Source organism: Neovison vison, chromosome 5 (assembly GCF_020171115.1).
Source record: "Neovison vison isolate M4711 chromosome 5, ASM_NN_V1, whole genome shotgun sequence".
Lineage (NCBI taxonomy): Eukaryota > Metazoa > Chordata > Mammalia > Carnivora > Mustelidae > Neogale > Neogale vison.
In genome coordinates this window covers 123,669,440-123,741,528 of record NC_058095.1, presented here as the reverse complement: position 1 = coordinate 123,741,528, position 72,089 = coordinate 123,669,440, and positions in this window count along the sequence as shown.

Here is a 72,089-nt window from a genome sequence, read left to right as displayed (position 1 = left end):
AGAGTTTGACTTCTTCATTACCAATTTGGATACCTTTTATTTCTCTCTGTTGTCTGATTGCTGTTGCTAGGACTTCTAATACTATGTTGAACAAGAGTGGTGAAAGTGGGCATCCTTGTCTTGTTCCTGATCTCAACGGGAAGGCTGCAAGCTTTTTCCCATTGAGGATGATATTTGCTGTGGGTCTTTCATAGATAGATTTGATGAGGTTCAGGAATGTTCCCTCTATCCCTATACTTTGAAGCGTTTTAATCAGGAACGGATGTTGGGTTTTGTCAAATGCTTTTTCTGCATCAATTGAGAGGACCATGTGGTTCTTCTCTCTTCTCATATTAATTTGTTGTATCACATTGATTGATTTACGAATGTTGAACCATCCTTGTAGCCCAGGGATGAATCCCACCTGATCATGGTGGATAATCTTTTTAATGTGTTGTTGGATCCTGTTGGCTAGGATCTTGTTGAGAATCTTAGCATCCATATTCATCAGTGATATTGGTCTGAAATTCTCCTTTTTGGTATGGTCCTTGCCTGGTTTGGGGATCAGCGTAATGCTGGCTTCATAGAAAGAGTCTGGAAGTTTTCCTTCTGCTTCAATTTTTTGAAACAGCTTCAGGAGAATAGGTGTTATTTCTTCTTGGAAGGTTTGGTAGAATTCCCCAGGGAATCCGTCAGGTCCTGGGCTCTTGTTTTTTGGGAGATTTTTGATCACTGCTTCAATCTCGTTATTAGATATCGGTCTATTCAGGTTGTCGATTTCTTCCTGGTTCAATTTTGGTAGTTTATATTTTTCCAGGAATGCATCCATTTCATCTAGGTTGCTAAGCTTATTGGCATATAACTGTTCGTAGTAACTTCTGATGATTGTTTCTACTTCCTTGGTGTTAGTTGTGATCTCTCCCCTTTCATTCATAATTTTATGAATTTGGGATTTCTCTCTTTTCTTTTGGATTAGTGTAGCCAGTGGCTTGTCGATCTTATTGATTCTTTCAAAAAACCAGCTTCTAGTTTCATTGATACGTTCTACTGTATCTCTGGTTTCTCCCTCATTGATCTCAGCTCTAATCTTGATGATTTCCCTTCTTATGTGTGGAGTTGGTTTGATTTGTTGTTGATCCTCCAGTTCTTTAAGGTGTAGAGACAGCTGGTGTGTTCTGGATTTTTCAATTTTTTTGAGCAAGGCTTGGATGGCTATATATTTTCCCCTTAGGACCGCCTTTGCTGTATCCCATAGGTTTTGGACCGAAGTGTCTTCATTCTCATTGGTTTCCATGAATTGTTTCAGTTCTTCTTTGATCTCCTGGTTGATCCAAGCATTCTTAAGCAAGGTGGTCTTTAGCTTCCAGGTGTTTGAGTTCCTTCGGAACTTTTCCTTGTGATTGAGCTCCAGTTTCAAAGCATTGTGATCTGAGAATATGCAGGAAATAATCTCAGTCTTTTGGTATCGGCTGAGTCCTGATTTGTGACCCAGTATGTGGTCTATTCTGGAGAAGGTTCCGTGTGCACTTGAGAAGAATGAGTATTCTGCTGTTTTAGGGTGGAATGTTCTGTATATATCTATGAGGTCCATCTGGTCCAATGTGTCGTTCAATGCTCTTGTTTCTTTATTGATTTTCTGCTTCGATGATCTGTCTAATTCTGAAAGAGGCGTGTTAAGATCACCTACGATTAGTGTATTCATATCAATATGACTCTTTATCTTGATTAACAGTTTTCTTAAGTAATTGGCTGCTCCCATATTGGGAGCATAGATATTTACAATTGTTAGATCATCTTGGTGGATAGTCCCTTTAAGGATTATGTAGTGTCCTTCTGTATCTCTGACTACAGTCTTTAGTTTGAAGTCTAATTTATCTGATATGAGAATCGCTACCCCAGCCTTCTTTTGAGTCCCATTGGCATGAAAGATGCTTCTCCACCCCTTCACTTTCAGTCTGCGTGTATCTTTAGGTTCAAAATGGGTCTCTTGTAGACAGCATATGGATGGGTCCTGTCGTTTTATCCAATCTGCAACCCTGTGCCGTTTTATGGGTGCATTTAGGCCATTCACATTGAGAGTGATTATTGATAGATACGTTTTTATTGACATCGAGTTACCTTTGAAGTCTTTCTTTCTGTAGACTGTCTCTATATTTCTGTTCAATGCTATTCTTGGGATTTTTCCTCTTTTATAGAACCCCCCTTAATATTTCCTGCAGTATCGGCTTGGTGGTTGCATAGTCTTTTAAGTCTTGCCGGTCTTGGAAACTCTTTATCTCTCCATCCATTTTGAATGTCAGTCTTGCTGGATAAAGTATTCTTGGCTGCATGTTCTTCTCATTTAGTGCCCTGAATATATCTTGCCAGCCTCTTCTGGCTTGCCAGGTCTCTGTGGACAGGTCTGACGTTATTCTGATGGGCTTCCCTCTGTAAGTAAGGAGCCTCTTTGCCCTGGCAGCTTTCAAGAGATTATACCTACAATTATAATTTCTCAATTTGACTATCAGGTGTCGTGATGTTTTTTTGGAGTGTATAATCTTGGGTGGAGACCGTTCAGCCTCTAGTACATGAACGCTGGTTTCATTCGCGAGATTCGGAAAGTTTTCATGAAGGACTTGTTCCACGACATCTTCTAGACTTCTTTCTTTCTCCTCCCCTTCAGGGATTCCAATAATTCTGACGTTGGAACGCTTCATGGCATCACTTATTTCCCTAATTCTGCTTTCGTGGGATCTAAGCTGTTTGTTCCAGGCTTCCTCCTGATCCTTTCTCTCTATCTGTTTGTCTTCCAGATCACTAATTCTATCTTCTGTCTCAGTTACCCTAGCTTTGAGAGAGTTTAGATTGGATTGGAACTCATTGAGAGCATTGTGGACCTCCTCCCTGGTAGCTTTAAGCTCCGCCCTAACATTGTGAACATCCTGTCTGGTCGCTTTCAGTTCGGCTCTAATCAATTCTGTTTGGTCATCCATGGCTTTCTCCAACCTAGCTATTGCCTGGATAATTGTTAGCCTGAATTCTCTTTCCGACATATTGTCTATGTTGATAGCCGTTAGCTCTGTTGCGGAAGGTCCATCCTCTGTATTTTTCTTCTGTTGGGCATTCCTCCTCCTAGTCATTTTGGTGGGAGAAGACTGAACAGATGTAGCTGGATGTATCAACTCTGGTGCAGTCAAGGTGCACCCTGGAACACTTCCTGATCTCCGTCTCAGAAGCCTCAGTCTGGGTGCAGAAGCTGAATAAATTCCCCCTTGGACGCTGGCAGTGCAGGTTCCAAGTTAAAGACCCTGGGGGCGCAGGATCTTTTGCTCGTCCCCAAAGCCAAGGCAGTGGCGGCTGTCTGGGAGTTCCTGACCGCCAGAGAGGTTCCAAGCAGTGATCGCACACTGAGATTTTGCCGCTGGCCGGGGCTGGGAGTGCCCGGCTTGCGCGCACCTCTTTTCAGAGGCGGCTGTGGGTCGGGCGCGCGTCTGGGGCACTGAGAACGGGGCGCTGGTCCGTAAGCCGCAGGCTGGGCTTTTGCGCGCCTCTGTCCGGGGAAGAGTTTCGCGGGCGCGTGGCTTAGACTTTGAAACAATGGCCCGGGTCAAGAAGCGCCCCAGGGCCTTAGAAACCCAGGAGAGCTGGAGCGACGTGCACGCGCATCTCAAGCTTTGTGGTAGGGCTAGCGCGCGTTCTGCAGACCGGCTCCCATCCCCTCATAGGAGCCGGAACCCCGCGCTCTGGGGCACGCTGGCGGCTTAGGGACCAGGAGCCGGTTTCTCCGCCGCACTCTCTCTGCCTCAGCGCCGGGGAGGCCGTCTGGGACCGGGGACTCAAGCCCCTGTCCCTAGCCGCCCCCGCGATCCTTTGCTCTTTTGGAGTGCTTTCAACCAGTCTCCGAGTTAATGCTGGTCCCCAGACGCAGGGCACTCTCGCTCGTATCGGGGTATTACTTTTGCACCGGTCGCCTCTGGTGGCTCCCTCCCCCTTTTATTTATCTTCCGATATCAGTCCGCTGTTCCCATTCCGCTTTACCTGCTCACTGGCGTCTTCTGCCCCTGTAGAGATCCAGACGTGTATAATTCTGATCTCAGGCTGATTTCATGGGTGATCAGAGTTCTTTGGTAGGTAATCAGCTCACTTTGGGGTGCCAGCTGAAAGGACGCCTCTTCCTAGTACCCCGCCATCTTGTCCCCCCTCCAAGGTTGTCTTTTAGTTTTGTTGATTGTTTCCTTTGCTATGCGGAAGACTTTTATTTTGCTATAGTCCCAATAGCTCGTTTTTTTGCTTTTGTATTTCTCTCTTTAGGAGACATATCAGGAAAATGTTTCTACAGCCCATATCAGAGAAATAACTGCTTGTGCTCTCTTCCAGAATTTTTAGGGGTTTGAGTCTCACATTTAGGTCTTTAATCTATTTTGAGTTTATTTTTGTATATGGTATAAGAGAGAGTCATCTAGTTTCATTGTTTTGTATGTAGCTGTCCAGTTTCTCTAACATCAGTTCTTAAAGAGACTCCTTTTCCCATTATATATTCTTGCCTCCTTTGTCATAGATTAATTGATCATATAATTGTGGGTTTTTCTGAGCTCTCTATTCTGTTCCATTGATGTATATATGTATTTTTGTACCAGTATCATACTGTTTTGATTATTACAGCTTTGTAGTATATCTTGAAATTTGGGATTGTGATACCTCCAGTTTTGTTCTTTTTCAAGATTGCTTTGCTATTTGGGGATCTTCTGTGGTACCATACAAATTTTAGGATTTTTTTTTCTAGTTCTGTGAAAAATGCTGTTGGCATTTTGATAAAGATTGCATTAAATAAAGATTAAATAAAGATTGCTTTGGGTAGGATGGACATTTTAACAATATTTGTTCTCCCATTCGACTAGCATGAAATATCTTTCCATTTGTTTTTGTCATATTCAATTTCTTTGATCAGTGTTGTATCGTTTTCAGTGTACAGGTCCTTCACCTCCTTGGTTAAATTTACTCCATGTATTTTATTATTTTTTAAAAATATTTTATTTATTTGTCAGTGAGAGAGAGAGCACAAGCAGGCAGAGTGGAAGGCAGAGGCAGAGAGAGAAGCAGGCTCCTGCCCAGCAGGGAGACGGATGCAGGCCTCCATTCCAGGACCCTGGGATCATGACTTGAGCCAAAAGCAGCTGCTTAACTGGCTGAGCCGCCGAGGCATTCCATATTATTTTTTTATACAATTGTAAATGGGACTGTATTCTTAAATTTACTTTCTCTACTTCATTATTAGTGTATAGAAATACAGATTTCTGTATATTGATTTTGTATCCTGTAACTTTACTAACTTCATTTATCAGTTCCAACAGTTTTTCAGTGGAATCTTTAGAGTTTTCTACATATGTCATATGTAAATAGTGAAAGCTTCGATTCTTGCTTACCATTTGAATACCTCTTATTTCTTTTTATTGTCTGATTTCCATGGCTAGAACTTCTAGAACTATGTTGAATAAAAGCAGTGAGAGTGGCCATCAATGTCTTGTACTGAAACTTAGCGGGAAAGGTCTGTTTGTCACCAATGAGTATGATGTTAGCTATAGTATATGGCCTTTCACATAACCTTTGTTATGTTGAGGTGTGTTCCCTCTAAACCTGCTTTACTGAAAATTTTCATCAGAAATGGATGTTGTACTTTGTCAAATGATTTTTCTGCCTGTATTGACATGATCATGTGGGTTTTATTCTTTCTTTTATTGATGTGATGCATCACATTGATTGATTTGCAAATATTGAATCACCTTTGTATCCCAGGAATAAATCCCACTTGATTGTGAATGATGTTTTAGTGTATTGTTGGATTTGGTTTGCGAATATTTTATCGAGGATTATTGCATTTACATTCACCAGAGACTTTGGCCTATAGTTCCCTTTTTTGTCATGTCTTTATTTGGTATTGGTATCAAGGTAATGCTGGACACATAGAATGAATTTGAAAAGTTTTCTTTCTCTTCCAATTTTTGGAATAGTTTGAGGAAAAATAGGTGTTAACTCTTCAAATTTTTGGTAGAATTCACCTGTGAAGCCCTCTGGTTGTGAACTTCTGTGGGGTTGTGGAGTTTTTTGATTACTGGTTCAAATTTCCTTGTTAATAATTGGTTGGTTCAAATTTTCTTTTTTGTCCTAATTTAGTTAGGGGAGGTTATATGTTTTTGGCAACTTATCCATTTCTTCTAAGTTGTCCGATTTGTTGGCGTATAGTTTTTCATAATACATAATACAAAATTATACAAATATAATACAAAATAAATTTTAAAAGTAATATACAAAATACATAATAAATACCAAAGAAAAATACAAAAATCCTTTGTATTTCTGTGGCGTGGTTGTTATTACCCCTCTTTCATTTCTGACTTTGTTTCTTTAAGTCCTCTCTCTCTCTCTCTTTTTTTTTAAGTCTGTCTGTTTTTCGATTTCGTTCATCTAGCTCCCGTTTTATTGTTCTATTCTATTGTTTTTTAGTTCCAATTTGCTTATTTCTGCCCTAGTCTTTATGATTTCCTTCCTTCTACTGGGTTTTGGGTGTTTCACTGTTGTTCTTTTCTCCAACTCCTTTAGGTGTAAGGTTAAATTGTTTATTTGAGGATTTTTCTTGCTTCCTGAGGATGGCCTGGATTGCTATACACTTCCCTCTCAGAACAGTTTTTGCTGCATCATAATCTTAGTAATAGTAATGTTATAGAGATTACAATAAATTTTTTCAGTTTTACAGAATGAAAGCAGCTTATTTAAAAGTGTTATTACTTTCAATTTTATTAATAATTATTTCATAATTAATAGTTACACAATAATTATTAATCAATAATTTCATAATTAATAATTGCAACTGATAAATAAACATCCATATGCACACAATCATCCAGTTTGGAACTGCAAGTGTAATGTTATAATTACACTGCCTTTGGCATTCCTCCAGTTTTCCTTCCTTAATTCATTTTGCACATTTGTGGCTATTTCTCTTACAACTCCATTTGCCTACAGGACAGAATGTAAGCTGTACGTCTTAATATTCTGCACTCTTCCTTCCCAACAAATCTTTCTAAGTCTTACTTCTTTTACTAATAAGTATCTTATAAAAATCATATGGACCTTCTTCCCCACCCAATACCACAATTGTAAGTAAATCTTCTGGATCTTCTTTCCTATTATCATATTATTAATGTACAATTTACAGGCTATATCTTTTTTTTAAAAATATTTTATTTATTTATTTGACAGACAGAGATCACAAGTAGGCAGAGAGGCAGGCACAGAGAGAGGGGAAGCAGGCTCCCTGCTTAGCAGAGAACCCAGTGTGGGACTCGATCCCAGGACCCTGGGATCATGACCTAAGCTGAAGGCAGAGGCTTAACCCACTGAGCCACCAAGGTGCCCTACAGTTTATATCTTTGATATGAAATTGTAATTTCCCTGAAATCTGGACATCCATCTAGAGTCCTGAGCAATGATTCTTTACAATTGTTTATATGCGATGAGTTGATTTATCTTATTTCTTAAAATTGTCTTTTTTTTTTTTACTGAAGTAGAATTAACATACATACAATGTTATATTAGTTTCCGTAATATATAACATATTGACTCAACAGTTCCATACCTTATTCAGTGTTCACCATGATAAATGCTGTCACCATCTGTCACCATACAATGTTATGACAATATTACTGACTACATTTCCTATGTGAGTGTCACCTCTGTGACTTATTTATCACTGGAACTCGGTGCCTCTTGATCCTCTTTACCTATTTCTCCCATGTCCCTCCACCCACCCACCCCCTGCAACTACCAGTTTGTTCTCTGCATGTGACTTTTAAAGATTTCTTATGTTTTGACAACATAAGGCTGAGGAGCCCCACCTTTCCTTACTCTCCTGAATCACTACCCCTCTTCCTGGGCACTCATAGCAAACCAGAACTCTGGTCTTTTTAAAGCAATTGATGCATTCTCCCCTAAGGGTTCTGGGCCATGCCTTATTTTTGATGGCTCTCTCTTCCTTGCAGCTGCTGCAGTTTGATGCTTGCCTGTGTAAGCTGTTGATGCTCCTTGGTTGTTTGCCATAAAACCTGTGGGGAAGAATGATGTTACATTTGGGTCAGGAAGTAGTGCTCTGGGCAGGGTTGGGAGCTAGTCAATAGATCTTTCCATTACTTTATTGTGTGGCCTCTCTCTTCAGAAACATTGTATCTCTGGCCTTAAATAGTCTCACTTCGGAAAATTGGTACATTGCAACACCCTAATCAGGAAAGCCTGTTTTAGGAATTTTGCAAGCTAAAACATTACTAGTCTGAGCCTTCTGTTCTAATGTGAATTTATTCTGGCCTTGCTGTGTTTCTAATCTTTTGTGTTTCCCTGAGGCTCCTAAGTCCTCTGTGAAAGGTGTTAGGGTGTAAAGAAATAAACAAAAAATTTTGTGACATAAACACTCATCAATGACTCATATTTACAGTTCCACAGTCCTTGAGGGGAGTGTCCTACAAGGTAAACACTGAGTTATACACTAGGCATAAATATGACTAAGTCCTAAGCCTGTCCTTGAGAATTTTAGAATCTCGTGAAAGGCACAAACATTATAATTTCAATTCAGTGTGCTAAGTATAATAATAGAAGAATGCATAGAAAACTGTACAGAGTGCAATGGATGAAGAAATAATCTCAGCCTAGGGGGTTAAAAGTTGACTTCTAGCCTGAAATTATATCTGAACTGAGTTCTAAAAGAATATAAACTTAATCTTAGAGACAGTAAGACATCTTTTTTGAGTCCCACTGCTATTATATAGCAAGCTACGGCTAAAACCATTTTTCCCTTAATTTTCTATTTATTATATATTAACACCATTCTAATTAGTCTAACATAGTTTTATACCTGTTAAATAATTTTTTAAAAAGTTATCAATCAGTATAATGTTTTAATTGATAGAACTAACACCTTCAAATCTCCGTTCCATACATTATGACTAAATTTTCTCTGTAGACCTGAGAAAGTAATTTGATCTGAGAGGTGGATTCTAATGGTAAAAATTTTGATAATTGGAAAGAAAAATAATTTGGGGTAGGCACTAAAATCACCCTTTCTGGCTTTTCAAAAACCAAGAGGTATTTTACTGTTCTGTCTTGGATTTCTAGACCTACTGGCTATACTGAACATGTTGACTCTGCTCATTTTTTTATCTTTACAGATTTTATTTATGTATTTATTTATGAGAGAGAGAGAGAATGCACACGATGGGAGGAAGGAGCAGAGGGTAGAAGAAGAGGAGGAGCAGGGGAGAGGAAGAAGAGGAAGGAAAGGGATGAAGAAAGAATCTCAAACCAATTCCATGTGGGGTGTGAGGCCCACTGTGCAAGGCCTGCATGGGGCTTGATTTCATGATCTGAGAGCTGGGTGCTCAACTGACTGAGCCATCCAGGCACCATGCTTCTCAATGTCCTACTTTTCAAGCCATGGCTTCTTGTTTTTTAAGCGACAGCCTTCATCATTATTTTCAGGAGAACATTTTAGATATGAAGAAAAGTGAGAAAATATTACAAAGCACATACAGCTAATCCTCCTCCTGCTACAACTATAAACTGAAGACATGGCACATCCATTTTCTGTATGTGTAACTTTATAAAGATATGCTACTTCTTAGGCTCAGTTAAATATGTTGGATACAAGGATTATATTAAATAAGATGGTATGTGAAACACTCATTAATTTGTTTCTTTGTTCTCATTAGTGTGCTTAATTACTCAATAGATTAGCAACTAGTTATTTTTTCTATTTTATTTTTTCTTCTGTCCATATTTAAGTATTTACATTCCAGAATTCAGAGGTAGCCTTGACCACTTTTCACTTTCCATGCCTCTAGGCAATCTTCTCAATTTACTGTTTTGTGGACTTGTGATTCTTCATCCTGGACTAAAAAACACCCACTGCTTTTAAATGATCTGTGCATATATGTTGGAGGTTGTCTTTTGTTTGTTATCCAAATCCTCAAATGCATCGTCCTCATCCTCTAAAATGAATTCTCTATTTATATTTGCATTTAATGTACGGCATCAGTGACTAGTTGTTGAACACAAACCAAAAATCCTGGGCATCTTCCTACTTTCCTCCATATCTCCCATTTTTACTGCCAAGTCTAGCTATCTTATGTACCACAGATTTTATTTTTCTTGTATTCATCATTGCTGCCAAAATTGCTAGCTGACCACCAAGGATTATTAAGTCAGTTGGGTGAAATTCTTACTTAAAAGTGGCTGTTCAGCCAAGGATTATATTTCGTTGTGCCACACTAAGTCATGGTAAATTTTGGATGTATCTGATGCAAATAGTTAGCAATACCTGACAATTATTTAAAATTCATTTCAACTTTATACCATGACCTCGGTTCATGTCTCCTCACGTCTTATCTGCATTTTTGCAACAGTTTAGTAATGAATATCTCCATGATCATTTAGTTTTCATCAGTTTCATGTTTGTCCAGCCACCAGAAATATATAAAACATTAATCAGATATCTATCTAAACAGACATATGGCTCTCACTTTTTTTTTTTTTTAAGAAGAGGTATGTATCCTTTGACATTATTTATGAGGGACATCACAATTGCTTTTTCTTACCTCTCCAGGCTCAGTAGTCATCATTTCATGGAGATATCATATAATTTTTCATTAAAATTCTAACAATTTTGTGACAACTTCCCTGAAATACTGGTCAGCAATATTCCTGCATTTCCAACTGCATGTTGGACATTGGTTACAGTTCATTGAAGTTGGATGTAGTTTTCTGAATTCTCTATGCTATTTCATTGCTCCCTTCACTTTCCAGATTTTATTAATTTGATAATTTCCAGTGATTCTTAAAATGCCCTGTCAGATGCTGTTTTTTGGGGGGTGGGAGGGGTGAAGACTCCTTTCACCTTTGACCCTAAACATCTTTTCTGTGAAAATGTAGTTCCATGAAAATTTGTCTGCTTAAATATTTACAATTCCATATCAAAATGGACTGCTTACTTGTCTCTTTCATCTGCATGAGGTAATAAGCAGTTCATATTAAAACTTTTGTTTTACTAATTATAAATTATATGGGCCTACTATTGGAATTTCTGTGACTTCCATTCATTTATTACAAGTTACAGTGTGTAGGGCACAGTTGTTTTCTAGCTGGTTGAGTCAATAAATGACACACACAAAGTAAGAACATTATATATTTTATTCGAAGGTGTAAGTGTTATGAAATAAAATAAAAAATCCAAGCAAGTTGAGGGCAACAAATTTTAATTTAATTAAAGTAAATTTAATAAATTTAAAATTTATTAATTTTAAATAGGATTGAGAGGGCAGTCCAGTTACTTTTGAACAAGGATATTATGGAGCTAAGGGAGGAGCCACATGCTTATGAAAGAAAAGCATTCTAAACCAAGGAAACAACGTGTGAAGGCCATAAGAATTGAATATGAGTGTATTTGAAGAACCAAAAAAAAAAAAAAAAAAGCCTAATGTAACAAAGCTGAGGTGAGAAATGTTGAGAAGAATATCTGATGTGTAGCTGAGGATCACATTTTATTGATTTTTATAGGTCTTTGTTAGAATTTTGTGTTTACTGAGTTAACTGGAAACCAATGAAGCTATGTGAGAAGAAAAATAATATCATCTATTTTTTAAAGGAATTCCTCTTATTACCCATATTGGAAGACGAACAAACAAAAAACAAGATGGTAAAGTGGTAAGAGTGATAGCAGAAATCATTAAAAAGCTTTACTCTAAACAGACAAAACTTGATGGCTGCTTAAACCGGGATGGCAGTGATAGAGGTGGAGGGTGAGGGAGTGCTCTTATTATGGAAAATATCTTGTATTTAATGTCAACTGACTGTCTTAATGAACTGAACATGAAGTGTGATTGGGGGGTGGGGGAAGGATGGTTTCAATATTTTTGGCCTGAGAATTCTAAAGGATGGTGATGCCATCATCTGAGATGGAAGAGACAGTGTTTCGGGATGGGTTTAGGCATGGGGAGACCAAGAGTTCATGCTGTACAATCTGAGTTTGAGAATTCTACTATTAATTCAAGTGAAGATGTCAAGAATTAAGTTTTATATAACTGACAGGTTATATTTAGGAGAACATTTGAGTATGGGCACATGATGGGACTATCTGGCATACAGATGGCACAAAGACCAGGTAATACCAGGAGGAAACACACATAAAGTAAAAAACTCCACAGTCTGAGTTTGGGCACTCCAAACTAAAGATAAGAATCAAGCTAAGGGAAAACTGAAGAGTGGTTAGAGATTGTACAAGTTCTTGTCAAGCGGAAACAACAAAGAAATATTCTTTGAAATAAACTGTCTTTTTGACATTCTCTGATATCATTCCACAATTGTAATGTTTGCTATATCTTGTAATATGCAAGAATTTATAAAGCTGGGGTGCCCAGGTAACTCAGTCGGTTAAGCCTCTGACTCTTGTCATGCCCTCAGTATGGTGAGATGCAGCCCTGCATCCAGCCATGCCTCAGACTCTCCACTCAGCATGGGATCTGCTTGAGATTCTTTCTCTCTCCCTCTCCCACCCCCTCTGCTCCTCCCCTGGCTTACATGCTCTTTCTCTCTCTCTCAAGTTAATAAATAAATAAATAATTTTTTTAAAAAGCGAACTCCTTTGTTCTGTTCTGTTGGAAAAGACTATGTTTGCCTTATATCCACCAAGATCCTATCACTAATATTTCTATTGATATATTTTTATTTTTATTTAGTTTTATAGATTTTATTTACTAACTTGAGAGTGAGAGAGAGAGAGAGGGCCAGAGAGAGCCTGAGTAAAGAGGGAAGGATGTGAGGGAAGGAGTGAGGGAAGAGGGAGAAGAAGGCTCTCCAAGCAGGGAGCCCAAGGCAGCGTTTGATCCAAGGACCCTGGGATCATGACCTGAGCTGGAGGCAGATGCTAGCCAACTGAGCCACCCAGGTGCTCCTGGATATGTCTTTAAATTATGAGACTTCAAAAGTAGAAATGGATACAGAAACAGCATTAGTCTGTGAATTAGTTCTCCAAACATGTTTGATTTTTGAATAAAATAAACTTTTCTTAAGTGCACATATAGAGCATACTGAGAATAGTGCTCAAAGGTATGATAAACTTGATGCTATAATGTTGTAAGATGGAATAATAAAACCAGTACTAAAAATAGAGTTAACTTTTTTTTTTTTTTTGGTAAATATTGACTTCTAAACATTTAAGACATTCACACCAGACATTTTCTTCCTTTCTAAAATCAGAGTAGTTATTATTACTAGATTATATAAAATACTTTTGAATGAAATAAGAAACTACTGAAACTTCTGAATACAAGCCACCAGAAGAGGAAAAAATTCTTATTTTTGCATTCACATTTTTAAAAGAAGATTTTAGAATTTTTGGACATACTTTTTTTTTTCAGCTAAAATAAAGCAAAAGAAATTTTATTGACTGATTCTATAGAACTCTTTTTTAAGAAAAAGAAAATTTAGAGCATTGTGTGTAAAGAATCAGTAAGTTCATTTTTTGTATGTTAGAAATTCTCCACTTAGTGAAGCAGGAAGTAAAGGATCTACTAACAGTATTGATGGCAACTTTAGATGGGGAATTGAACGTGCTTTATTATAATTAGATATAAACTAGTTCTGAGGAGATGAAGTTTAAGTTGTTATTAACTTGAAATTCCCCAAGGCATGATAAATCAAAGTAGGATGTCTGGAAGGGCGCTAGAACACCCTGCAATTTGTCTAATTTGCAATGAGCTAATAAGGCCGATAGTGGCATCTTTATGAATAAATGGACAACTTATGAAGTCAAAATGACACCTATTCCATATGTCTTGTGTTATCTCTTAAACCAATATATTCTCTTCTGATTCTCAAAGTAGTTAAACTATTAAGGGGAATTTTAAAAAGTAAAATATCCCTTTTATTAGTTGAGATTCAAAAACTGAACAAAAATGCACTGGTGTTAGTTAGAATTAAGCCTAACTGGGAGAGAACAAATATAAGTTAATATACTAAGAGGAAATTTTAAGTCAGAGCCAAATATGAAATGACCACTATCATTCAAAAGCTGACTTATATGACTTATAAATCTCATGTAAGATATTCTGATATCTTACAACATTTTAAATAGAAATGGATTCTTAGACAATATAAAAGATCTGAACATCAAATGGCATTTAGCCAGAAATGGTGAAAGCTGAGGAATAATCCATTTTGTTTAGTGACAGCTCAGGAAACACCCTATCCTCATTTGGGTAATAACCTTATATGGTTTTTCCTATTTACTTAAGGAGCCAGGAAACTCTGGCCCACAGCAAAATTAGACCCAATGTCTGATTCTATATGTCCTAAGAACAGATTTTTTTTTTTTACATTTTTTTTTTTTTACATTTCTTCAAAAATCCTAACAGTTGTGGAATTTCTATGGAATTCAAATTTCATTGTCCAAAAATAAAGTTTTATAGGCACACGCCCTTGCTTATTTATTTATGTGTTTTCTATGGTGGCTTTCACAGAACAATGGCAGAATCACACTAGACCACATGGGTTACAAAGCCTGTACTATTTCCCAGCTAGCCTTTTACAGAAAAAACGTTGATGTCTTCTCATCAAAAAAATGCAGAAATTCTTTTAATGGCTATTCTATTTCAAATTTGGTGGTTATTTTTTGACATTATTTAGAGAATCAAAATGGAGATAATATGAATGACTAGATAAAAACTGTATTAGATAGAGGGTTTAGAATCACACCTAGAAAAAAAAAAAAAAAGAATCACACCTAGACTCTACTATGAACAGAAATCCAAAAGAACAAAAAAAGCACAAACCTTTAATTATATACTCTTTTAAATAACAATGGCCAGCATTTGAATCATAAACTAGATTATTTTCAACACTAGTTTTCTCCTTGAGACATTTTTTAGATATTAGAAATCAGAGTATTTTTATTATATTCATATATATTTTATATATATATGTAATTATATTACCTGTTGTTCTAATCCAAAAAGTATATAATTACAATCCTTTAAAATTATTATATTTAAAAATATTTTGTTTCTTTTAATGTAAGCTATTTGTCTACTTCATATTTATTTTGATTGTTATACACTAGTAAGCAAACTTAGCAAGAATGAAACTGTGTGCTCTCACCCACATGAAATATACTTACCAAGAAAAAGATTCTTTATATTAAGCTATTCTTGCTGTTGTTTCTCTATGAGAGACTCAGATGAGTCTCTAATAAAAAGGAAAAGGAAACAGAAAGGGAAATGGAAAGTAGAAATATCTCAAATTGAAAAGAAAAACAGAACCAATAAATAGCATAAATATGAGAACAGAGAAAGTATTTTTCCACTAAAAGAAATCCAGTTAGTCACATTATGAAAATATGCATTTTATTAATAGTCAGCACCAAGATGGTAGGAAGAAAACATTGGCCCGAGGGTTGTTATATTTTTGTGTCCACTTGCTGTCAAGGGTGATAAAAGTAGGCAATTTGCCAACATGATTAAAAGCATGAGTTTTGGAGCTAAATACTTTGTATTTATGATATTCCTGATATTACTAGCTATGATACCTTGGGAAAGTTAATCTCTCACTTGATTTGCTGATCTATAAAATAGAATTTATATTACCTAAAATATTATTGTGAGGATTACATAGGAAAATATATTAGCTAGTCCTTGGTATATTGTTGGTGCAGAATGTTTATTAAACGGGAGCTATTTTTACAAACCTTAGCAAAATGGCTCATATATTTACATAACATCTGAGGTTATCAGGCATTTTTAGTGCTTGTTTCAACTTTCATTTTTTGTACACATAAAAGCCAGTGGAGTAAAAATATATCTAGGGATTGAAGAACTTAACCCAGAGAAATTTCTCACTGTATTTTATTTTAAACTAGTATTTTCAGATCATAATATATTACTTTCAAGTAATGTTATATTTCCTCCACATGCTCTGTGTCACTAAGACAATGCATTATGCTTTTTAAAATAGTTTGTCGACTTATTTAATAGAAAGTCTACCAGTAATAACAATAAAGTGGTTCGAGACTGCTAACGGTTAAACAAAATTTACTTAAAGGTATTTTTTGAGCTTGTTACTACATGCCAGGCACCATTATAGATGCTGGGGAAATAATGCAAAACTGCAAGGTCATGTTCCCAAACACTTTTTTCTAAGTAATCTTTTGGTTCTTGAGTTATCCTTAGGGATTTTATTTTTGATGATTTTATTTATTTGAGAGAAAGAGAGAGAGAACAAGAAAGAGTGCACAAGCAGAAGGGGCAGCAGGCAGAGGGAGAAGCAGACTCCTGGGGACCAGGGGGCCTCATTTAGTGCTGGATCCCAGGACCCTGGGATCGTGACCTGAGCGGAAGGCAGACGCTTAACCACTGAGCCACCCAGGTACCCCCTATTAGGGACTATTTTTGTGTGAGGTTAATGTTGAGAATAATTTTTTTCTTTTTCATTTATTAATATAACTATGTTGAGGAATTAAATGCTGTCAATGGAAGCTCCTTCATCAACTTTTATAATATTAAAGGAATTCTTTAGTTTTAAGACATTTAACCAATTCATTGCAAGACAGAAAAGATGTTTTAGATGCATTTCTTTAATGATAGTTAAATTGATAAATGATAGTTAAATAGAAAAAATTAACAATCACAAAGAAAATAAAAAGTAAACCAATAAGTTTTTTAAAAAGCTATTAAAGATAATGTTCATAAAAGTGATACATTTTCCAGCTAACTGACATTTAGAGGAAGCATGTTTCTTTTTCAACTTGCATTTGAAAATATTTCTTGAATCTGTTAATTCCAATAATAAATGTGATAAATGAAAGTAATAATGATTTTATAATTTGAGTATAAAATTAAACTGATTCTTTAATGATTCTAAATTGAACATAAATGAAAAAATAAAGAACTAAATTTGACCAGCCTGTTCTTACATGCATCATAAGAATGAAAGTTACACATCACAATAAATTTAGAGGATGAAAACAGGTTTGGTCTATATCTGTTCCAATTAAAATATAAATAAACATTTATTATTTTAGTCAATTTTTAAAAATATCTTCATGTTGTTTTTAAATATTTGCTTTATTCCTAAATTATCAATATAGGGGAAAAAAAGAAGAAAAACTGTTCCTACAGTTTTCTATGTATGTGTTTAAATATTTTATTCTATGGAGATCCAAATTTAGTGGAGAAAAGTTTCAAGTTTCTAAAGATTTTGAAATAATTTTATTTAAGTTTTTTTAAGTTTATTAAGTTGTTTCTAGAGTGTGGTAATATTATAGGAAAGGACAAAAACATATTTTTAAAACATTTTGATACTTTTGTTACCTCCAAATACTGTTTCCCCAGATGATTCAGCTTAATATATATAATGAAGATATAACACTTACCATGCTCATTTTTATAGTCATTCTCAACCTAAATTTTCACAGTATTACCTGTTCTACAAGCAACTATTTATGTATGCCCTATATAATTTAAGTTGATGGAGTCATTGAATATTTTATTTATGTTTCAGTTTAGTTTAAAATATACATACATCTTGCCCATTCCATTGAAGTTGTGAAAGCTTTCATCGCATAAATAATTTTCATGTCTCTCTTTTATAACAAATTAATGGTATCCAAACTAAAAAAAAAAAAAGGCACATCTTCATTTAAACATAACAAGCTGAATCATTTGCAGTATTTGATTTTTATGAACATTTTAGATCTATACACATATCAAAGCAAGCTTGAACTTTCAAGGCAAAGGTTTGATATTTCTACTAAATAATTCCTTTTAAACATGATGTCAGACCTTCAAATGATCAAATAAAAAAGAAATATGGTGTAGCTAGGGCTTTTTTAAATTTAGTACACATGACTTTTTATAAAAATCAAATAAAAATGTCCAATGTAGAAGAAAAATATAACAATACTATTTCAAGGAATAGGTAAATAATATACAAATTTTCTACATTAGAAGTGATAATATCAAGAAAGAAAAATTCATAAACTTAATTTATCTTTCCTCACCTGAACTGAAGGAGAATGTTTTCTGATGAATATTGTAAGAATAGTTCAGTATGAAGATTCTATCAATTCAAATGCTGGCACAATAGTGTCAGGATTACTATGGAGAACTAAAAATCAGATTTTCACTGTAATTCATTCAGTACACATATGGACCTGCTTCTAGCCTTTCCATTTAATGGTGAATTCATTCAGTTACCTTTACTTCTTGTTACACTTACCTATTTATTTAATATACTTCTGTAAGTTCTTAGTCAAATGGAAGGTATGTGTTTGAGTAAGTGTTTTCAAAAGTAGAAAGTGTTTTCAAGAATGTGGCAGATGAGAGGAGGAGGAGTACAAGTGGGGCTGAAAGATAAACATTTGTGTCTTTATCTTAAACTCATTAAACTTCAGATTACAGTAGAAGAAACAAATTCTGTTGCTTCTCCTTCCACATTCCAGTCATCAATCTGCTGTCTCATCACTTTCCCTGAAAGCTCGATCTTGTGGTAATTAAGGTATAAAAGAAAGAAAAGCTTACAAGAAAAAATAAATATTAGCAGAAGGAACAGATAAAAGAGATTCAGTATCCAAATGCTCAGATTTGAAATTTTAATTGTAAAGTTATCACTAAATAAACTAATATCAACATTAAACATAGTTCTAAACTAGAACTAAATTTCTTTTAAAAAAATCACTAAAAGCATTAGGTATATGATACATCTTCAAATATAATATTTCAAAGAAATAAATATATACAACACAAATGAACAAAATTGTAATGACCTTTCATACCCCACCCTTGGTAAATTTTGCTGATTCTTCCTTTGGACATTTTCTCTGTGCAAATAAATTTTCTTTTAATATATGAACTAATATATGAACTTTCACTTCTCTGCCTCCTCCAGATTTCTTGTTTGCCCTTCCTACACCTACTCTCCCCTCCTTCCCCATAGCATTTGGCATGTGGTATCACTATGTAGGTAAAAAAACTACAGATACTTGGAGAAAGAAAGAGGGGCAAAGTATAAGGTCATTATACAACATCATGAAATCACAGTACTTCTGTAAATACAAGAAGGTGTTAAACAGAAGGGCTGCCAGAGGAATAGTTAATAAACATAACTGACATAGGGAAGGAGCAGGTGGAATTCACCTGGACAACTTGGTGGTCAGTGGTAAACCAATTAAGCCTAGAGAAGGCCAGAGACAGAGAAGGAACTTTCCAGTTCTGTGGGGTGCAAAATAAACAACTCTCAATGAATAATAAGACTTCCCTATTATTAAAAAAATATTTTATGGCATTGTACAACTAGGGATTTAGTGTAAAAATGTATGGATTTTCTGTAGAGAATTACAAAGTATGTTGCTTTAAAAAGTGTATTAAAAACTGTACCCCTGGAGCTAATAATACATTATACATTAATAAGAAAATTTAAAAAAAATTTTAAGTATATTAAAAAAAGAATTTTCTAAAAAAATAGGATAAGAATTTTCTAACCAATCCAGGTAGATACTTTACAAAATGGATATACATTTAAAAGGATTATTAGTTGACCATAGAGTTGAGGGTCTATTTCTGGGCTCTCTATTCTGTTCCATTGGTCTATGTGTCTGTTTTTGTGCCAGTACCATGCTGTCTTGATGATGACAGCTCTGTAATAAAGCTTGAAGTCCGGAATTGTGATGCCACCAACTTTGGCTTTGTTTTTCAATATCCCTTTGGCTATTCGAGGTCTTTTCTGGTTCCATATAAATTTTAAAATTATTTGTTCCATTTCTTTGAAAAAGATGGATGGTACTTTGATAGGAATTGCATTAAATGTGTAGATTGCTTTAGGTAGCATAGACATTTTCACAATATTTATTCTTCCAATCCAGGAGCATGGAACATTTTTCCATTTCTTTGTGTCTTCCTCAATTTCTTTCATGAGTACTTTATAGTTTTCTGAGTATAGATTCTTAGCCTCTTTGGTTAGGTTTATTCCTAGGTATCTTATGGTTTGGGGTGACATCCAGATGGCCAACAGACACATGAAAAAGTGCTCCATATCACTCGGCATCAGGGAAATACAAATCAAAACCACAATGAGATATCACCTCACACCAGTCAGAATGGCTAAAATCAACAAGTCAGGAAATGACAGATGCTGGCGAGGATGCGGAGAAAGGGGAACCCTCCTACACTGTTGGTGGGAATGCAAGCTGGTGCAACCACTCTGGAAAACAGCATGGAGATTCCTCAAAATGTTGAAAATAGAACTGCCCTATGACCCAGCAATTGCACTACTGGGAATTTACCCTAAAGATACAAACGAAGTGATCCAAAGGGGCACGTGCACCCGAATGTTTATAGCAGCAATGTCCACAATAGCCAAACTATGGAAAGAACCTAGATGTCCATCAACAGATGAATGGATAAAGAAGAAGTGGTATATATACACAATGGAATACTATGCAGCCATCAAAAGAAACGAAATCTTGCCATTTGCGACAACATGGATGGAACTAGAGCGTATCATGCTTAGCGAAATAAGTCAAGCGGAGAAAGACAACTATCATATGATCTCCCTGATATGAGGGAGTGGTGATGCAACATGGGGGCTTAAGTGGGTAGGAGAAGAATCCATAAAACAAGATGGGATAGGGAGGGAGACAAACCATAAGTGACTCTTAATCTCACGAAACAAACTGTGGGTTGCTGGGGGGAGGGGGGTTGGGAGAAGGGGGGAAGGTTATGGACATTGGGGAGGGTATGTGCTTTTGGGTAAATTGGAAGGGGAGATGAACCATGAGAGACTATGGACTCTGAAAAACAGTCTGAGGGGTTTGAAGTGGCGGGGGGGGTGGGAGGTTGGGGTACCGGGTGGTGGGTATTATAGAGGGCACAGCTTGCATGGAGCACTGGGTGTGGTGAAAAAATAATGAATACTGTTTTTCTGAAAATAAATAAATTGGAAAAAAATGCAAAAAAAAATAAAATAAAATAAAAGGATTATTATACTATATATACATCTCAGTAACTGTAACCTCTTAAATACCTTTTACATATAGCCTATAAATTTGATAGAAATCATTTTAGATCAAATTTTACCATAAAACTGTTCTAAATACATTTTATTCATTTTAAAATAAAATATTTTATTACTAGCTTATAGCCAACAAATCCTATATCCTCAATGGTAATCTGAATTATGCAACATAATAATGAAATAAGGAAAAAGAACCAATGTGTTTGTTTAGAGTAGAACCACTGATTCCAAAACAAAGCAAAAGCATTTTAAGAAAAAATATAACAATTTCTAAGTAGAAGAGTAAAATATTTTTTATTTAGGTAATTTTTAAAACTAAAGTATAAGTGGAAAAGACAGCCAAATAGATGGTCTCTCCTCCAGCCTCAAGGAAGTCTAAGAATTTTACCTTCAGCCAGATCCTCCTTGAATTATTAATATCTAATCATTAAGAGCTTATTATCACTTCCAAGCTAATGTACCAAACTGAGCACCTCAACTAGCAGCTGAGATGGTTTGTATGGGAGTAACTTGGATTGACTGAATATATCTGAGCCGAAGAGTGACCAATAATTACATACAGCTGAAGGGGTTATAAAAGTAGATGCTAACACACACACACACGCACATGCACACACACACACACACACACACGCACACGCACACACACACGCCAGGTACAAAAAGGAAGCAGTGTCAGAGCTGAGAGATTCCCCAAGCTGAGTTCATCTGACATCGTTCAGCCTTGTTTCTTGTCATCGTGCATATCCCAGGTGAGGTGTGACTGGTACAAGGCTTGTTGTTCTCCGTGGGGTGGCATTTGCCTCTTCTGTAAACCCTCTTAAAGGTAGGTAAACTTTTTACTTCTATGTAAATGTTACCACTAGGAAGTGGGGTGTTATCAGAAGCCAGAACTATCATTGCCCTGGGAAGTCCTCTCAAGGACCTGCCTCTTTTACTGAAAGGTAAAGGCGACTTCATTTCTATCAAAATTGATCAGTTTTGTCTGATTTTGTTTATTATAGAAATGGATTTTAAGTAGGTAATCTTTTCTGTCTGCTTATTTTGTTCAACGCCATGATCGTGAGATTTGTACATAGTGTGGCAGGTACGAGTATTTCATTAATTTTTGTGAGTTATCCATTGCACTGTTGTAGAAATGGTAATATTTGTTCTACTGTTAGTAGGTAGTTGGGTCTGTTGCAAATAGTTCTGCTTTGAGCATTTTCACTAATATGTCTCTGCTGTTGTTACACACAGAGATTTTCGTTTGATGCGTACTGGGGCATAGAAATGCTTCTTCCTAAGTTTTGCATATGTTCTACTTTCAGTAGATACCATGAACATCTTTTTCCTAGCAGAGAATCTCAAGCAGACTCTGAGCTGAGCATGGCGCTCTCAACACAGGGCTTGATCTCACCACCCTGAGATCATGACCTCAGCTGAAATCGAGAGTCTGACGCTTAACTGACTGAGTCGCCCAGGTGACCCAGTTACTTCATATCCTTGCCAGCACTTAGCGTTTTCTGTCTTGAAGTTTAGTGATTATGGCAGGCATATATTATGTTATTATAGTTTTTTATTTTCATGATATTGATAACGAATGATACAGGTAGTGTGAAACCTTCTCTTTCTGATATGCCTTTAGGATACTCTAATGATACGCTCAAAAAAGGAATCTTTAATATAAGTATGGCCCAACTTAATTAGGGTTTTGTGGGTGGGTTTTTTTTCTCTATTACATTTAAAAAAAATGTTTCCCAATCTCACTTTATGAAGATTCTATGTTCTCTTTTAGAGACTTTATTCTCACTAAGATCTTTAATCCACCTAAAATTGATTTCCATGAATTTTGTGAGTTTGGATAAAGGTATTTAAAGATTTTTTCATCTCTTCCCTGTTTTTGTTTTGTTTTGTTTAAGATTTATTTGTCAGAGTGAGTGAGTGCAAGCAAGGGGAGGGGTGAGCAGAGGGAAAAACAGGGTCTCTGCTGAGCAGGGAGCCCATTGTGGGACTGGATCCCTGGACCCTGGGATCATGACCTAAGCCAAAGGCAGATGCTTAACCAACTGCTCCACCCAGGTGTCTCTTCCCTGTGGTTTTGTTTCATTGGTTTAATTGTTATTTTTGGTGCAATAGTATACTCTCAGTTATAACTCTATGGTAATTCTTAAAAAGTGGTCCTACAATTTGTAAATAGAAGTTGTTCTTCCCAATTTTCTTGGCTGTTTTTCCTCTTGCACTTAACACTATAAAAATAGAACTCGTCCATTATTTAAACTCTGCTGAGATTTTAATTGAATTTGCATCCACTTTTTCACATCTTCAGTTTCTCTCAGTATTTTTTTTTTTTTTTTAAATCTCGCGTCTTTTGTTAGATTGACTATGAGTATCACTTTTCTTCAGGGATCTTCTTTCATTTTTGGATATTTTTGGTGTTTGGGTCTTGTTTTTGTTTTTGTTTTTAGCTTCTCACCTACTTATCTGTGCTAGTGATTCAAAAGGTGTGTTCTCCCATAAGTAGACTGAGATGAAAAAGTTTCTGAGATAACATGGTAAAAAAAAGAAAAAAAACTATGAAAATCTATTTTTTTAATGTCATAGATTGTCACAATTAAACTTCTGTATTGCTTCCTCTACTTTGCATTGAACAAAGTCTTTTCACTTAGAATCTTGGTGAACTCACTAAAATTTAAGAATCTGGATGATTGGGGCTCCTGGGTGGCTCAGTGGGTTAAGCTGCTGCCTTCGGCTCAGGTCATGATCTCAGAGTCCTGGGATCGAGTCCCGCATCGGGCTCTCTGCTCAGCAGGGAGCTTGCTTCCCTCTCTCTCTCTCTGCCTGCCTCTCGGTCTACTTGTGATTTCTCTCTGTCAAATAAATAAATAAAATCTTTAAAAAAAAATCTGGATGGTTTCCTCATTTTTTTCTTAATCAGATTTTTATATCCTTTGATAAATAATATTCAGTTTTGCTTTTTTGCCAGTATTGAGTAACTCAACAATGAGATGATATATGTAAATTAAAGTATGGTCAATTTTCCATAACTGGGTTTGTAACAAGTTGGATCCAGATTATTACAGTAATACCAATGATCCCATATGCCACAATTTATCCTGTTTTCCCATTTAGTGTCCCAAGCAAAATGAGGCAAATCAAAGTTTTTGAATTAAGTAATAAAGATGTAGGGATATGTTCTTGCTCTAAAGATATGATCTGATAACAATATTTTCTCCTTAGTAGTTAATTTATTAGAATGTCCTTGCCTCTCTTTTACTAGCTTGAAGTATGGTTCATTGTTCAATGTTTTGTGTCAGAGTGAGAGATTTCCCTGCTACCAGGTTCCCTCCACAGACTAAGCTAATTAAATACAAAGCAAGAGCGATTTCCACCCTAATAAATCTGCCTGTGGGTTAAGACACTATGTCACTTTGGTAGTTCTTTCAATAAAGCCAGAAGGGATTAAACCTAGAGCTTTTTTTAATCATTGCCCATGACATTAGTAATAGTCTTCCAATCCTACCCTATCACAATGAATGCTTTGACAGGAAAATTTCCCCATACTGCTCTCAACAATCTAAGTTAGATGGTCAGCACTTAGGACAACTGACAGATTCTATTATAAAAATTCATGCACATTTTTCTTAGTGGCAGAAATAAAAGAAACTGATTTCCATCTCTATAAATCCTAATTGATCAAACATAGCCATACTTTGAACATAAAACAGCTTCCCATTTTAAGTCATCTGATTTTGACAATAACTATAAAACTTTATGACTGCTAAAATGAATGTTTATTTTGAATGTTCTGTTTTCTTTAAACATGTCCCTTTGTAAATAAAATGAGTGAAAATCTTTGTGTAATTTTACATTTAATTTCTCAAGTACAGCAGAACACATTAAGGTTTGAATTTAAATGTACTTTTCTTTAAAGAAAAGATGTAATGTGATGCAAAGTTCAATTTCTTCTTTGCATCTGATGGTCACCAGCCATCTTTTTAAAGCTGTTGCTTTCAGAGAGCATTGCAATACTTAGTACCAGGCCTAATAAAACCCCTTTTTAATCAGGTAATGATAACATTGTGTTCTATAAGCTTCTTTTGGTTAAGACAGAAGTCTGAACCATGTTGTCAATGAGTGGATGACTTCTTCATTAAGATCTACTTAACCATTTGATAAATTCAGATTCTCAGTTTATACTGTTGAACACCTCTTTTTAAAATTAAGTTTTCTATCTTAATTCTAGTATAGTTAAAATATACAGTATTATATTAGTTTCAGGTGTATAATACAGTGATTCAACAATTCTTTACATTATTCAGTGTTCATGATGACCAGTGTACCCTTTAATCCTCTTCACCTATTTTACCCATCCCATCTTCCCTCTTTATATGCTCTATTTTAAACAAGTACCCTCAGTTAGTTGGGTTTTTTTTCAATAAGAACATTTTTTACTTGAAGCATACTTCAGAATACATGGATCTAAGATATATATATTTTTTCTTTTTTTCATCAAATAGAATACACATTTTCAAGTATACATGTAAGAATGCCTTGGTTAGGGGCACCTGGGTGGCTCGTGGGTTAAGCCTCTGCCTTTGGCTGGGGTCATGATCTCAGGGTCCTGGGGTCATGATCTCAGGGTCCTGGGGTCAAGTCCCACATCAGGCTCTCTGCTCGGTAGGGAGCCTGCTTCCTCCCCTCTCTCTCTCTCTCTGCTTGCCTCTCTGCCCACTTGTGATCTCTCTCTGTCAAATAAATAAAATCTTAAAAAAAAAAAAAAAAGAATGCCCTGGTTAAATCAGATAAAAAGAGATTTAACAAATATTACAAATTTAAGACTGAAATCCCACTAAGTATATTCTCCAACCACAATAGTACAAAACTAAAGATCAATAATAAAACTGGAATCTACAACATAAATGTTAAATATTTAATATGTAAATATTAAAGAGCACACTGCCACAAAAGCACAAAAGACACACTGGGCCAAAGTATGTCTCAAAACACAATATTCTAGAACCTATGGATATAGCAAAAGCAGATGTGAGTGAAATTTGTGCTATAAATGCTTGCATTAAGAAAAGTTCAAATAAACACAAGGAACTAAAAGTAGAAACTTAGCTGAAATTTAGTAGAGGAAGGAAATAATAACAAAGAAAAACCAGAAGTAAAAAAATAGAGACCAGAATAAACAATAATACAGCACTGAAAGTAATGACCAGTTTAAAAAAAAAAAAAATGGCAATGTTTTAACTACACTAACAAAGAAAAAAAAGTGAGAATATTTGAAAGCCAAAATAAGAAATGGGAGAACAGTAGATAACCACAGAAATACATAGTATGATAACAGTTTACTATAAATAATTCTAATCTCAGAAATCAGATCACTTAGAAATGTACATTACCTCTTAAGCAGACCAAGAATTTTCTCCATAACTTCCATGAGTAACTTCTCTATTTTCTTTGAATTCACCTTTATGGTGTTATTAAGAGTACCTAGCACGTATTAAACATTCACAGGCAATTCTTCACCTTACACCGCTGTTGGATTTTCATAGCTGTTCCCTTCCTACAAGAAAGCCTTGAAACACTAGTGTTTGAATAGTGAGCAGAGAAGATAACTATGTTGACTCAAGACAATTCTTCAGTTAATGATTTAATGTTAAGCAGTAAGTCATATTGTCTTCAGTTGCCCTATCAGTGGTGACTTGAATTATGGAAAGAAAAACTATCCATTGAACTTGAATGCATGGATCTAGGAACTAGGACTAGTAAAACAAAATCTCTATCCTGAAGGAGCTTTCAATATACGATCATTCCTTAAACTATGCCCCTGCCTCCTCCTAATTCTCTGCCTAGATTTTTTTTTTTAAAGGACTTTATTTAGGTGAGATAGCCCAAGAGCACATGAGTGTCCACTAGTGGGGGAAGGAACAAGCAGACACTCTGCTGATCAGGGATTCCCCATTCCTAGCCAGCGCCAGGCAGACAGTGGCCTGAGATCCTGACCTGAGTCCGAGTAAGAGGCTAAACTGACTGAGCCACCAGGCATTCTGTCTATCCTGACTAGATATCTTGTATTCTTGTTAAATAGAATTAAAATTGTCATGATTATATCCAAATGTAAATGTTTCTTAGAAGATGGGCATTGTCACTCAATACCACGTGGTCTGAACATATTGTTACAATCCATAAGGTAGCCATTAAGTGAGTTCTTTGTAGACAGAAGACTTTTCATTGGGATGAGAGCTATTATGGACAAAATGCACTTTGAAAAGCAGCTGGCACTAAATAAATAGCATGGGTCCCTGGAAGCCGGAGCAGGAAAAAAATCATAAATGGAAATAGAGTTGTTTCTGAAGATATTCCTGGCATATTTCATTTTTTTTATATCTTTAACAAATAATCACTAGAATTTGCCAGACTAAAACCTCAAATGTTCAAAAGAGCTCTTATAATGAAAATCATTCATTCTGTATTTTATTAGAAGTTCATCTTCATCTGTTAGGTTTCTCATTAATTTCAAAGATGCTGGAAGGATTGGCAGACTTAGAGTGCTAAAAGATATCCAAATCATTTTTCCAAATATGATTAAATGTGTGAGGTTGGGCGTGATCAACATTTATGATTATCTGAATGGTAGTACACCAAGGGGGAGGAGAGTGTGTGTGGAATTGCTCAAGGCTGTTCCCAGGAGGCATAGATAAAAGTAGTGGGGAATTAAGCAGAGTCAAAGTATGCTTATTATCATTATAATAATTCCCAGCAGCAAGATCTTTTAGACTATAGTAAAGTCTTCCAAGTTTTCCATTTGAGTTATGTAAAACTAGATTAGATAAAGCACTGGAGAATTTACTTAAGATAAAAGCCTGCCCAGACGGAAAGATGGGGGAGATGACCAAACCTTCCTTTCCATTTCTAATTGTTAGGACTCCGGGAAACATATAATGGATTTAAACACACAGCAGTTGTCCTTATAATTTTTTAAGATGAAAGCAGGTTATTCATCTTCATAACCAGAATAGTCATTACTGGAAGCAGATCTATGTCAGTGGTGAATGACTAGATTTTTTCAATAGATAACCTGAACGTTTTTCCACAGTGAATTAGCTCTAATCAACTTGACATGTAAGAATCACGTACTTTCTGTGGAACCACAGTAGATTTTGTCAATCACTTACAATGCATGTCCCCCTATCTTTAACGTGTTGAAATTGTTTTTATTTATATGCCATGAAAAGTACAAAAATCTGGGACCCCAGATATCACAGAAATAGACTGATACACATGGTTGTTAGTTTTAAAATATTCCAAATACGTCTCTCAAATCTATGCTTAAAGTGAAACAGAGCTTAAAGTGAAACAGAATTTATTAATAATTAAGAGAGGTGGATATTTGTACTTATGAGTAATTATAAATCAACAACAAAAAAAGTGGTTAAATCTACTGGCCAAAGGCATTAAGACCAAGAAAAGGATTAGCTTTATACCAGCAACTCTATAATAAAACTAGTTTAAAATCTTAAACATTTGTACATTCCACTCAGGTCTGTTTCTTTAAATTTTCTTCAATTTATAACACAAAAAACTCGGACATGAGTAAGGCATTTAACTCTTAAGGTTTTCACATAAACAAGGATCTGAAGAAATCTTTTATTTCCCTTCTAGAAAAAGGACAGGAAGAGCAATATAAATAGAATACCAAAGCAGAGTTCTGAATGTGAGAAATTGAGTTTGGAAATACTAAAGACCTGTCCCCTTTCCAGAGAGTAAGATGAAGTTTTGTATCTCAACTTGAAATGGTTTGACTGAAAATGAGGAAAACTACTTTATTTCTTTTCCAATGTATTTATTAAGGAAAACAGTGCAATTATAGTAGTTTTTACCCCTCCTCTGGTGGGGTCTTTTATATGTGTTTCCTATTACCCAGCTCAGGGGTCTCTAAATGCTTGGTTCAACCCAAGAATGGATGAATGGACTATTCTTTGTCTTTATTCCACAACATAATTTATTTTGAGTTGCCTTGTCCTCTGGGTACTGTAAAAATATGTTAATGATTATCGAGACTTTACCATAAAATATAGTATGTTCATTTAAATTTGAATCAAACATAGATTTTTTAAAAATATATATAAATATGTCCCATGTAATATTTGGGACATATTTATATTTAAAAATTATTTATCTCAAATACAAATGTAACTGGACATCCTCTATTTTATGTAGGAGCTCTATCTCTGTACAGTTTCTTTCTAGCTGGTATCATCAGAGGGAGTACTTGGGCATGACTCCAGCAAGCTGCAAAGGCACTAGAACCATGGCCACGAAAGTCTTCCGCATGAAACTGATGATCTGTGAGACCAGTGTTCTGGCACTAGAACTTGTAGCTGGCCTTCCCCGTCCCACTCAGCTAGTCTGTCCTTATTAGCAGCACTACTCCTTAAGTTGGCCAAGCTTCCACTAGTTCTCTAGTGAAAATAAATCCAGCCTTGCCTCTCTCAGTACATAAAGACCTACTTTCCCCACCAGTTGCCTCCAGTTTTTGCTTATTATAACCTTTCTACTAAAAAAGGTACTGATCTCTTCTTTTCCTCACATTCTTATTCTATCAATAAGAATTACATTGTTAACATATTTAGGGTAATATCACTAGCACATTACCTGATGGCTCTCTCCTTGAGTTATTGAGGGTCAAGCCTGAGGAAGTGATTATACTTCATTCTGAGGAAAGGAGAAAAATTTTATCTTTTCTAATTCTTTCCCTCTCTATCTAGTCCCTCAAGCCTTTAAAATGATTCCTTCTTGGGACGCCTGGGTGGTCAGTGGGTTTAGCCACTGCCTTCAGCTCAGGTCATGATCCCAGGGTCCTGGGATCGAGTCTGGCATCGGGCTCCTTGCTCGGCAGGGAACCTGCTTCTCTCGCTGCCTCTGTCTGCCTCTCTGCCTGTTTGTGTGTACTCGCTTGCTCTCTCTCTCTCTGGCAAATAAATAAAATCTTTAAAAAAAATAAAATAAGGGGCACCTGGGTGGCTCAGTGGGTTAAAGCCTCTGCCTTCGGCTCAGGTCATGATCCCAGGGTTTTGGGATACAGCCCTGCATTGGGCTCTCTGCTCGGCGGGGAGCCTGCTTCCTCCTTTCTCTCTGCCTGCTTCTCTGCCTGCTTGTGATCTCTGTCTGTCAGATAAATAAATAAAATCTAAAATAAATAAATAAATAAAATAACATAAATAAAAAATAAATAAAATGATTCCTTCTAGAGATGCCTGGCTATCTCAGTGGATAAAGAGTGCAACTCTTGATCTTGGGGTTATAAGTTTCAGCCCCATTATTGGTTATAGAGATTACTTAAAAATAAAATCTTAAACTTATTCCTTCTAAAGGAACAAATATGAAAGTATAATTTTCATATGAAAAGTGGTTGAATGTTTAAATGATGAGGCACTGGAAAAAACTCAGATTATTTAAAACTTCAAATAATAACTTTTTTTAGGTAGGCTCCATACCCACTGTGGAACCCAGTGTGGGGCTTGAACATAAGAACTTGAGATCAAGACCTGAACTGAGATCAAGAGTCAGATGCTTAACCAGTTAAGCCACCCAGGCACCCCAAATAAGGAATCTTAATAGATAAATACTATAGAAATTTTAAAAAAAAGTTAAATTCCCTCTGGCAACCACCAGTTTGTTCTGTTATAGGTCTGATTCAGTTTTTTATTTATTTATTCATTCTTTTTTTTTAATATTCCACATATGAGTGAAATCATGTGGTATCTCTCGTTCTCAGACTGACTTATTTCACTTAGCATAATATCCCCTAGGTTTATCCATGTTGTCACAAATGGCACAATTCTGTCCTTTTTTATGGCTGCATAATATTTGTGTGTATGTATACGTGTGTGTGTGTGTGTGTGTGTGTATACACCACAACTTCCTTAGTCAACTATCTCTGGGCATTTAGGTTGCTTGCATATCCTTGGAATTGCAAATAATACTGCAGCAAACATGGGGTGAATAGATCTAATTCTACTAACACTAATTCTAAATTAGTGTTTTTGTCTTCTTTGGGTAAATATGCAGTAGTGGAATTATTAGACTATATATGTATTTCTATTAATTTTTGAGGAACTTCTATACTTTTTTCCATGGTGGCTACACCCAATTTACATTCCCACCAACAGTGCACCAGGATTCTTTTTTTTCTCCACCTCTTTATCAACACTTTTTATTTCTTTTGTTTTTTATTTTAGCCATTCTGATAGGTGTGAGGTGATATTTCCTTGTGGTTTTGAGTTGTTCTTCCCTAATGATAAGTGATATTGTACACTTTTTCATGTGTGTGATGGCCATCTGTATGTTTTTGGAAAGAGGAGAAGATGAGAAATGGGAAATGGCAAATGAGAAATGAGAAATTCAGGAAGAGGTGTGAGAGATACAGGCTTCCAGATAGAATGAATAAGTCGTGGGAATAAAAAGTACAGCATAAGGAATATGGTCAATGATACTGTAATAGTATTAGATGGTAACAGATGGAAGCTACACTTGTGACAAGGATATCATGACCTATAAAATTGTCAAATCACTATATTGTACACCTGAAACTAATATAACATCATGTGTCAACCATATACAAATAAAAAATTTAATAAAAAATTTGTTAGTTAATTGGATATATATCTTCATTTGTTTAATACTTCACAGCCCAGTCTTGCATTTATACTATGTCTAAATAAGTTGAAAAAAATCAAATCTTTATTTCTACATAAGACAAATTAGAAAGCTATTCATTTTTTCTAATGTAAGAATATGATCAAAGTGTTATGAATAAAATGTACACATACTATGGATTTTTTTACTGAATAAATGTATTTGATTAAAATTTATAAATTATTTTTAAGATTTTATTTATTTGAGGGAAAGCAAGAAAGCAGGGGTGGACAATAGCATAGCAGCAGAGGAAGAAGGAGAAGCAGACTCCTCTCTGAGCAGGGAACCCCATGTGGGGCTCAAACCCAGGACCCTGGGATCATGACCTGAGTCAAAGACAGACACTTAACTAAGCTACCCAGGCACCCCTGTTTATAAATTACTTTAGTTATGTCAGTGACTGGGAAAATACCCCCATGTTCTAGCTCTTGGAATCATGATCAAGGATACCTATTAGCATCTGCTATTCATATCTTCTGTCTCTTATTTTAACACTTCCCCTGCTTAGTACAAGTAGCAGGTATTTATATAATTGGAGAATGTTCTGTTAGAAGATAATCTGGAAGACTTTGCACCAAGGGTAGTATATTTAATGTGTACAAACCTGTGTAAAACTTTGAGGGCCTGATTTCAGAACTGACTTTGAGATGTTGTATTGTTTATTCCACTTTCAGTCCCTTGCAAAAATTGCTTCAGCGACTCGATATCCTTCCAAGAAAAAAAGAAATCTTAAGTCATTTCATGGCCTATTTATCTATCCAGGTTCATCTCATACCACTAGTCAACTGACTCCACTTTTGGCATCAATATTATTAAATTGTATGTAATTTTTTAAAGGTGACATTCTCTTTTTAAACTTATGGCTTTTTATCCACACAATTTTCTTTCCTGGATCAGTCTGTTCTCCCTTCCCATCCTTGTTAAACTTGGTCATCATCAATATTTGGCTTCTGTATCTCCCTTCTGGGAAAGCCTAAACATTCACCTTCCCCACCCACTCCATGAACTCCCAGAGCACCCCATAATTCATCCATATATATGTTTTGTTGTCTTTACCAGAATACTGGCTCAAGTCCTCTATAGGGGCAGAGACTATTTTCAGCCCCGTCAAACCAGTTCCTTTCTCAATGTTTGGCTGAATGAATAACTCTCTAACTACCTCTGTGGCCCTGAATGAGACAATCTTTGGGCTATAGATTGCTTATCTATAGGTAAAAATGATTGGGCTATATAATCTTTGTGGTGTTTAACAGCTCTTGAATGCCATGAGTTTATGGTTAAGTCTACAATATACCAAATAAAATTATTTGGGTATAGATTTTTGAATATTATGAAATTCTAAAAAAAAGATTATATTTACTATGTACAATTTTAACAGTCTATAAAGCAACTTTTTTGTCATTCCCCATATTGCCACATCTTAAAATGTCTTTTCCTTATAGAGAGTTTCACAGCTGTAGATTAAAAATAACTTTGAGATAATGTGGAACTGTTCTGAAATTTTAAGTCCTCTAGATATTCCTACATAGCTTAATACGACAAATCAAAAAAGTTGAAGAGACTTTCAGAATAATGTCCTTATCCCTTTTTAGCACTAAATTCTTTTTTCCTTTAATTGGCTTAATTTTGACATTTGAATAAGTGATGGTTACATCCCAATTTCTCTTGAACTTTTAGAAAGCTGATAAAATGGTGTAACAAATCATGAGTGTGGTTGGAAAGAAAGTGAACCTTCAGAAAGAGTTGAGCACTTGAAATGAAGAAATATATATCAAAAAAGCAAGAATAAGAATTAAAAAGAAAAATTTCAATACTGATGAAAAATGTGCTAATAAGTGGATATGTAACTGTACTATTCATTAAGCATTTCAAGATAGTCCAAAAATTAAATTCTATTAGTCTAATTCATTCTCTGAATAAAGTAGGTGATATTATAATTTTAAGCTCACTGAACCTTGTTATTTTTTAAATGCTATTAATATATTAGAACAAATAATTTCTATATCCTGCCAAGATGGAAAGTAGGGCTAGCTTTTATTCTCAACTGAAATAATTAAGGAGGAGGAGTAGAATAACTATTTTAAACATTGTTCTTCAAGATACTAGTCATCAACAATGCAGGTTAGGGATTCTTAGAAATAGTAAACAAGTGAGGTTTTTACTCTTGAGAGAGGTTCTCTCACTGATCGCAATTTGTCACGAACATCCAACCTATTTTTTGGTCACTCCTATCAGATAAAACAAAACAAAACAAAACAAAACAAAACAAAACAAAACAAAAAACTGTGCCTTCAATTATATCCTCCTGTTGGGATTTTTTTTTCCTTTTAGTCACTTGGTCCAGTCAGGAAGGCTAGTTACTAAAATACAATCAAGCAGAGAGAGTCAATTATCATATGGTTTTGCTTATTTGTGGAGTATGAGGAATAACACGGAGGACACGGGGAGCTGGAGAGGGGAAGGGAGTTGGGAGAAATGGAGGAGGAAATGAACCATGAGAGACTGTGGACTCTGAAAACAAACTTAGGGTTTTGGTGGGGAGAGGGGTAGGGGATTGGGTGAGCCTGGTGGTGGGTACTGTGGAGGGCACATATTGCATGGAGCACTGGATGTGGTGCATAAACAATGAATTCTGGAACACTGAAAAGAAATTTAAAAAATAAATAAAAATAAAATACAATGTTCTAAATGTTCACACTACATGTTCTAGGAATTTGTAGGACCTTGTGTATTAAGGTTATACTATATCCATGTACTCCATATTCTGTTCTCCTGGTAAACACACACACACACACACGAAATAATTTTGAATTGTTTTGTCAGTGCCAGAGTCCTATAGATACAGTCAAAAGATGCGATTCTAAAATTATTTGACCAAACTGCTTTGTTGCTTGTATTGTGCTTGCAATATTTCTATATACCTACTTCAGCACATAAAAAGAATCAGTTTGGATTATTTTGTCTTTTTATTTCCCTCTTCTCTTTTATATGCCTCTGCTGGGCTTTTTTAAACTAGTTTTTTTCCTTTAAAAATATTCTCTTTTTGTAGTGATTTATTTAGTAGTCTCATAAAATAAACTGCAAAGTAGAGTGATGCTTGTATATCAGTTTATAAGAAACAGTTTATATAAAGTGTTGCAAATCATAAAGATATAATTTGATAGCAAATCAATGTGTGCCAACTATCAAAATACATCAATTTAATTTAGATGAAAAAATCAAAAGCATAACTTACAGAAACTTATTTTTTCAATAGAAAGCCACCTGTCCTTACTAGAAATAATCACAGAGAATTTCATAGTTAGGGAACATAAAAAGCTCTATGCTTGAATAGTTATGAAACAATTTAAATTTTGATTGTTCAGACAGTGTAGTGAGACTGATTAAAAGTGAGGAGGTAGAAACATATGGCAGTAAGTAAGTAAAGACGAGGCTCTATAAAACACTAAAAAAATAAATCTTGCTGCAATCTGGAAGCCAATGAGACTCTGACAGATTGGGTCACAATATGTTTTTTTTCCACATATTAGAACATTAATATGTTGAACAACTTTATGTAGTGTTTTTTTCCCCCCACTTTCTTCCCCTCCACAAGGCCAGAGCAAATACACAATATTTTATTGCAAAATATAAACCTTTGGGCTTAGATCTATTTTCACAATAACTGTAATGATCTCTAGATTTCTGACAATGGGATAGAGAATAATAATGCAAATTTGTCAAAAGAATACTTTGATAATGACTTTAAAGTATAAATTCATAGTTACAATAAAAAGCATTAGAGAAGCACTGAATTATCAATGTAAACAATATACTCATAGGACCATACATACAAGACCAACATCAAAATGACTGTCACCTTAAGAGTAACCTGTTTTATATTTCAAAGGCCATTTTTGGCTTATGTAGTTGGAATGAGCTTTCATTCTCAACATAAAGGGATTGTCTTGTTGAAGTCTAACATCTGCAGATCATACATTAGGTTTAGACATTTTTCACTGGCTATTTATAATTGGATCTGTGATAACTATTACCTCAATATTTAAAGCAACAGGTTTTTATGTATCAAATATAGAATTTCTCACAACTACCGTATAATTATTTGTCCTTAGAAATGTCTGACTACTGAGATGTGAACTTCTAAATTTAGTATGCAAAATCTGATCCATATTCATACCCAGATCTCTTAGTACATTATAGGGTCCTAATAAATGTCCTCTGTGGTGATTTCATCTTCCTTTTTTTGGCAAGAATGTGAGCATATTATATATTGGAAAGGATACTACAACTGAATCACAAATTTTGCATTTTTTTTCTCAGTAATGTCTGTGGTCTCCTAGCCCCACTTTTTCCTTTCTTTACCATTAATTTTGTATACATTTTACTCAGTTTAATGCTTTAATTTTCTGGATTAATGAAGTTTAAAAATATTAAGGATCAAAAGAAACACAAATGATAAAATGTGTTAATGATACCTATTCCTGAAAAGTTACTGAACTTGAAATACTTTATAAAAATGAAAAGCATCACTATGCTTTAGACCCCTTCCTCCTTTCTGACATAGTCTGTGTGTCTCCTCCAGCTATATGTCACGTCTCCTCATCCCTGTTAGGAGGAAGGAAGTGTATGTCTGTCATTTTTAAAGATTAGAATGCTTTCGAAGCTCTCTTCCTCTAGCCTAATCTACTTTGGCGGGGGTGGGGGATGAATTTCTTCTACTTTTTCTTTTTTATTTAAAGATTTTATTTATTTATTTGACAGAGAGATATCACAAGTAGGCAGAGAGAGAGGGGGAAGCAGGCTCCCTGTTGAGCAGAGAGCCCCAGTGTGGGGCTGGATGCAGGGCTCAATCCCAGGACCCAGAAATCATGACCTGAGCCGAAGGCAGATGCTTAACCCACTGGGCCACCCAGGCACCCCTCTTCTACTTTTTCAAAGATAAAATCTAGTTCCAGGTAAAACCATTTATTTTAACATGAATAGCACAAAAAAAAGGTTACTGAAGATTCAGGCTAATGGAAGCATTGAATTTTAAGAAATATTTTAAGGTGACAATTACCCAAAAAGAAAAGATTATAGAGGTTTGGATTAAAAAAAAAAATCTCAAAGTACTGCCAAATCTGTCAAGGAGAATTCATTCTTTATTTTCCTTATTTAGGCAACTATTAGGAGTAGAATTAGATCTCTTCTCCACCCGTCCCACCCCAAAGAAAAGATATGTTGAAGTCTTAATCCCCATTAACTCAGAATGTGACATTTGGAAACAGGGGCTTTATGGAGGTAATAAAAATGAAGTCATTAGGGTAGGCTCTGAACCAATATGACTGGCACCCTTACTGAAAGGGGTAATCTGGATAGACTATGGGAAGATACTGGGAGAAGATGGCCATCTGACTTGCTCGATGCATCTACAATCCAAGGAATGCTAGGGATTTCCAACAAACACAAGAAGCTAGAAGAGGCAAGGAATAAGTTTGCCCTGGAGCTGTGTGTAGGAGCATCCCCCCGCCCCGTCCTCCGATATCTTGATGTCAGATTTCTAGACTCTAGAAATGTGAAATGATAAACTTAGGTAGTTTTATAGTTTCTTAAGGCAGCCCCAGGAAATAGCATTTCTTTTCAAATTTTTAAATTTTAATAAAACATATAGAACTTTGAAATAACTGTGTATAAATAGATCAACTTAAAAAAATTCAATGCCAGATACCAAAATCACTGTTATAACAAGATAACCTTTGAATGTTGGAAATAAATTAAAATATGGGATTAACTAAAACACTGGTTTTGGACTATCATTTAATACAGCTAAAAGTTGACTAAAATCATGTTTTAAAACACGATTTAAATTCAGATTCACCTAATAATTTGGCTTATCCACATTTTAGTACATGTAGACTTCATAAGTGATAAATCTCTAAGATGTACAGATACTCCTATGGATGATAGATAATGTTCCCCATGTGTGTAAAAAAGTTTTCATTATTAGTGTGTATCTTTGCTGAAAATCAGGAATTTGAAAATCAAATGACTAATATCGAAGGCAAACTTCCATATGGTGTATTTTCTAACTCAGTATAATATAGAAACTTTCCTTTTCTTAATTATTATCCCCATTCTCTACAATGTCCAACCAATGACATTGTAGGGTGAGCACCCTACTCATTGGTCTTTGAATATCTAACATCAAATTTTGAGAGACAAGCAATGTTCTTATAATTTATATATTTATAATATAAGGAGAAAACTGTATTAAAAATAAAATGACTGAGGGGCACCTGGGTGGCTCAGTTGGTTAGCATCTGCCTTTGGCTCAGTTCATAATCCTAGGGTCCTGGGATCGAGCCCTGACTTGGCCTCCCTGCTCAATGGGTAGTTTTTTTTCTGCTTAAAAAATAAATAAATAAAAAGGACAGAAAATGAATTTTTTAAATCTATATCTTTCTTTTCCATGTGAAGCAAATAAGTCATAAAATTAAGCCTTATTTTCTAAACCACAGGCTAAAAGTTTTGCCACAGTAAAATACTGCACCAATTGGGGTCTATTCTGCATTCATTCCCTAGACAGAAGTTACACTGAAATCAGAATCAAATATTTAGTGATAGATTTGAGAGCTACCATAAGTTATTTGCTAAATGATATTTAAGTTACACTATGGGTAACATATTTGGAGAGAAAATCGGGAATCTATTTTCTGTTGTGAACAGAAACAGAATTAAATGTTAACATTTCATATTAGAAACGTACTCTATATATAGTATACTTTTAAGCAGTTAATCATATTATCAAAAAGCCTGACCACAGTGAAATGTGTGCTTCTAAATTCAATGCACTCATATGGAAATGTTACAAATTTTTTTCAGAAATGGAATTCAAATATTGCTCTTTCCAAACTCCTTCATGTTGCTATATCATAAATTGGAACGACAAAGATAAAGTCCTTCCGAAAACAATTCTTGAATCTTTGTTAACTTGAGGGTCAGATGTACAACCTTCAGAGCCAATGTGCCATTTAACAAGTGACTAATGGTGCAGTTTATTATTTTTTTAAAATGTCTCTTTGCTCTCTTGTATAATGTACGATAAGATTCAGGATTGAATTTTCACATAAGTATAGAGAGTGTACCATTCCTGTACTTTAAAGTGATTTTTTTTTCCACCTAATCGTTTTCTCTGTGTTTTATACTATTAATCCAACATCTCTATACATGTCAAATCATCAACAAGGGCTATGTGAAGTAAAGTTTAGGAAATTAATCAAAATAATATCCCAGGATATAAATGTAATGAAAATTAATTTGGGGCAAGAGAACAGTACAAAAAAAGACTAACAACAACAGAAAAGCACAATAAAATGAAACAAATAACAATCAACCATAATTCCTCAAGCATAAGACAGAGTTTTAAAGGAAACTTCATACTGAAGTAAAATTGCTACTAAAAACCCAGAGGAACTTAGTCGTCTTTTTTTTTTAAGACCTTGTATGAAAAAAAAAATTAAGATACAGATTTTTTTTCTTCAATAAGCAAAAAATTTCTAGTCAATGCTACATAAATATAATTGTTTTAGGTGGTGTTAGTGGTAGTGATGTGGAGAGCAAAGGCCAAAAAAATTAAATTTCCTTACAACTTACAGCCCATTGACAAGTCCTTGAGATAGGCAGAGTGACCTTCCTCTAGAAACTCAACTGCCTTGACACTGACTTTTGCTAATGCCAAAAAAAATCTTAGCTTAACATTATCCCAACCTCCAGGATACTGTAAGCCTGCTTTAACATACAAAAATTCCTTTGGAAACTGCCTTTATCTCTATCCTCCAAGATCTATGTTAACAATTCTCCAAGCATATGACCCACTGAAATACATCTGAAGGTTCTCATGACTAAGGTTTTACTAGACAGTAGTAAATGACGTTTTCTTTTTTTTAAAGATTTTATTTATTTATTGGACAGACAGATCACAAGTAGGCAGAGAGTGAAAGGAGGAAGCAGGCTCCCTGCCAAGCAAAGACCCTGGGATCATGACCTGAGCCAAAGGCAGAGGTTTTAACCCACTGAGCCACCCAGGTGCCCCTTTTTTAAAATTTTTTTAATATTTTACTTATTTATTTGACACAGAGAGAGATCACAAGTAAGCAGAGAGGCAGGCAGAGAGAGGGGGAAGCAGGTTCTCCACTGAGCAGAGAGCCTGATGCGGGGTTTGATCCCAGGACCCTGAGATCATAACCCAAGCTAAATACAGAGGTTTAACCTGCTGAGCCACCAAGGCGCCCCAGTAAATGACGTTTTCTTAACAATAGCTGGCCCCCTCTGTCCTGGAGAGCGTCCTTCCAAATTGCTTGGAGACTTATTCTATCCCAAACCCCCTCCCAACTTGAAAGGATATAATGGACCACTCCTCACAATCCTGGTGCAGCTCTCTCTGCCCATGGGTCCTGACCCCATGCTTTAATGAAAGCACATTTTGCAGCAAAGACTTGTCAACAATTCCTTCTTGACCATTGTCTCCAAAACCCAGTATTTTCACATCAGTAGTATTTGTTAATACCAGACAACTTTCTTTGTTACAACTTTGGAACTTCAATAAAGTCTCAAATGCTTGCACATCAAATTTTGTTGACCTACACATCCAATAGACCACATATCTAGGTGAATTATTCTGCTTGTTTCCAAAATGACCAGCAAAGATTTTCTCAGTTGCTTAAAGTTAACTGATGCAAGACCATTCAGGACCAAATAAAACCCCCAGTTAAAGAATAGGAGGAGATAACCATTAAGATTTGCATTTCTAATATGCCTTAAAGCAAAAGCATTTAGTTCTGCTGCTCTAGATCACTGTGATGTAAAAACGTGTAGAAGAGGATAAACAATGCATTCTGAATAGAGAAAAGATATGTTTAATTGGCTAACAGTGGGATAGTAGGGTTCTTGTAGTGGCCTTGGCAGAATGGATCACTTGTCTATATTTCTGTTGAAAAACCACAGTCTGGGCAAATGAGTACTCAAGGCTCTTATTAACACTCCAAGTATAGTGTCCCAACAAAGCTCTGTGTTCTGTGGTTGATTGATTAGACTGCTATTGCACTTTTTCCCCTAAGATTTGAAGAGTCTTTACAGAGCATTTTAAACATGGGCAAGCTGATGTTATAAAATGAAAGCAAGGAATTCATTTGAAAAATTGCAAGGAAAAAAATGAGTGAGTAATGGAAATACAAGGTAGAATAGAAAGAGCAAGTGATGAAAAGTCGGAACCCCCAAGGAATGATGACAAAAATTAATCATTCAAGGAGAATGTTTTAGTTTTTGAAAGAACAATTGTTTTCTTTACTAAGTACACCCACTACCCTGGAAAAGATAACTGTCTCCTAGGGACACACATATAGCTGCTCTCCTCATGGCACAAAGGCTTCTTTGGTGCTCCTTTCCCACTAGTGACAGTTCTGAGCTATGTGTTATGCTTTAATATATCCATGTGGATTAGAGATTTGTTTTACATATTAGCATTTGCTTTCCCCCCTTCCCATACTGGCATTCATTCAGCCAGGCTTATTGAAAATAAATGTAACTATAAGCATACTGCTTTTCAAAACTGACTGGCATATTGGAATTAGAAATGTGCTTAACTGCTGTTTTTTGTTTTGTTTTGTTTTTACTATCAACACTGAAGCTCTATGCTCAGATTCTACTTCAATTAATCTGGAATTGGGGCAGACAAAAGGTTTGGGGTTTTTGTTGTTTTTTTTGTTTGTTTCTTTGTTGTTTGTTTGTTTTTTAACTCACCAAATGATTGTGATTATTGCCAAGACTGAGAACTAGTAATACAGTAGAGAAATTCAAAGTGGTGTCAAAAAAAATTGGGTCAAAGCTGTACAGTTGTCAGGCTTATGGCCACTGGCAAATCAAAATCATTTTGCTCATAGACTTGTTGTTAAGTAAGATACGAATTAAAATGCTAATTCCTATTCCACAGGTTGTTGTCAGGGTCAGATAAGATTAAAATATAACTGGAATATAAAACTTAAGGCATATGTCAGTTACTATAAGCTCTAGTTCTTCTGCATATATGAGAGGAGGGTACTGGTATCCAATAATTTCTGTTTAAGAGGCTTCAGGATCACCTTATTAAATTGCATTGCTATTTGTTTTCAATAGAAATTTCACATTAGTATGTAGAGAATGTTTGCCATGCTATCATCTTCCTAATGCTACTTAGTTTATAAAAAGCAATTTAAATGGTGATCAGAAACATTTTCAGTTATTGTAAATTGATGTTAAAGGCATAGAATATGTGGTTTGGGTTCCTGTTCTATATAGGAAAATGGTTCATAGATAGTTAAATGAGCTCTTTTGCCTTCTTCGGAGAATGCCTTGCAAGTCAAACATTATTACCTAGGCATGCTAGAGTGATAAGATGTGACCTTAAAGCAATGAAATGGGCAAAGTTACTTAATTGTTATATATGGAACAATACCTTTTTAAAACTATAAACTTATCTAGGAGGAAATAATAGTTTAATAAAGAACAGTTTGTAAGTGCTCAAAATACAAGGAAACATAAAACTAGGGAATAATGTAAAGTTAGCTATTTTACTCACTGAATCCTTGAAATTGAGGCTTAAGCCTAAAAGAGCTTGCTAATGTATATATACATTTAACAATGTTTTTATAACGTATATATCCCTCTTTAATTAAATGGCAAATAAGTTCAAAAGAGGAGTAAGGATCAAGTATAATGATAGTGCTAACTAAGGCTTTAAAAAATCTTACTGACAGAAGTGTTCTTAATACTGTACATGCATTTTAACTCACTTGATGCTCAGAATAATCCTGTGAGGCAGATATTAGTATTATCCCTGCTTGAAAGATGAAGAAGAATAGTTACCTGAGGTCACACAGGTAATGAAGGTGGAGCTGGGATCGAACACAGGTTGCCTCCAAATCTGGGTTCTTGACCACTACATTCGCCTGCCTCTCACTGGAATATTTATGCATTATTCACGTATTCCAATACCTCCTGTAATGCAAAAGTTTGCATAGGTATTTAAAAAACACATTTTCGGGGCACCTGGGTGGCTCAGTGGATTAAGCCGCTGCCTTCAGCTCGGGTCATGATCCCAGGGTCCTGGGATCGAGCCCCGCATCGGGCTCTCTGCTCTGTGGGAAGCCTGCTTCCTCCTCTCTCTCTGCCTGCCTCTCGCCAACTTCTGATCTCTATCAAATAAATAAATTAAATTAAATTTAAAAAAAACACATTTTCTCAATTGTATTGAACTGAAACGAATGACCTATGAAATGATGGGGTGTTAAAAAATGTGATAACTCTTGTGTATTCAACTGTTTCTCATCTTACTGAGATTTTTTAAAAACCTGCTTCAGAAACTCAAGATCACCTAAAGCATCATCAACATTATTCCTCCATCTCCCTGAATTCTTCTGGTAACCTCTTGCCTTAGGAACTGACTTACCTATAGCATATCTTGTAGATGAGAACAGGTTTTGTTAATAGTCCTCAAACGTTAGCTCCTGTGGAAGAAGTCTGTCTGTCATTTAGCTTGCAGCTAGCTGCGTGGTAAATGTAAAATTTAAAAACTTTTTCGTTAATATAGAAAGACTCTATCATCTTGTTTCTAGGATATCTACTGAACTTTGTTATCTTAATGATTCACTGAAGTCATAAGTGTTTTACTATAGGATATTATAAGATAAAGAAAACAACTATCAAAAATAAGAGCTGGCTTAGACATTACCTAGGCTAACATTTGCATTTTACTAGTAAAAATATTGCAAACTAACTGCATTACAAGACTTACTCAAAAATGGCAACTAAATCTCTCTAGACTCAGAATTAGCATGTAGAGTTCCTATCTCCTGTGTTCTAATATTTTGCTCTTCCACTCATGATACAATCTGATACACAATATTAACCTGAAGCATTTCATTTTTTAAATTCTTTATCCATGATTTATGAGTCACAGAGAGAGAAAACACATACTATTACTGTAAAAACCTAAAGATATTAAGAGAATTCAAGAATAGCTAAAATCTAACTTTGGAAATATCATGTAAGGAAATACAAATAGTTAGATTTTACTTATCAGTTATTATTTATATACAAGGCATTCTTCTCACAGTTAGGTTAACTGTTCATGACTTGTGTAGTAGAACAAAGGTAAGAAAGAAGCCAACCATGATTTTAATTGCAAACTACTTGGTAAACTCAGAAATAACAAGAAGGAAAGGGCACAGATAAGAAGCTACTGTGTTTAATTAGATATGCTAACCAAGAATTTAGAAATTGATTTTATTGATGGCATATTCAGAGGAATATAAGTTACATGAGAAATAGTTCTTAAATTATTTATAAGATATGACCTGAAGGTGTTCTATTTATTTTCATATATAAATATTCCAGATTACTAATTCTCTTTAATACCAGATACGATAGCAAATTTCAAGCAGAAAAAAATGTTTGACAAATAAAATCTAAAGCTAAGCAGGGTCGGTCCTGGTTAGTACTTGGATGGGAGACAAATAAAATTTAAAAATTTTTAAACAAATGTATGTGCTAAAAAAGTACTCAATGTACTTTTAAATTTCATCTACAGTCATAAAAGGCATAGTGAAAGCCATTTAGATTAATGAAGAAATAAAAATAACATTGAAAAAATTAAGCATATGTAATTTCAAAATTAAAAAATTTTGCTGCATGGAAAAAATGTAGTATAGAGAACTTAAACTTGGTTGATGATACACTGGCTGGATGAATATTTTAGGAAGACAATAGCATTCTTTGTCTATCAACAATTACCAAAAACTTTTAGTAGAATCATTTTTCAATAAATAACTGCATATCTTAGGTAACTGAGAATAAAGAAATGTCTAAATGTGTTCATGTGTGTGGGGCACATATGTGTATGTGTATATATATGTGTGTATATATGTATACTGTACTACACCTTAAGTTATAATGGGGTTCAGTAAAAAAAAAATTATTGTCCACAGTGGAAAATTACAAAACTGATAGTCACAAAGTTAGCTAGCTGTGTCATTTAAAGTAGGATAGCTCCTATATGCATTGCATGGCACACAGCATAAGTTAAACTGAACAAATATTCTGTGAAAAGTGATGAATAAGAGAACTGAAAATGTAAAATCTATAATCAAGAGATGAATGTGAACCACATTTCATACGAACCCATTCTATAAGGTCAATTCGTCTTTGACAAAGCAGGAAAAAACATACAATGATAAAAAGATGGTCTCTTTAACAAATGGTGTGGGAAAAACTGGATAGCAACATGCAGAAGAATAAAACTGGATCACTTTCTTATACCACACACAAAAATAAACTCAAAATGGATGAAAGACCTATATGTGAGACCTGAGACCATAAAAACTGTAGAGGAGAACACGGGCAATAACTTCTTTGACATCAGCCACAGTAACTTCTTTCTAGATAGGTCTCCAAAGGCAAGGAAAAAAAAAAAAAAAGGAAAAATAAACTAGTGGGACTTCATCAAAATAAGAAGCTTCTGCACAGTAAAGGAAACAAACAGCAAAATTAAAAGGCAACATAGGAATGGGAGAAGATATTTGCAAATGGACTTCTCTGATAAAGGGTTAGTATCCAAAAATCTATGAAGAACTTAAAAATTCAATACCCAAAAATGAATAATCCAGTTAAAAAATGGGGGGAGACATGAATAGACATTTTTCCAAAGAAGACATAGCAGATGGCTAACAGACACATGAAAAGATGCTCAACATTACTCATCAGGAAAATACACAGCAGAACTACAATGAGATACCACCTCTTACTTGTCAGAATGTCTAAAATCCATAGCACAAGAAACAATAGGTACTGGCAAGGATATGGAGAAAGGGGAATCCTCCTATATGTTTGGCAGGAATGAAAACTGATGTAGCCACTTTGGAAAATAGGATGGAGGTACCTCAGAAAGTTAAAAGTAGAATTACTCTACAATTCAGCAATTGCACTATTACCCAAATACAAATATACTAATTCAAAGGGATATATGCACCTCAATGTCTATAGCAGCATTATATTCAATGTGACCTTCCAACTATATTTTAAACTGTATCTATCACTGTGCCAAAGCTATACTTGTCTCCTTTCTGTTACCCATAAAATTTAAAAAAGTATGAATTGAATTCCAAGCTATTTTTGTTCCTTTTTTCATAATGCTGCTTTAAAATCCTTCTTATGGGCCCCTGGTGGCACATTCAGTCAAATGTCTGCCTTTTGATTTCACCTCAGGTCATGATCTCTGAGCCTTGAGAGCAAACCCTGTTTTGGGCTCCACACTCAGTGCAAGGTGTGCTTCAGATTCTCTCTCCCTCTCCCTTTGCCCCTCCTGCTCATGCTCTACTAAGTAAATAACTAAGTAAGTAAGTAAATCTTTAAAAATAAAATTGTAAAAATATTAAGTAGCCAGAGTCACAGATATTACAAATATGGAAAAATTAAAGATGTTGATCAACATGGATTCATAAAATACACTAGATATAAAATTCTGCATGAGTAGGAAATAAAATATTTTTATAAAAAATATATAGCCAATATTGTCATTTGAAGCAATTCATATATAATATATAATCAGTATGCATGGTTCACCTATTTTTCAAAATTTTGATCTTAGTACTTTAGGGCTTCCTTCCCTGAGGGTGAGCCTTATTCTTCCATAAGCATAAAACAATCTTCTATCTTTTACTATCGTCAGAAGAGGCAAGGACGAAGAATTAGTCACTGTCACGCAAAACCACTAATAATTATGTTTCGGCCATTGTTTCTCCTGAGTGTCATTATTACACTGTTTTTGAACTGTTTTTTGTAATATGTATAATAAAATTCTGCTGGACAGAAATTTGGTTCAGTAGCTATAAAATGCCTAACCAATGCTGAGTGAAGGTTCACTAAATGATAGTCATGAGAAAGTGTAATTGCATTAAAAAAAAAAAAGTGGGGCAGGTTTGTGATAGCAGTGATTTAGGCAAATGGATTTGTGAAGAAACAATATTTCAATATCCTGTTTCAGTCCTGCCTCTAATTTCAAACTCACAGATTAGACCACATTATAATGATAACTGATTTCCATAGTTTAGATCCGATTTTCTTAAATATTAACAAAGATTTTACATTTATTATATGCTACTGTGGTAAAACTAACAATGTAACCAATTACTGAATTTGCTACAAAGTAGTCTCCAAATTCTTTCAGTATTTTAAATAATATACTATGATCATCTGTTTTCAATGAGCTATAGGTATAGTTTAATATGTACTTTTAAAAGTACTTAATTATTGGGCTACCTGGGTGGTTCAGTGGGTTAAAGCCTCTGCCTTCGGCTTGGGTCATGATCCCAGGGTTCTGGAATCCAGCCCCACATCAGGCTCTCTGTTCAGTAGGGAGCCTGCTTCCTCCTTTCTTTTCTTTGCCTGCCTTTCTGCCTACTTGTGATCTCTGTCTGTCAAATAAATAAATACAATCTTTTTAAAAAGTACTTAATTACTGCTTATGAAACAGAAAAGTTAAAACAGACATATAAAAGCAACATAGTTGGACTTTATATTACTCTAATTACTCAAAATAGGTATTTTCTTATAGTACTTTAGAAACATCTGCTCAGAGATCTCCATAAAATTTGGAATTCTGGTCTTAGGAAAAGTCCCCTGATAAAATGTTATGTCCTATGATTTATTTTTATACATTAGAGTTCATCGGTAAAGAATATAATATTGTTATAGCCTGTTTTTAAAGTATTCTATCCTAATAACATGCATACTAAAATTTTATTATGCTTTTAAAAATTGTTAAATCCAATAGTTTTGAGAAGTTGGTAAGAAGTAATACAACATGGTAAAATAGAAATTAGGAAACCTAAAATAAAACTTAACTCTAAGGTTTTAGAGATGATAGAAAACAATAGGCTATAATAGATAACAAAGGAAAGTATACATGATAATCTAGTAAAACATGGAAGATTCTTTTTCATATTTTTAAAATATATAAACATTGCTGATTACTACTGAGATTAATACTATTCTATCCAGAGAATCCATGAATGCCAGTAACTCTGAATACTTTCTACACCATGCTTGAGAGACAACAGTCACAATTTGAGATTCCAGAGCCTAATAGTCTTGCCCTTCTTAGACCACCAGTGGTCTAAGCTATAAGAAACAAGACGTGCAATAATATTTAGAGAACTATATGAAATAAAAAGCCTTTTTTAAAAAAAAAGATTTTTAAAATTTATTTGACAGAGATCACAAATAGGTAGAGAGGCAGAAGGGGAAGCAGGCTCCTCAGTGAGCAGAGATCCTGATGCAGGGTTTGATACCAGGACCCAGGGTTCATGACCTGAGCTGAAGGCAGAGGCTTGAAAGCCATTGAGCCACCCAGTCGCCCCAAAATAAAAAGACTTTTTGACAAGATCCAACAGCATCTAATCGTGATGCCTGTAATTCCCACTGTATCAAGCAAATTCTGTTTTTGTTGCTATTTAGTGCACTTGGAAAGGGTGGTTGATATAGAACTTACTTTCCCCAACATGCACTGCTCAATAAATTTCTTATAAGTGAAATAATCAAGATAGATCAGGCATCTACAAAAGTATTATTTCCATTGCTACTACTTCTCTGTTTCCTGGTTCTCTGCTGGAATTTTCATTTCTCACTATTCTCATAAACCGACTTGCTATGATTCTCCAATTTATATTTCAAGAATCAGGAATTCTTGGGGGACCTGGGATAACTCAGTCAGTTAGGTGTCTGACTTCAGCTCAGGTTGTGGTCTCCTGGTCCTGGGATAGAGCCTGGTGTCTGGCTCCCTGCTCAGTGGGGAGTCTGCTGCTTCCTTTGCCGATCCGACTACTGCTCTTGCACTCATGCTCTCTCTCTCTCAAGTGAATCTAAAAACAAAACAGCAGTTCTTCCATTAGTATACAAAGATTCTCCAGAAGCTCATCAGAAACCAACATTCTTCTCAGTAATGTTGGGAAATACTGTTTTAATAGAATTTATATTAGAGGAAATTGCATCAAATGTTATGCTCAGTTAAATGATTCATGGACTGGAAAAGTTGATGAATCACTTCTTCAGGTAACTGAGTTATAGAAGACCTCAAGAAACAATTCCATTGGTCCAGTGCTGAGTAGAATAAAAGGGAAATAGTGTTAATCAAATCTTAATTCAGGAATAAATTGATAACCAAACAAGGGAAATATTTTTTGCTTCACCATGCTTTCTTAAATCTAGAGCGACTCCACCATAACTTCATGACTTTGATCAAAAATATTTTTTGAAACTTGAATGAAAACTTTAAAATATCCTTTAATCAAATTCTATTTTTTAATTATGGTAAGTGATTTTAACTCAATTACTCAAACATTCAAGTTAAAGAACAATCTCTCTTCTTAAGTATTTCTTCTTAGAAGTAAGACTTTTTCTCCTTTAGTTCCTTTGTCCTGAAAAGTATAAGTGTAAAAGGTGGCATTGAGTAATGATGAATACTGTCCAATACTCTACAGAAAAACAATTTTTCACACAACATCAATAAATTACAACCTTTCTTTTTTTTTTCTTCTGGTAGAATTGGAGTTGTTTAGACTTATTTCTTGATCTCTTCTGAATACCAGTAGATTTTTGAAAATAGGTCCATGCTTTGTGAATTTGCTGTATGCTCAAGAAAATGGAAAAGTTGGCTTATAACATAACTAGATCTATGCTCTGATTGTCATTAACACTAAATTTCAACCAACTGAACCAACCAGGAATAGACATTGATAACAATGATTTGTACATATTTTCCTGAAATTGGCTAAGACCTATCATCTCTGTCATTACCAATTCTTTTTTTTTTTTAAAGATTTTATTTATTTGACAGACAGAGATCACAAGTAGGCAGAGAGGCAGGCAGAGAGAGAGGAAGAAGCAGGCTCCCTGCTGAGCAGAGAGCCCGATGCGGGGCTCGATCCCAGGACCCTGGGATCATGACCTGAGCCAAAGGCAGAGGCTTTAACCCACTGAGCCACCCAGGTGCCCCTGTCATTACCAATTCTTTAACCCACTGAGCCACCCAGTCGCCCCTATCTGTCCTTACCAATTTTTAAACATAAAATAATTTTTTTAAAAAATTTGGGATTAAACTTTGTAATTAAATATTTATCTCTGGGAAAAAAAAGTTGGAATATATATAAATAATGATTAAAACAATTTCTCCATTAGTGAAAATGGAAAACTGGGTGTCCTCACTGTGATTCTGGATTTATATAACCATAGCTATGAACCCGATAAATAGCTTAAATCTAATGTTACCAGTATTAAAAACATCTTATCGCTCAACATTGACTGAAATTATCTGATTGCTATTGTCCATGCAATTGTGGAAATGTTATTGCTAATTTGTAATACTTAATTTCTTCCATTATATCCTACTACAAATATGCCTGTGATTCATTTTCATCATGTATTTGGTTGGCTTTTCACCTTATACATCTACAAAAGGGACTCATTAAAAGATCTTCTAGTAACAGCTGTTGGGAAATGAGGCTCAGAACTGCAGGCAGGACCAGATAGATTTTTCATCGCCTGTTGTTTTTTTGGCAGGCAATTTGTTTCCTATTGTTACATTTAGGAGTTCTGGTTTATGTATGCCAGAACTTAGCAAAAATAAATTTTCTTTTCAATTGCTTTTTATTCAATAAAAATATATAGTAATTTAATTTTACTTTCTGAAATATTGGAAAGATGATTATTATACATTCTTTAAAAAACTAAATTAAATGACTCTTTATTCCACAAAAATATTTGAGTCTATACTGCTAGTTGCTGGAAGTAGAAAATTTAAAAAACATAAAACAGGTTCTTTGTCTTCAAGTATCATGCTCTTTGAAATTTTATATTTTACATTTTAAAAATTTCCTAGATGTTCAGTATATTAAGGAAATCTGACCAATTATATTAATACCAAAATAATATTCATTATTTAGCTTATTATAAAACAAAAGAGAAATCCGGACAGTTTTTATGTGGTTATCCATGTTTGAGAGATTGTCATCAAATATAATATGTTATATGGAGAAAATTAAAGAATCATATATATAACTGCATTTTTCCAAATACATCTTAAATTACAGCATTGAATCAATTAGAGTACATTTTATACAAATAGAACTTATCCAGCACATGCACTGTAATCCAAGGAGAAAAACAAGTGTAATCCACTGCAATAATAGAGAAAAGTAGGAAGGAAATCACATTATCATTTAGATAGATGTTGGAGGTTTGTCACAATATTTAAATATGTTTTTATAAAACTTTAAATAAAAATGGAAATAAGCATATTTTCCATATGGGGTAACAGGTGTCTAAAAGAAACCTCTAGGGGTGCCTGGGTGGCTCCCTGGGTTAAAGTCTCTGTCTTCAGCTCAGGTCGTGATCCCTGGGTCCTGGAATCAACCCCTGCATCAGGCTCTTTGCTCAGGGGGGAGCCTGCTTCCCTTCCTCTCTCTCTGCCTACTTGTGATCTCTGTCTGTCAAATAAATAAATAAAATCTTTAAAAAAATAAAAATAAAAGAAACCTCTAATAAAAATCATGCTTAGATAAAAAAATATTAGTACTTTCCATTGAAGTCATTAACATACTAGCAATATCACCATTACTGTTGTTATAATCATCTATGATAGTAGTTCAAGAAAAAAAAACAACAATAAATAGTCTATGTGATTAGACAGTCCATATAGAAAAGTGGAAGACATGAGAAATAGCATATTCCTGAATGAGTAAATCCATGTAAAGTTCATAACTACATATTAAACCTCAAACAAACTGAAGTCAAATATGAATTATCACAGAGCACTTATCATTATTCTTCTCTTTCAAAGGTACTATTTTTTCTAGCTTTTTTTTTTAAGATTTTATTTATTTATTTGACAGAGATCACAAGTAGGCAGAGAGGCAGGCAAAGAGAGAGAAGAGAAAGCAGGCTCCCTGTTGAGTAGACAGCCTGATGTGGGGCTCTATCCCAGGACCCTGAGATCTTGACCTGAGCTGAAGGCAGATACTTTAAACCACCGGGCCACCCAGGCGCCCCTAGCTTTATTAGTTTTAATATCTAGTTGATTTTTTCCATCTTCATTGCTTTCTAAAAGCATTTTAAGGTGAATTTAAATATATTCAGCATATAGTATAGGTTTTCATGATGGATCATAATTAATACAGTTTCAATTTATTTAGTCTCATTTATTTCCCTGTGGAAAGAATGGAAATAATTACCTTATTGTGTCCTTCCATTCAAGAAGGTTATATCTGTCCCAGTGTACAGGTTTTAGTTACTGGGTATCTATTCTGCATATGTGCGTGTTTATATTTATACCAGTTTAAGTGGATGTGCATGTGTGATGCATTCATTTAAGTTTGGATATATGTGTGTATACATGCATGTGTTCACATATGAGTATCAGTACACAGGAGATATACATACATGTTTTTGTAGATGAGTGCATGTATGTACAAAAGTGTGTATCTGTGTTTACATATGTTGATGTGAGAGTTGTTGCTAAAGGATATATAGCTAAATGGGCCTTTATCTTTTCTTCAAAACGTATGTTTGTTTTACTCAATTGTGGTTTGCATTTCTGAATTATTTAGAGCAGTACAAATGCATTTATCCTGGTAAACAAACCCTAGTTTTGACAACTGAAGTATCAGTAATTGTTATATCATTTTTCTTGTGTACATAGTTAACTCAAATCAATGCTGGGCATCCTCTTTATTGCTGGTAGTATTCTTTTTTACAGGGTGAGTGCTATGAAGCTCTGCTAGGGAAACTTATTCCTTTGGAACTTGCCACTTTTGACCATATAGATACCAAATTTTCTAACTCTAATGAGTGTGTATAATAATTTAATTTAGTTTTCTTAGTCTATTCCAAAAAAACTCTCCATACTCGAGTCATCTTGCACTCATTCTGGATTTTATGTTGATTGATTCTATTTCATTTATTTTTCCAATTGTCTTTTGGGATTGAGAACTAAACACATATACTCAGTCAGCTCAAATGCAAAGTTCACCTAAACTTTCAAAATATTCTATACTTGAGTATATTTAATACATGAGATATAAAATATTTACATTTATGTATAAATAAATGATGAAACTCTTTTCTTTATATAAAATACATTTTAAGGTAGATTCTAGAATATATAATAGAAGCAATTTCTTATTGCTTTTTTGATTACAAGTAAAATTGATTTTACAAGTAAAATTATTATTTTAATACAACTTATAAAAATCTATAAAATATTTACTATTATGACTATCAAACTGTCCCTCCTGTTATCACTGAAACTTCCCACAATTGGCTCAAATATCTGTTTTTATAGAAAAATATACAGAAATACTGGTCTTGGGAGTAGAGTTACTTAAAAACTTGGGCTACTTACATTAATGCTGGGCATGTTAGTTTGATGTGAAACTGGAAGTTAAAGTAGATTTCATTTCAGCCTTGAGGTATGCTCAACAAATTCATTTAAGCCTGTTGCCTCTTTCCAGTGATATGTACTGACTTGGGCTGGGAGTGGAAAGTAAGTAGGACTTTCCTTGTTGCCACATCCCTACGCTGGGTGCCTATAACCAACTATGGTAGCTGATCTCTGATCATGGCATTTTATCCTACTGAGCCTACATTCTACCCCATTCCCCATGTTGACAGTAAAAATGAATTGCCCATGTTGACACTAACAATGAATTGTCACTTTACCATTTCTATGTACCATCTATGTCCAAGTCTGTCTATTGAAATACTGTTGACAGCTACCCCCTTTTTAATTCTTTCTGTGTCTGCACATGTACAGTGGATCTGTAATTGTTGCCATTCAATGAGCAGATCAATTCTCATATGCATTCTATTAGACTCGAGACACATATAAATAATTCAGCACTTCTGATGATTCAAATACCATTCAACAGATATGGTGCCTTTTTCCCTAGAACATATTTATTAAGTTAACTCTCAGTCTGCCTTTGATTTCTCAAATATGAATGTGATATCTATTGCTTACACATTATAAGATATATTGCACAATATAGCTCAGTTTAAGTACTGTCCTACACTGCCTGTTGACTCAAATAGTGATGTGTCTGTCCCACACATAAAACATCATAGCAAGTTAGCACTCTTACAGTTCACATTAACACTTCATTCCAGATTGCTCATTCCTACTTCCCTGCACTTTCTATCAATTAATATTGCACATAATATTACTTGAGCTATTTGATACTTTCCCAAATGTGTGAAATTTTATATTTCAGTTTACCTTGTTTACAACATATCCGATTAGATATATTTTTATAAGCAGATAATTTTCTTTGTTTCTTAATTTTATACCCTGCAGATTTGTGAATTTGAAAGTTTGTGCAGCCTCATCAGTATCAATGAGGAAAACATTGTATAAATACTTCTACTTTTTTTCCTTATTGTTTTAGAATAGTGGCTTGTTAAAATAATTCTTTGTATCTAATCTCAGAATATTTCCTAGTCTGTCATTTTGGATAGTTAAAAATTAACAGATTTACTTTTTCATTATCCTATTATAAACAGAAACATGAGAAAACAAGAAAAATATTTGAGTTTTTAAAACTCTTCTACTATTTTATATTTCTGCAATATATTTTAATATATGCCTCCATTTTCTCAAAAAACTTCTGAATTTAGTATTAAAATAACGATTAATCTCATGTAAGAAAGTATGCATTCCTCATTTGCTAACATTTTAAATCATGTATCACCCCACATTTTTTTATTATTCTGTTTTGATTCTGTATATTTTTAAAAAAGTCATATTTTTTTTGTTTTTCTTTTCTATAATTCATTCTCAATGATAATAATAACCAATATTCATAATCACTAAGATTACATTTTCTTTTTATGTTTATCCTGATTCCTTAATTTGGCAAAATCAAATCTGTATACTATTTTTCTTCTTAAATTATAGATTTGTTCCAAAAATATGTAATTCTGTTTTTCTGTGTAATTTTTTCTTCCCTGCAGACTTAAAACTGTTGAAGTATACTCAGAATTTACATTTCTTCCTGGAGAAAAAAAAATTATTTTATATGCACCATTGATATCAAAGTCTATGGAACTATGTGATACCACATTCAATGATTTTTTTAATGTCTTTTATAGAGAAATGACTTTGTTTTAATTATAATAACCATAGGTATTTTAACTCTCCTATACAAGAATGAATTGTAAGGTTTATGCCACTACACCAGTGTGCTTATGAGAGGTTAAATCCACAATAACACTTCTTTTGTTGTTTCATTCAGTGGTAGCAGTGTGGGTCATTATTGCTCTATTTTAATTCAGTATGCACATTGCCTTCTACCTTCAAAGTGTTCTTAGGTTGGGCTTACAGAGTATCAAAATAGTTTGCCCTCATAAGAAATAATTTTCTGAAACAAATGACATTATTGTGACCAAGTCAATACATAATTTAAAATGACCTCCTATTAAGAATTCCTAATTTTTAAATCTGGTTCATTTTACTACTTTTGCAGAGCTCTAAAAATACTCTTAGCATTACATAATCCTTAAAGAAAATTTTTCAGTTGAATCTGTTTGTCCCAGAATAGCTCTTGTCATGAATTTCTAAATACTTTTATTTTTTCCCTTTTCCTTATCTTCATGAATCTACTCTTGATTTTATTCATTTATTTAAAAGATACAGGGTAACTTCTCTATGCTTAAGCACCATGCCAAAATGATGATAAAAAGGTAATCTGTACCTCATGTCATGGCATCCTTTGGGAAATAGGCATTAATCAAATAACCACACAACAGTTAATAAACAGAAGAAATGTACATTTTTATATGAAACATGAAATGAAGGGGCATGATTTAGTTTGAGTGGTTAAAAATAAAAATAGCTTGGGATCATTCTGAGGAAGAAAAATATGAGCATGACCACTGGCAGCAGGATAAATACATGTCTGTTCTTCATGATGGTTTGTATCCATCCCATGGAAAAAGTCCATATCTATCCTACAGAAAAAGTCATCTTCAATAAGATTTCACACAAGTGGGCTGCCATCTGAAGCAATCTTGGAAGAAAGAGTTTCAGAAGTTACATTCACCCAGCCATAGACTGTGATTGTGCCCGGGATTCTAGTTGGCGGTGCCCAGTAAGGGGATCTCCAAGGAATTCATGAAACCATTCCATGGATAGGGTGAAGGATTCACTAAGTTTTCATGACATGAACCCTAGCTTATCCTTTATGTCAGCTAATACTTCTTAATGACTTCTAGAGCCCTTTTAACTCAAATTGTCTTAGTTAAGATGATAAACTAATGCTTCCTCTGAAAGGTAGCATTTGGACATTTGGACATTTGCCACATAAGAGGTGGCATTAGTTTTGGAGGATTTCTTAGGATGTCAAGGAAGATCTTTGCTGGAACTTCCTTTCTTCAAACCTACTCTGGTGGAGCCAGACATAGTGAATAGAAGAGAAAAATAAGTTCATTAGAAAGCACTGGTTAAAAACAAAACAAAACAAACAACCAAAAAACCCACTATGAGTTGCCAAAATGAGGTTGAATGGCATAAGGCCAACTTGTAGAAAATGGGAATGAACTAGCTGAGAGATTGAAGCTTTATGTTAGATAGAATTGTGTTTCCACACCTAAAGGAAGATTCTTGTTGATATCTGAGAAAGACCAGAAAGCTCTAGATGATTTACCCAAAGAGATGATGGAGACGGGGCATAACAGTAAAGGAGATATGATGAAAGATTTGATTATAAAAATAACTGCTTTATGTTGTATCTACAGGATCCAAACCAACTCTAGATTAGTTAAATAATAATAACTGCTATTTTGAGCTTCATTCTACATGCTGAATATTCTAAGTGGTTTTCATAGGAGCATTTCATTTAATAATCTTATCAGTCTTTTGGAGGTAGTGTTATTCCCTTTTGGAGTATAAATTGCCCAATTTCACAGAGCTGGTGAAAATAATTGAGAGAATTTGAGTCCAACTCTGTTTTCAGAAAAATTCTTGTTGCTAACGTGATGTGACTGTGTGCCTCTCATTTCCCTGTAGCTATTGTGTCTAGAAAGTTTTCATGGTGGATTGAGAAACATGGGCACTGTATTTTGTAGCTTACCCCTAATAAGACAGAATCTCTTGCTCCATCCTTGGGACTTGCTTTTGAATAACAGAATGTTTTAGCCTCAGGGGGACTTGCAATTTCTACTTTTGGTCCTCTGAAATACTGCTGTCATCATCTGAGGTGGTCGCCATGTAAACCTGCACGTAGATAGAGACCAAGTTATTCCACAAAGGTTCAAGACATGCTGCTGAGGCTCTCTGAGACTCCTTTGTGTGAGTGACATTATTAGCTGAGTACAACTATAAAAGTGGGCCTCGATAAGACCAGAAGAACTGAACAGTCAACTCACGGATTCCTGCCATGTTTTAAATTCTAGTGTTTTTGTTTATTTTAGTGTATATATAGATAACGGATAGAGAACATAGCTGTAGTTATTCAGATAAAAATAATTTCTAAAACCCTAGTACATTTATGATCTTCGGTGTGTATGAATGAAACTTTATGCCTCTGGATGATTCTCGTACCTATAAAAACCAGACTCTTGCAAAGTTATGCAATGTAGTAACACCAGGTCTGCCTTAAATTATGGAGATTCTGCTGGATATAATCCTTGAGCCATTTAAGTCCTCACTGTTTTCTTCCCCACACATACACCACATTTAATCCACATCTATATCCTGTGAAGAAACTTCTAATTATCTAGTTTCTCATTTTTTATTCAGAGCACTATAGGAAACCCTTTTCTATTTCTTAAATAATAGTTTTATCAATTCTTATTTTTATATTCTGTTTAAAATAGATAGCTGATATTTTCAGAATAGTTACTGACACCCACATTTCCTTGTTATCACTCGTTATTGGTCTGTCAAAAGATAAATGATTTGATTACTGCAGTTTTCTAATTTTTCAGCTATTAGCATATGGTTTGACACCACAAAACTACAAAAAAAATTTATGACAGCTTTCAGCTTGTTTTCCCCTCAAACTAATTTGTTTCCCATAGTTTTCAGATAGAGGCTCTTAAGTTACACTGGTCATCTTGAAGCTGCTAATTCATAACATAGTCAAACAGGTACTAAATCACAATACTGCATGTTACAGGTTTCCCTTTATGTGCTTAATTTTAGACACAAAGAGTTTTTGGAAATTTTTCAGATTTTTCAAAGTTTCTACAATATATTAAGTTGAAAATTATTTAAGAAAACTCAATATATACCTATTGATTTACCTGTGTATCTCATGTCTGATTGTGATTACATACAGTAGATGACAAGATTGTCATTTAGTTCAAAAAATAAATGCTATTATACAACACAGGTAGGAAAATTATTGTTCATAAGAAGCAGTTTCTTTTAGGTACCAGCATTTGGTATAAACAGATTAAATCCATTGTGAAATAGATCCAGACCATAGTGATCTATGATCTATATTTAAAGATCATATATCTTTAAATATAGACATTTAAATATAGACATTAAGTACTTGTCTTTAAATATAGACATTAAGTACTTGTCCTAAGTTTTAAATTTTCATTAGCTCCGTATAAGCCATTTACTGATTACATCTCAACAAGTTAGATCTAGCATAATTCCTCTGAACTTTATCCTTTTTTTTTTTTTCCAGACACGCCAAAGAAAACTTTATTAACCAAATCAGGCCTTGGTTTTTTTGTTCTGTTTTTGCTTTGCTTTGTTTTTAAAACAGTTGCTATGCCTTTTCAGTTAAAGTTGCTTCAAAATATCTTAGGGCTTTCCTGCAACTCTTGGTCAGTGTTTATTTTTATATTGTATCTCAATGAGAATGTCTTCAGTTTGAATCTGTATTCACTGCAAAACACCTTCTCCCTTAATGCATATAGCCTTCACATTTCTGCATAATAAAATATCAATTATTGGTTTAAAAATATCTTTAGGTCTTACACATTGTCCCATACATTTTAAACTTTTAAACTACAAAAGAAACTTAAAAATTACATGTATTGTAAGGAATATTTTCCTTTTTAATATACCTTGAACTTTAAAAAATTTATAGCAATAAAATCTAAAATGAATAAGTACTTGACTAAGGGATAATATTTTATAATTATTTTGAAATCTTACAGCAATTAAAATAATTGAAAAGCTAATTCTGGAAGATTGTCATTTATAATCAAACCAACTCAATTTTAATGGCGGCCTAGTGGCAAGATCCCTATAATAGCAACTGCAGTTGCACAAATGTCTCCCTGCTTTATCACCAGTTGGAATGATTACTTGCCTTTCTGATTTGTGTTTAAAACTCAGAGAAACATGCTTTTCAAAGGCTTTCTCATAAATGGCTTTCATTTTCAAATGTAAAGAGCTTTTTATTATTTGGAAAGACAGAGTAGTCTTCTTTTTTCATGCCAATAGCCAACTCCCTGACAGATATCAAGATAATGGTGTCAGTTCATAACCTTTCTCCAACCTTCCTGTTAGAGAAATGGAGAATTTCAAAAGCACACTTTAAATAAAATTTTACCAACTTTTTTATAATTTAGTATTGAACAGTACATTTAAGAAATCATTCTGCTGTTACATACATAGTATATAAGCCACCTCTTTAACGACTCTAAATGAGAAGTCAGTAAGAGACCCTTATCATTTAAAATATTCAATCTATGAATTCTGTCAGAAAAGTGTAAAGCACTCAGATCATGTTTTCTTTGGGAAAGATAGCTCATATCACTGGGAGAGGAAAAAAAAAAAAAAAAGGCAGAGACTCCACATTTGAAAGATGGGACTTGGCTCTGAGCAGCAGTTTTGACCCAAGTAATAATGATTATTTTTTAATGAGTATTTTTTGGTGACAAGAGTTTAGGGTAAAATTGGTAGCTATTATGCACTATGTAGATAATAGTTACTGTCATTTAATTTTTAAGTTTTCCAGTATGCAGCTCTACATAGCTTTATCTCATATTTCAGCTTCAAACACGTCTTTAAAAATTTATTTTCAGAAGCAATTGCTATACTCACGTGCCTATAGATAAATGGCATACAAACCTCTGTAACACATGTGGTAAGGGAATTAAGACCATTTGATGATGAAAAAGATAATGAAATATTAAGAAGGATTGAGCCATAATAAATTATAAAAATCTTAGATGTTCTAAAAGATAAGCATAAAGCTGAGATACCCAGCTGAGGATTAAATCCAGATACCAAACTGCATGGCCGGTTTCAGGTGTCCAGGTAAGAAAATACGATCACGGAGATTCAAAAGCCTTTAAAAAAATGCCTTTTATCTTTTTGGAAAGATATAGGAATGTTTTCAACTCAACGTAGAATGACCCGGGTTGATACTAGTTTTATAATATAAACTGGTAAATGTTTGAGTGAGACAGTCTTTAGGAAGATTCTGGTTGCTTGGAAATGGATTTGAATTAAATTATTTTTGGGGAACCTGGGTGGTACAGTTGGTTAAGCATCCAACTCTTGATCTCAGCTCAGGTCTTGATCTCAGGGTCATGAGTTCAAGTCCCGTGTTGGACACCACACTGGGTGTGGAGCCTGCTTAAAATTAGTTAGTTAATTGATTTTTAAAAAATGAATTAAATTTTAGTACTGAGATACACAAAAAAGACACTGTACAGCAGAAGATGCCAATTTAAAAGTTTATTTAATGAAAAAAGTCCATTAATATATTTATGTGTGGTATTAATATTTGGAAAATTTTAAACAAGAATTTTAAATAATAACAATGATCTCAAACAAACGTTACAGAGTATAATATAGCTTTCAAAAGATTCATGAATACAAATTATAAAAGCATAGTTCATATGTCTCACATGGATTAGAAGTATGTATCTCCATGTATCAATAGGAACTATTCAGTTCTTATTTAACTGGACAATTTATACATTTAGGTGCATTGGTATGACATTTCCCAATACATATTGTATGTGCTCCTTTGCCAATACGTTCATTATCTGAATTAGTTTGTCCAAAAAAGCCTCAGCCACTATAGCACAACATTTCTCCATTGTGTTTAAAAAAAAAATACTGTGGTTATCTCCTAGAAACCTGAGTTTGAATTCATGAGTTTTTTTTTTTTTTTTAAGATTTTATTTACTTATTTGACAGAGCTAGAGAGTGCAAGTGAAGAGAATGGCAGAGGGAGAGGGAGAAGTAGGCTCCCCTTTGAGCAGGAAGCCTGATGTGAGGCTGGATCCCAGGATGCTGGGATCATGACCTGAGCTGAAGGCAGAGCTGAGCCACCGAGGTGCCCCATATTTACCTATTAGTTTTACTTCACTTTTTATACCTGTAGAAGATCTCTTGTCCTTTGCTTCGTTTCTACTCCACCTCTCCCTCATCAGATGGCATTCTCTAATTCTTAACAGGGAAAATACAATTTTTTTTTTTAATTCTTCTGAAAAAGTCCTATAATATCACGGTACAAGTGTCAGAATCTCCTCTAGGGTACCACTGTTCCATTTATACCGTTTTTTTTTTTTTTCCCTTATCCCTTTCCTCTGGATCTTCCCCTTCATCTTTCAAATCTGTTTTAGTAGCTAATAGCATCAAATATGATACAAGTAGTGGGCTGTCAATGAATGTGTAAGATAAAGACTCTACTCTCAAACATTTAAAACTATGCTATTTTTGTTTTCAAGAACAGAGTAGAGAAAAGAAGGAAATGCTAGCAATCATATTGTATACTATAATTTAGGCATGCTCCTCAGGTTTCATATATCAATTGCAAAAACCTAGGTTCACCTTCCAAATCTGTCAGGCACTGAATAAAACTATAATAATGTATATTTGATTAAAATAACAACAAGAACATTTATGCGCTTTTTCTTGGAATTCCTAGTTTGCATAAGTTATCTTGCATCAATACTCTGTTATCCTTAATATGCAGATTTAAAAAATAGCTCTTTGTGAGGTTGTGACATTCATAAGTTCTAAGCCTGGTGCTCATTTGAGATTTATCTTTAATTTTGCAAAATTCTAAATACATGTAAAAATAGAATAGTATAACAAATCCTTATTACCCAGACCAAAATATTGTCACTTTATGATTCCTATTCAAGTCTGACCTTCTCCTGGGATTATTTCCAAGAAAATTTCAGACATCACATTATGTCATTTACAGATATTTTTGCATGTATCTCTAAAAGACAAGGATTTAAAAAAAAACACATAATAATTATCTTCCAACTTAAAATTATTTTTTAAAAATATCCTTATGCAGACATTCAGTATTAAATTTTTCCAAATTAGTATATGAATGAGTTTTTATAGTTGAACTTCATTGAATCAGATTTAAAATCTGTTTCATATACTGCAGTCACTGATACATCACTAATCTATAGTGCCCTCAACCTCTTTTCCTTTCCTTCTAATTTATTTTGGAGGAACTAGTTGCTCGATTTATGCTTTCCCCTGGTATAGATCTTGCTGGTCTTTTCTATGATATCATTTCACATACTCTATTGATTCTTATATTTCTGGAAATTGGTCAATAGAGCAAGAAGTCTTCCTCTGATTCAGGTTTAAGTATTTTGGCAAGTCTTCTTCATGGTTTTGTGTTTTTCCATAAAGAGACACACGATACCTGATTAACTCTTTTTATGTTATTTTTGGAGCCATTGGTAATCATTGATTAGAACCATTATTCCACTGGTGTTATAAAATAATAGTGTTTCATTAGGGCTGTTGGGGTCCATTATCAAAGGAACAAGACTGAGAAACAGTGAAAGTTATGTGAAGCTTTATTCTATGCCAAACATTAGAAGTCAGACTGACCGGCCAGGGCTGCCTCCGAAGAGAGCGACCCCCTCCTGATCTCACAGGCTGGTTTTATAGGGCATAACCGCAGACCCAAGGTATGTGGCTTCTATTGTTAAGGCGTTTATTCCAGGAATTGATACCGGGAACCCTACCAGGAACTATGGGGGTGCTTATTCCCAAAATGAAGTCCGTGGATGTAAACAACAGTATGGCTACCCAGGCAATATGGAGTCACTCTGGCTAAGCAGGCCTGAAGAGTTAAACAGATTTTGATATTAAATCGGCCCTAACAAGGGCTACAAAATAAGAAATTCTACTATTCTTGCCACTTTCCCCTTCATGCTGCACATGGACTCGGCAAAGAAGTTTTAAAAACACAGATCTGGTCATTTAAATCCCTATCTTCCCAGGACACGTAGAAAGAAACAATTTTCTCCTTTCAAACACTGTCTGACGGGTGCTTCCTGTGTCGGCAGCTGCATCTCCTTGTGTTCTCCCTTTGCTGGGCATCAGGATCACAGAGGTGCTGGGCATGTCCAGGGACTCTGTCTTCCTTCCCATTCGTCACCTTACCCCTTATACGGCACAGGTCATTTCTGCTCATTCTTTAACTTTCACATGTCCTAAGATTCTAAGAGTCGGTGAATTTTATTTTTTGCTCTAAACACCCATAATTATTTATGACCTCTTCATAATATTCTTCACACTTTAAGTAAGTTATTAAATGCCTTTTACTTTTGTTGCTGCATGCTCTGTGAATGTGGAGTCTTTATTGACACTTCTAGCACTTTCTCTGCTTTATACCACTGGCTGCTCCTTGACCAAATGTGATGTTCTTTCTTTCGATGAGATTCTTGATTGTGTTAGACAAATGCCTAATTCAGAAAATTTATCAGGGAGAAAAGAAAACAATGTTTTTTTCAAGTGTTTCCAAAAAAAGACACTTGGCAATAAAACTTACTCTAGGATCATGAAGTAAGATAAATTTACGGCAATGGAGAGAAATCAGAATATATACAATCAACTTCCAAAGTAATCCTCAATAAAAACTTCTGTGTAATGTTTAGATTGAAACTTGTATGAACAATAATTTCATTTACTCTTATAGGGGGACAATTCTGAATAAATCAATAGAGAAAGCCAATTTATTTCCCAACTGTGTGTGTGAGTAATGGTAATTTATATCTGATAGTGCAATTTCTTGAATAATTTTAAATGCATAATTATATCCTTTTTTAGGTATTAAATATTTAATTATAGGATAATAGATATAGCAGTGCAATTTATAAAGCAGTAATATAGATATAGAAAAAAGGAGAACAAAACATATAGGACTAATTAATACAGAAATATAGATTAAAAATGAGGACTTGTGATTTGGTCTATAAGGCAATATAGATGTTTGGATGAAGAGTAACTGTGTAGTGTCAGGCTCAAGGACAATCTACAATTTAGGAAGATTCAGGGTGTGTGCTGAGCTCAAGGAAAATGCTGTGGCTGTAGTGTAATTTGAAATTCTGTGTAGAACTGCAGTTAAAACACACAAATACACAAGTTAACATTTAAAGTCTTTTTGCATTTAATGTGTTGCCCAGTTGATGGATGAATTGTTCTTTAATTAAATGACGCATGTCTGATGCATGTAAATTACCGAATACTATTTTGTTTTTTATAAGTAGGGTTCCCTTAGTTTTCACTCTCACTTCAAGTCTTAACATGTCTTTCAAAAATACATTAGGGGGACACCTGGGTGGCTCAGTGGGTTAAAGCTTCTGCCTTCGGCTCAGGTCATGATCCCAAGGTCCTAGGATAGAGCCCTGCATCAGGCTCTCTGCTCAGCAAGGGGCCTGCTTCCCTTCCTCTCTCTCTGCCTGCCTCTCTGCTTACCTGTGATCTGTCTGTCAAATTTTAAAAAAAGTTAGGGAATTTAAGGTTATATTTGGAAAATACTGTTAAGTGTACATATTGTTGTTAATAGTCATTTCTGCGTAAAAAAAATCAGATTTTAAATCCACAGTTAGCATATGATCAAGGTGTAGATTTATATAACAGAGGCAAAATAGAGAGATTTACATGATTGTTGGAGGTCTCTGAAAAGTTATGCTAATTCATTTGGCTCTAACAGAATTGACAAAGCACAAGATTTAAAATGGTTTTTATTTTATTAATTTACATATGTGTGTTATCTTCCATATAGAGAATTAATAATGTTTTATGAATATATCATCAGTATTTTTTGATGATAGCATAATATAAAACTGCTTCCAGGTCATTATTTAAGAATATTTATCACCATATTGTAGCTATTATAGTCATCACATAATGAGAAGTGCACCAATAAAGAGTAATGTACTAAGTTGTTATGGATACTGAAAAGTTTGGCATTGATACATTTCCTACTTGGAACCCCATCTGGGACTGATGGTGCCCATCAAGTGGTTCAAAATACTCTACTCAGCCAAACTATGGAAAACAAATGCAGCCAGATAGAAGACAATCATCAGATAAGATATAGGTATAGATTGGATGTTGATACAGGTACATAACATATCAAAATATAATTATCTAAATGGCAAAATTATCACTCAGGCAAATACAAAACAAACATGTGCTAAAGTTTTTAACACCTCATTTAATGAGGGAAACTTGGAAGCTAGGCCTATTTATAGAAGGACTAAATTGCTAAATTAGATTGCAAACCGGTTAATGTCCCACATGCCATTAAGAATTGGTATTGTTTGTTGCACTGATCAGAAATTGTATGCATCTCTTTTATGCTAAAATCGATAGTTAACAGTGATTTTAATTGGGTGGGGGGAAAGAGGAAGTGGGTAAAGGGGCACATATTTTCAGCTTTAAGATGAATAAGATCTAATATAAAACACGGTGACTGTAGTTAACAACACTGTGCTGTATAATAGAAATTTGCTAAGAGTAAAATGTAAATAAAGGTTCTCACATATGTATACTTATGTGTATATAGATATAGTTATATTTATGGGGGTAATGGATGTGTTCATTAGATAGGAATATCCTTTCATGATGTATATACAATCAAATTACCATGATTACAAATTAAGTACCTCAGTAAAGTTGAAATTAAAGATTCCTAGATACCAAAAATGTGACATCACTGTCTTAGACCTTTAATCAATAGTAAACAAAGAGATGAATTAAACACATTTTATTAGACATTGTACATGGAGGCAATGCCCTCATATGATAAGGAAAGGATACACTATCTTTTTGTCTTATTTTCAAGTGTCAAACAATTTTTTTCTGATAACTGAAAATGGTGGAACCATACTATCTTTTCCGAAAGAAAAAATATATAAAATGTTTCTGAAGACAAAACCGTGCACTGTATTGCAGATGGTGTGAGAGTAATCATAAAATCAACCATGATGGGTTGACTAAGGAGTTGAGCATAAGCAATGTACAGAAGTCTCGGTGATGATTTTGAAATTTGAAATTAAATCAAACATGTTTAGTTTTTGAGTTGTCCTGTGACAAGTTATTCTTGTCTAAATAGTGAAATCACTATTCCTAGAGGTCCAAAAAAGAGGCATTTGGGGGAATTTGGCAAAAATTTTTCTAATTTCTGGGGAAGGTCTTATATTTCTGAGAAAGGTAAATTTCTTTGTCTAATTTCAAAGGGAAAAAGGTGATTTTTGACTTGTATCTTTACTATTTAATATGCTGTCTCAAATTACTCTCTGTATTTGAATGAATGATTATAATTCTTTACTTTTATTTCCATGTTGAGATTCCATCCATTTGTTCCAGACATTGATCTTTGTGTTAATTTTATGTTAAGTGGGCTAATCATGGCAACTGGTGCCTGGATAATTGTTCCAAAGTACATGGAGTTATCCTATAAATGATATTTCAGAAATAGTATGCAATCTCATTAAAAACAAAACCAAACAAAACTCTATAAAAAGTAAATATTATGTAGAAAAATGTCCTTCTAGTACATTTGAAGCTTATAATTTTTTAAAGGCCTTATATTCTGTTTTGATAGTTGTTTAGGTATAAAGTTAGGTAAGGGTAAAGTGGGAATTGAGAACCGAGATTTTGTAGGATGGTCAACATTAACCTGAGGAAATTACATTTGATTCAGAAGGCTATAATATACTAAATGACTAATACAGACTATAGAACATCCTAGCCATTCAGGCTACAGATAAGATTAAAATTGCCTGATTAAGTAAACAACTATACTGATGCAAGACATTATATACAGTGTACAATTCCACTAACCTAGCATACAGTCCCTAAAAACATGTTTTTGTATGAACTTCTTTACCATTGTGCCTTTAGCTGCTGTAATTTTTTTATATATGTGACCTGTAATGAGCTGTAAAGTCATAGTCATTTTTATCCTCTAGAGTGTTTAAGACTTTGACTTGCATGTTGCAAGTGTTTATAGATTCTTCTTCTGAGTAACTCAGAAACTCTGAGTAAGGGTTGCTGCATTTTCCATTTCAAATTAATCAGGCTATAAAGATTTGTAAGGCTTTTGGCCAAACAGGGGTCAGCCACACTGAATGTTAATGAAACTTGTGTGAAAAGTACTCCCCGGCGACTGATAATCAGGAATCTTTACCCTTCCACACAATTATACATCCCATTTTTAAATATCATAATTTGGCCTCTGCCTGATTAGATTTTTTTCTAAATAAACCGGTATTTTCACCACATTTATTTACAAGGAATATTTTCCTGGAGGATTTTGTTTGTTTGTTTTTAATTTCATGTATTGATTCTTCCTTCTTCACTGAAACAAAATAATTTAGAAGACTTGTCGTAGTGTGTAATCCCCTCTGTGATCCAAAACCTTTTCTCCTTGTTGCTTTTAATTAACTAACATGTCAATCAGATTTGCACTGCTTGTGTTTTTAACCATTATCACTGTTTGTATAGACTTTTAGTTTAATCTGTATGTATATTACATTTACTGATTTCTTTGGTAAGTGTGGGTTTATGTGTCTATGTGAGGGTAACACAGTGTTTAGAAAGCCTAGGCTTTCCTCATGAAGCCTTTTCCTCAAACTATTTAAAATCTTAAGAAGAACAATACTGCCATCTTAAGGCAATTAATTTAATTTTTAAGAAATCTCACAAGCTTTCCTTAGACATTTTAGGTTTTTATTCCATGGTTTCGTATTATGGGTGTAATCCAATCTATTTGAAAGAAATAACCTAATATATCACAGGCTTGGTTAAATGTGGATAACACATAAACTTTGCAAAAAAATATTAAAAATTTCACAGTGTACTTTAAAGAATCGTGTATTTACTTGCAATAATACTTGGGTTTTAGAATTACAGCATTCCCTCAAAATTGCAGATGACATTTTGAAGGTGATTTGGCTAACATTGAAGGGGATTTTAGGCTCTGGAAGGTGATTTGGGTAACATTCAAGGGGATTTTAGGCTTTGGAGTTTCACCAATGATATTTGAATATATAGAGACATTTGATGTATAGATACATATTGATATTTGAACGTATATATCACTCACTTGATACACAGTATTGAGACTAATATTCCAAAGTCTAGAGTAGTGAATGGCAGAGATACCCTGAGAAAGATGGCTAGCCTAGTCAGAAAACTTTCAGTGGAACACTAATATTTCTTTTTTTGTTTGTTTTTAGGTTTAATTTATTTATTCAACAGACAGAGATCACAAGTAGGCAGAGAGGCAGGCAGAGAGAGAGGGGAAGCAGGCTCCCTGCTGAGCAGAGAGCCGGATGTGGGGCTTGATCTCAGGACCCTGGGATCATGACCTGAGCCGAAGGCAGACGCTTTAACACACTGAGCCACCCAGGCGCCCTGAACATTAATACTTCTTAACAATACTTGTTGATAACTCTTTTCAGGGAATTTTTTATTCTTTTTTTGAAAGTTGATTGGAGTCATCTCAACTTCTGTCATTTCGTCAGCATCTGTCCATATTTTCACTTGTTGTCTCATAATTTCCAGCTACTCAGAGGACAGTGTGTATATGTATTCTGTTTTATATGTCTAACCTCTGCATTCTGTGTTCTTAGGTTCATTCTTCATTCCTATAGTTCCTTGAAAGTAAATTCCTTGAAGTACTAAACCTTCTATACTCAAACATACCCACAAACATATCCTCACTCGTCCCATAGTCAATCTCTGTTGTCCACACAGTAATGATTATCCTCATGCATGTCCCTGATCATGTCAAGCGCTGCCAGAGAAATGCTGAATGGATTCACCATAACTACAAAACATCTGAGCTGTCCTTCACAAGGAAAGCTCACTTTCCCTGACATAATTGTTTTCCTTTTCTTTCCTTTATTTGTAATACTTTGTAACACTATTACCTAGACCTCCAATAACCTCCCCTCTCTTAGCTAGTACAGAGATTCTGGTAATCTCTCCTATTTTAACATAATTGCCATTTCCTCCATATAACCATCTGTCTATGGAGTCAAATAAGTTAAAGACAATTCCACTTTTCCACCTTATTTGGTTATTATACTTTGAATCTCCATTACATCATGTCATAATTGATGCTAAATAGTGTAATGAGCTTTGTAGAAAGACAGTGAGTTCTAGTCATCATTATACTCCACATTTTTAAAATATGGAGCTCTGGACACATGCACATTGAGAACACTGAATTTGTGATGCAAATATGTAAGTTGAAACTTGAATTTTACCTGTTTATTGTCTGTGTGACCTTGGCGAAAATTAACTCTTCCAATCTTCTGTTTTCTCAAGGGGCAAAGGTAATATTTTTCTCAATGACAGCACAGGGTATTAGAAACATGATTGAAAAAATACTTTATAACATATTATTATTAATGAACATTCTATCTCACTTCTTAGGGACACATCTTCACTATTCCTCATCTTGACAAACCTCTTCAGGAAATTTTGTACATCGCATATTCCCTCTTCCTCTTGAGTCTTTCCTCTCCAATAGATTTTCATCCCTCTATGTACGTTTCATCTCTGGTCTAAATTACCTTTCTTAAGAATTCCCATTCTTATAAATACTGCTGATAAGATAAATTATTTTTCTTGAAGCATGGTTTTGACTGTCTCAACTTTCTGTTAAAGAATTGCTCAGGCTCCCAATTGGTTATGCAATTAACTATAAAAACTTAATATCCAGTTCAGAATATGAACTTAAATGGTACAACTATATTTATAAATAATATAAACTTCCTAATTTTTTTACTTCTGATTTTTTCAGGAATACTATTCTCTGTATCTCATACATGTTCAGTAATTAACTAAAATAGATTTTCCTACATACTAATATTTTTCAGAAAGTAATTTTTCTGTTAAAATTCTGTTTGAAATTCTGGAATGCCTTCTTACTATAAGACACATCTACCTGAATCTTTGTATTACTGTTTATGCATATGGATTTTCTCTTTTGCTAAAGATAATTTTCACATCTCTACAGTGCTTAGTACTGTGCTTTGTATCAGAGAAATGCTCAATGCATCTATCTCAAATAACTAAAAATTGAAGTTTAAAGTGAAATAAGCTGCATTGCAATTGAATACATTTAGAAACATAATATTTTCAAGTAAAAGATGGAAAAATTAGCTCAGAAGTATATTAAATATGAGTCCTATCTTGGCTGTGAACTGCTCTATCTAATCTACCAAAAACCGGAGAAAACAATTTTTCTTCCCTCTCTCTCATCCTCTTCTTCCTCCTCCTCCTCCTGCATCTTCTCCTTCACTTTCCTTGTACCTCTTTCTCTTCTAATTTGCTGTGGTGTTCACTGTTATGCACATAACCCCAAGAACTATGTTGGCCGTTTGGTAAACACTTCTAAATATTGGTTGAATGAACTCTTCCCCGAAAGCTATGGCTTCTTGAATGTCCCCTCAAGCATTAAACTCTGAGAATGACATGAGGGAATGTCTATCCTCCAAAAACTCTTAAGCTGTAGACTAGACATGGGCAAACCCAGATACAGAAAGACATGTTAGGTACTTTTCCATGATTGTGGTGAAAAGTAACGAGGACCTGAACAAAAAATGACTGGGCATGGGGATAACTATTATTACAGGTAACAAGAAAGTAGAAACATGATTATGTGACTGATTACATGAGGTTGGATGGGTGAAAAGATAAAGACCAGGATACATTTGTCAAGGTCTTTGGCTTGAGAAACCAAGTGGATGACAGTTTTGATATTTAAGCAAAGAACGAGGAACCTGCCAGGTCAATGGATATTGTATTTAGTTTGGGATATAGTGCAAAACTTTCATAATGACCCAGGGACATTCTAAAGGCGGACTTAACATTGGTATGTGGAGTAGATTTATAGGCCTATCAGGAAGTCCTAGAATCTCTCCCCTGTTAAATGATAATGATAACTTAACAATTAATATTTAACAGTCTTTTCATAGCGTGGCCCTTTCAAAAACTAAATAATTGAAAGGAGTTTCATAGTTTTGCAGTGATTATAGAGTTGTAGATCTTACTTCTTCATGAAGTTGGACTTTTTATAATATGTAAAATACTTTCTAAACGATTGGATACAGTAGCTTGCATTTGCAGAGCTTTTTGTGTGCACCTTTCATATTCCCATTTCATGGTATGATTCATGCCTTTGACTTATTAGTACCCACAAAATTGTCCTGTATAGAAAATAAATAGTTTTTTAGAAGTCTGATACCAAAGATAAGGAAAACAGCACCTACAGAAAAGCTTTGAGTCTGTGAAACTTCAAAAGGTCATTTTTTCCTTCCAATATATTAAACAAAAGGTCACTATTTTCTACTATCCAAGGAAATGAACTAAAGTAACTTCACCTATTCAGACGTATATGCTTAAAAGATACTCAGAGCTGGAAACTATGGCTCAATGAACAACAACAAATGTTGGCAGATTAGGGCCTAGGACTTCCTGAAACCATCATGGGAGAGAGAAAACATTTTTGAATACCCAGTCTCAATGAACTGCATGACTGCATTTTAAATAGAAATTCAGAAAATATCAATTATTGATAAATTTATCAGGAAACCTATAATTTTAATAAAAAGGTCTTTGAGTTTGTATAGTATTTGTCAAATGTTGTAACCTCAAAAATGCCTAGTGTCAATTTTATTTTGACCAAATATTACATTTTAACCATTTTCAGTTTAGATGATAGAACCTCTTTTATTTTTGATGTCACTCTGAGACTTAAGAAATCATGTATGCCGCTGGATGACATCCTCCTTTTGCCAACATTTACTCCCAAATTTTAATCGCAATTTGGCAGAATTAATTTTCTACTTGACAAAAACTTGCCATCAAGTCCTATTTGATGGGTATGAAGGTCTTTAGACTCTCTAAGAACCTAAGAATAATTTCTCAAATTCTCGTAATTTTATACTAACTCCAAGTCGGTATGATTCTGTCGCTTTTTGCTGTGGTACTGAGAAAGCAAAATTGTTACAGCTCAAATTTCAGT